This window comes from Lutra lutra, chromosome 6 (genome assembly GCF_902655055.1).
Source record: "Lutra lutra chromosome 6, mLutLut1.2, whole genome shotgun sequence".
NCBI lineage: Eukaryota > Metazoa > Chordata > Mammalia > Carnivora > Mustelidae > Lutra > Lutra lutra.
Window position 1 is genome coordinate 64,294,902 of NC_062283.1, and position 60,948 is coordinate 64,355,849.

At 49.3% G+C, this 60,948-nt stretch overlaps 4 protein-coding genes across 10 annotated transcripts; all 4 read left to right on the top strand.

Moving 5' to 3' along the window:
* Positions 1 to 17,375: 17,375 nt before the first annotated feature.
* TREML2 (triggering receptor expressed on myeloid cells like 2) lies at positions 17,376 to 29,225 on the top strand. 2 transcript variants are annotated; one of them, XR_007128191.1, is made up of 6 exons: positions 17,376 to 17,682; positions 19,845 to 20,165; positions 23,498 to 23,915; positions 24,963 to 25,069; positions 25,370 to 25,843; positions 29,057 to 29,225. XR_007128191.1 is itself a non-coding variant. In XM_047734272.1 (5 exons), exons 1-5 carry the CDS (start codon positions 17,622 to 17,624, stop codon positions 25,462 to 25,464), a joined length of 1,002 nt encoding a protein of 333 aa, XP_047590228.1. In that variant the 5' UTR covers positions 17,376 to 17,621; the 3' UTR covers positions 25,465 to 29,225. The 2 variants fall into 2 exon arrangements, 1 of the variants encoding a protein (XP_047590228.1); XM_047734272.1 differs by having other exon boundaries at positions 25,370 to 29,225.
* A 17-nt stretch (positions 29,226 to 29,242) lies between these two features.
* Positions 29,243 to 35,945, top strand: LOC125102776 (trem-like transcript 4 protein). 5 transcript variants are annotated; one of them, XM_047734274.1, is made up of 7 exons: positions 29,243 to 29,437; positions 29,596 to 29,919; positions 31,327 to 31,402; positions 32,763 to 32,881; positions 34,256 to 34,335; positions 34,502 to 34,611; positions 35,708 to 35,945. In XM_047734274.1, the coding sequence occupies exons 1-7, from the start codon at positions 29,380 to 29,382 to the stop codon at positions 35,775 to 35,777; spliced, it is 837 nt and encodes a 278-aa protein (XP_047590230.1). In that variant the 5' UTR covers positions 29,243 to 29,379; the 3' UTR covers positions 35,778 to 35,945. The 5 variants fall into 5 exon arrangements, with proteins under 5 accessions (XP_047590230.1, XP_047590231.1, XP_047590234.1 ...); XM_047734275.1 differs by having other exon boundaries at positions 34,502 to 34,622; positions 35,708 to 35,874; XM_047734278.1 differs by lacking the exon at positions 34,256 to 34,335 and having other exon boundaries at positions 34,502 to 34,622.
* A 1,108-nt stretch (positions 35,946 to 37,053) lies between these two features.
* TREM2 (triggering receptor expressed on myeloid cells 2) lies at positions 37,054 to 51,845 on the top strand. Of its 2 annotated transcripts, XM_047734279.1 has the most exons (6): positions 37,054 to 37,086; positions 47,254 to 47,352; positions 48,809 to 49,159; positions 50,535 to 50,625; positions 51,305 to 51,498; positions 51,595 to 51,835. In XM_047734279.1, exons 2-6 carry the CDS (start codon positions 47,313 to 47,315, stop codon positions 51,609 to 51,611), a joined length of 693 nt encoding a protein of 230 aa, XP_047590235.1. In that variant the 5' UTR covers positions 37,054 to 37,086; positions 47,254 to 47,312; the 3' UTR covers positions 51,612 to 51,835. The 2 variants fall into 2 exon arrangements, with proteins under 2 accessions (XP_047590235.1, XP_047590236.1); XM_047734280.1 differs by lacking the exons at positions 37,054 to 37,086; positions 51,305 to 51,498 and having other exon boundaries at positions 47,164 to 47,352; positions 51,595 to 51,845.
* A 4,047-nt stretch (positions 51,846 to 55,892) lies between these two features.
* TREML1 (triggering receptor expressed on myeloid cells like 1) lies at positions 55,893 to 60,497 on the top strand. Its single transcript, XM_047734157.1, has 6 exons — positions 55,893 to 55,969; positions 56,163 to 56,495; positions 58,458 to 58,569; positions 58,966 to 59,051; positions 59,555 to 59,607; positions 59,968 to 60,497. Exons 1-6 carry the CDS (start codon positions 55,927 to 55,929, stop codon positions 60,277 to 60,279), a joined length of 939 nt encoding a protein of 312 aa, XP_047590113.1. The 5' UTR covers positions 55,893 to 55,926; the 3' UTR covers positions 60,280 to 60,497.
* Positions 60,498 to 60,948: the final 451 nt, after the last annotated feature.

Genomic DNA, 60,948 nt, shown 5'->3' on the forward strand with positions numbered 1-60,948 from the left:
GAATCTGAGTATCAGCAGCCTCTTCCTCAGAGTTGAAGGAATGGGCTCAACCGAAGTCCATCCCTACCCAGAACTGTTGGGGAGTGAGAGTCATGGGTGGGTGTCAGAGAACACTACCTGGAAGGGGAGAAATGTTGAAATGCACAAAGGGGGATGGCATTCCATGCCAGGAGCAAGTGGTGGGAACACATGCACAGAGTGGGCCAGCTACAGTGGTGTATAGCTGGGCTGAGTGTCAAGGAGAGGGTAAGGATAACGCACGACCATACATTCAGATTGTGGAGACACCAGAAGGCCACGCGGTCATGCGCACTTTGTCCTGTAGGTAATGGGGAGCACGAAGGGCTTTCCTTAGACCCCCTGAGGGGAAGAGTGAGGGTCTTGGTTCAGTCACCCAGCAACTGTGCAGGAGGTTTGGAGAAAGGAGGTGTTAGGAGCAGGAGACCAGATAGATTCCTCTGGGGTGAGTGCCAAGGTTAAGGATCCTGGGAAAAGTAGAGGCCCTTCTTCAAAGGGTGCAAAGCCCTGCTTGGCTGCTCTCATAGCCAGGAGCAGGCTGAGCTTCAGAGCAGAACATCCAGCGATATCCACCCTTTTGGATTCTGGGGGTGAGGGTCAAACCTAGGACTCCAGTGCTTGCTCTTCCCACAGGCCCGCTGCGGCTGGTGATTGTTCTGATATGTGGATCCATCCTGAGCAAGGGCCTTGTAGGTTCTTGGTCTTGTTTATCTCTCTCTATAAAGCCTGGGGCTCAGGTGAGTGGGGGCCAGGGACAGGCTTGGGTGGAAAGGAATGAGGGGACACCACAAGGTGGTGCCTGCAGATGTGGGTTTAGAGGAACCAGCTCCCAGGGGTTCCCCAGAGCCTGTTCCTGTCTTTCCTCACCTCTGTGCTCAGAAGTCTTTGGAAAGGAGGCCCACCCCTGGGAATGATGTGAAGGGGGCTGGGCTGGCTCCTTGGGACACATGGGAGGGGCAGGATGAGGATTTTTGTTACTGGGAACCCAGTCTTTGTTCTTCAGAGGAGGGAGGAAGACGCAGGCCTGGGCTGGCTTGGATACGTCATTTTCAAATATCGTTCATTTCATTTCTTTTCTTTTCTTTTTTAAACATTCTTTTTTTATTTTTTATTTTTTTATTTTTTTTTAAGATTTTATTATTTATTTATTTGACAGAGAAAGAGAGAAAGACCATGCGTAGGCAGAGAGGCAGGTCGGCGTCGGGGGTGCGGGGTAGGGGGAAGCAGGCTCCCCGCTGAGCAGAGAGCCCGATGCCAGGACCTGGGATCATGACCTGAGCCGAAGGCAGAGGCTTTAACCCACTGAGCCACCCAGACGCCCCAATATCGTTCATTTCTGTCACTCCTCAGGTAAGGCATGCTCCTGAGGTGTCCCCAAGGCACAGCAAACACAGGGAAGCAGACTTAACCTTCCAGGAGCAGATGGGCATGCCTTCTTCCACTAAAAAATACCACATTCCACTCTGTTCAGTGGTAAATAAGGGAGGAATGGTCCACAGCCTCTGTCCCCCCAAAATCTCAGCCAAAACTTAGATGAAAACAGTTCAAATTTGAAAAGTCTTTTTTTCGTCAGTGAAAGACAATTACAAACATATATTCTTTGTTGTGTTATGACAAATATGCCCTTTTTAAATTATAAATTTATGTTATAATAAAAGTTCCTGTTTACCAAAAACAACATATTAGACATTATTATGTGTTGCATATTGCATAAAAAGATACAAACACAGAGAATTCCTATTTTTTCCTATTCCAAAATCTATGGTACTTTTCTCAAACATCTCTGTGTATTTAAGAAAATGACTCCTATTTCTCTGCTTCAATCTACTCCTGGGATACCCACATGATCATTAATTCCTCAGTGACATTTGGAAAATTCAGGTTCCATGGCAGTCACGTTCATGAAAATAGTTACAGTTTAGCATTTGTTTACAACAAACTTTTCAAAACCTCGTAAAATCAGAACTGATTACATTTGAAACCAAGGGCAGGTCTTTTGGGGTAGGGGCTGATCTTTGAGGACCAGGCTCCTCTGTGGGCTGCGAAGGGAAGTCACCATTTCCTTCCACCTCCTCTGCATGTTTGTGTAGAGAATGTCACCTTTGCAGGACTAGGCTAGTCTATTGAGCAAATCTGAGCAAGTGTCCTTGCCCATCTCCTGCAGTCAGGCTCCCAGACCAGTCCTTCCTCCTTAAATATTCCCATTCCTACACACTGTGTGGTTTCGGGATAAACCAATTCCTGTCCCAAGCTGGACCTATAACCTCTCATCTAATGTTAGGAAGTAACATCCACCTACAGGATGGGGGAGAAAGCCAATTGCAAACAGAATGCAAACATGCTTTGCTTTTGCTTTTTTAAAAAATTTAAGATCTTTAAGTGCTCACAACTGAGTTATCCTACTCCTTATCCCTTGGCACAGTCACCTGTGGAAATACTTTACCATTCACTTGGTTTAATGTTTTTTTATTTTTCTCATCTTCACCCATCCATTATGATCCCTTCCCACAGGCATCCTCTTAATATATTTAATGTATACCCTTTCAATCTACTGTCCATATGTTTATTTTTTTTTAAGATTTTTTTTTATTTATTTGACACAGAGAGAGATCACAAGTAAAGTAGAGCAGCAGGCAGAGATAGAGGGGGAAGCAGGCTCCCCGCTGAGCAGAGAGCCCGATTCGGGGCTCGATCCCAGGACCCTGAGATCATCACGTGAGCTGAAGGCAGAGGCTTAACCCACTGAACCACCCAGGCACCTCTGTCCATATGTTTATTTTTATCTGTGTAGATCATTGACAACATGTAGAATTGATTTTATGTGCCTTGTTTCATACACATTTCATTGTATTGTATAAAAAATGTGCACTTGGGTGGAAAACTGCATTGTCTCCAGCACATTCTTCCTTGTGTTCTCTGATTCTGGGGGAGGTATTTTACAGTTTTGCAAGTTACAGGTAAGTGGTAGACATGCAGATCCTGTCCTGTCTTCCTTCCCCTGCTGTGGGGGAAAATAAATCCCAGACTGGTTTGTTTTCCTATGCAATTTGTTTCAACATTCCTTTCCTCCATATAAATGTATGCTTCTTGACTTCCTTTTCTAACCGGTCTTAAAGTTTGCCTGGTTTATTCACTGAGTATGAGTTAAAAAGAATCTTTAATTTTTCAACTGTATGGAAGTTGCAATTTAACCTTTTTTTTAAAAACTATAACTGTTTATAAATTTCATTCAATCCTTCTATTTTGCTTCTGAGACTGTCTTTGTTGCTCTATGTAGATTTAAATCTTCGATTTGTTTGCCTGCTGTGTATGATTCCATGTAAGTGTTGAATTTTACTTTTCTATTCCCCTTGTGATGGACACCTAACCTGCTTCAACAGCTGACTATAAAAATAAATAAATGAGCAAAATCCAGAAAAATGAAAAGCAGTCTGAAGTAAACATCCTCATCATCTTCCTGGAGGACCCATGTAAGATTTTTTTCTAGATCACATACCCAGGAGGCATAACGCGAATAAAGCAAGGGTTCAGAAACACATCCATATGTGTATTCACTTGATTATCACACAGGTGCCCCTGGAATTTAGTGGGGAAGGTTGGTCTTCCTAACAGATGTTGATGGTCTTTTGGATAGTCGCCTAGGGGTAAAAAAGGCTTTTACCCTTCTCTCACACCATACACACAATGAGCTAAAATGGATCATAGACCTAAACATGAAAGGTATAAACAATAAAGCTTCTAGAAGAAAACAGAAAATATGACCTTGGAGTAGGCAAATGTTTCCTCAACAGGACACAAAAAACAGTAATCACAATAGAGTATACAGTGAGGAGTTGGGCACTAAGTGTAGGACAGTCACACATTTATTCCACATGGTAGTTCCAGAACTTTCTCACAATCTCACTGATACTGAATCTTATCCAACTTCCTAGTCCCTGCCAGTGTGCCCAGTACAAAGGGGCAGCTCAGCGTTTCACAGGAGTGTTTCTCTGAGAACAAACAAGATCAAACATCTATCCATGGGCTTGTAGGCATTTGGATTTTTATTGCGGTGGATCTCCTGCTTCTGATCATTCTGCTATTGGACATCCTTTCTTTTTTTTTTTTTTTTTATTTTTTTTATTTTTTTTTATTTTTTTATTTTTTTAATTTTTTTCAGCATAACAGTATTCATTATTTTTGCACCACACCCAGTGCTCCATGCAATCCGTGCCCTCTACAATACCCACCACCTGGTGCCCCCAACCTCCCACCCCCCACCCCTTCAAAATTCTCAGATCGTTTTTCAGAGTCCATAGTCTCTCATGGTTCACCTCCCCTTCCAATTTCCCTCAACTCCCTTCTCCTCTCCATCTCCCCTTGTTGGACATCCTTTCTTCTGCTTGCGGATTCTCAGTAACTCCTTGGTTCCTTTAGGTATTCATCCACGGTCAGTTTTAGACACTGCAAATATCTCCCCTCTGTCTCTCATCTGCTACTTGGCAAGCACACTGCACCTCAGTGATTTGGTGCAGAAGACACAAGAAACCATTTTTAGATTTAGACAGTCTGTTACTTACACAGGTAGTAAAAGGAAGATCAGCTGAATGTTCCAGCTTCCTGGGGTCCTCGCCCCATACTCAAGATAAGACAGTCCGAGAACTGCAGCCAGCCATGTGATACCCTACAGCTGAGGAGCCTGTTGGCGACGGCCACTTTCAGTGGTCTTACAGTCTGTTCTGAGGGGGACAGCAGAAAGACTCGTACCTCAACAGAAGATAGGGGGTGACAAGTGATGAGAAGCTGTCTTCCAGGAGGGGATTAGATGGAGAGTGGCAGGTGTTCGCTGCCACTGTTTCTCATTCCAGGAAGAGCCAAGAGCATCTGTCTGACTCAGAGTTGTTGTAGTTCAAACCTTCACCGCATGGCTCCTGTGGCTGCAGGCAGGAGGGCCAGTGTCCGCGTGGAGCTCTTCTCCGGTGTTGCTTTTGTCCATGATAGCCTTTGTTTGAAAAATAAATGTTTGCGCTGTGTGCTGAAACCATTATAACTACATTCCGTTTTGGCCACATCTTACTGCCCATGTCAACATGACTTTGCTCTTCCACAGTTCCTAAGTATTACCTTACTTTACCAGGTGTTTTTGACCAGGCAAACGGTTTCATTGTTCATTATAGAAACTTCCTAGAAGATCCATCGACTCTCCAATGGAAAGCATCACGAGATAGTCTGTGCCCTAAGAACCTTTGAATCCCTGCCTCAAAATCCTCGCCTTGCTGTTCCTGCCAGTCCTGGACCGATGTGCAGCAATCCTTCCCCACTCCTGATGCAGCCCCTGCTATGCCAACACCTGCCTTCAACCAAACTTCTCGATAAACTCGGACCTTGCCTTCCTGTAGGACACTGCCACAGCTCTGCCGAGGCGGTGTCCTCCCTGTTCGCCACGAGCAATAAACTCAGCTTTCTCTTCTCTGCAGATTTTGTTGCTGATGTTTGTGGGACGACAGCATTTGGCAAGGTAATGAATTAATCCGTTTTTCCCATTATATGTTAGGTTTGAGGATCTTACTTAAGATCCCAGTCTGAAGCACAGTCATATTTTGTATACCGTCTTTTAGACAATGCACCGAGATCTTTCTCATATGTGATCTTCAACTGGCTTTATAGTTTCGACATTCACAGACACCACGCAACAAAGGAATCTGCCCCTTTGGAGGGAGGCTGGATATTGTTAAAGTTGACCTCAGTCACTTCAAGTTGTGCCAATACTCTAGCCACTAACCACACATAGCTTTTTACATTTAAGTTGATTAAAATTCAATGAAAAATCAAAATTTGGTTCTTCAGTGGCACCTGCTACATGTTAGATGCTCAGTGACCTTACGTGACTAGTGGCCGCTGTGCCTGGCAAGAAGACAGGGGACCTCTCCGCCACAGCAGGAAATTCTATCGCACAGCCCGCTTTCAAGCTTTCTATTTCAACAGAACTGGTTGGCCAACAAAGCTTTCAGTTCCTTGTTATAAATTTAGCTTCTTACTAATACAGATTAAAACTTTTTATAGCACGTGGTACTTTTACAGCTGGGTAGTTTAATTTAGAGTTTCCATTCGATGAAAGCAGACTTTTCTCTTAAAAAAGGAATTATACTTCTGATTTTTTTTTTCATTTTCAAAGAAAGAGCTCATATGATTTTGGTGCCTAAATCCTTGCATCCATTTCCTCCCAAGTCTCTTCCAATGCTGCCTTGTCCATGGGTCTGTGAGAGCGAGGGCAGCCTATTTGGAGGAATGATGGGGACATAGCCGGGGTGGGTTAAGGCTGCTTAGCAGTGGACAAACTGCTAGGGAGTGTTGGGGGACAGGGTTCAAATGTCCAGCTCAACTGTGCAATCTCCAGTCACTTGGACATGTCACTTGTCCTTGGACAAGTCACTTGTCCATTGTTTTGTAGCTCAGCCTCCATGAGTAGAAGCTGGAGATGAGCTCTGTGGTCCCTTCCTTGTCAGATCAAGGAGAATGCCTGGAAGATGTTGCAAGATTGAACAAGGCAGGGCTCACAGAAAGAAAAGGCTGCCTGGCCTTCAGGGGGCTCACAGTCTGTCTGGAGAGGCACAAAGAGTGTCCACAGTATGGTAGCCTTAGGACACTACACAGGATAAGGTACCATTGTAAGCATCCATTGCATACAGTTATCTGTTCCAGCTCCTTGCAAGAGGACCCCCTTATGGCCCGATACCTGTGATGCTAGTTGGGGAGCAGCTCTGAGAGATTCAGCATGGTTTGAGGCATGACCAGCATTACAGTTAGGACTGGAGCCTTGGGGAGACCAGACACACTGGGGGCCAGAGAAAGAGATGGGCACAGGCTATGGGGTCTTAATGCAGGCTGAGGCTTCTACCAGAGCCTAGAAATACAATTAATGCAGGGTAGCTGTGCCCTCGTTTTAGTTCTGTGGTGGTCACAGACAGGAAGAGGCTGTAGACTCCTCCTCTATTTTATCCCCTCTGCCCTGGACAGCCTCCTGGGGCCCAATGACAGCTTGGGCTCCAGGACCCCTGCTTATTTTCTTTAGAGACTCCAGCTTTCCACCTCCTTCCCTTTGTTGTCACCCCCCTCCCTGGTCCTTCTTCCACAGAAAGACCAGGGCAGGGCGGTCTAGGATCATGAGTGGTCTTAAGCAGGCCAGAGTGTCTTCTCATTTTAGGGAGGTGAAACCACCTTGTTCCATGAAGAGGAGACTAAACACACCTAGGGGAAGCTAAGCTATAACCAACTGGGAACACCGGCTATGTGAGTTCAGAGCACACTGGGCACGTACATTGGTCGGTGTGCCTTCCTTAGATATGCTAGTCCCTTACATGGTCTTGTTTGCTGTTCTTTACACCTAATCAAATTGAGTTCTTAAAAAATACCTGTCTTTCATTTGAGAGTTGTTTGATATTTTCTCTTATGGGGTAAAGGGGTTTTGGGAGGAAGACTGTAGAAGTAAAGTGCCATTCTCATCAGATCATGTCAGGGGTACATACAATCCACACAAGTATTGTGGTCACTCTTAAACTTGGTCACGGAGCTGAGGTGGTGCTTGCCAGGTCTGTCCACTCTGAAGCTACTTTTTCCCTCTTTCCACGCCATTCTCTTTGGAAGAAGCCACCACAGACAGATCACACTTAAGGGGTGAGGGTTATGTGTCCCCATCTTGAGGGCAGAGGATCCATATAAATTATTTGGAGTTCTGTACAGATTTGTCTGTTCTCCCCTACTTACCTATAAATTTACTCCACCATTTACTTATATCAGCATGGAATCACGGATAGTTAATACATTACCGCTTTGTTTCTCAGTTTGTTCCAATATTGGATGTCTTTTCCCTCTTTACATTTTACACACACATTGTTAAAATGAAAGACTTTTTCGTCTTTCACCCACTGGAGGATTCTTCCAACCAATGTTGATGGAACCCTTTTAGGGAATGAGAAGAATGAGAATTGAAGACATGGAGTTAGTGCTGAGCTCTCCTCCCTGCTTCTTGTGTACAACGGACCCATCCTTCTTGCCTTCCCCTCTGATACTCCCTGCTCAGCACCTCTTCACCATCTTCACAGTGCCTGGAATTAAAACTCGCCCCCCATTCAAAAACCTCCCAGGGTGAAAACACATCACTGACCCACCATGCCTGGGAGTACAGACCCTGAGCTGCCCTGGGGACCAGAGGGACTCCACAGCCCCCCAACCACACACAGGTAGTGCATGGAGAGAGAGAATAGAAGAATGGTGGGGTGTTTATGTGGCTCAGTCAGTTGAGCTTCCCACTCTTGATTTCTGTTCAGGTCATGATCTCAGGGTTGTAAGATAGAGTCCTGAGTCAGGCTCCCCACTAATTGTGGAGTTTGCTTAAGATTCTCTCCCTCCCTCTTCTCCTCCTCCCTGCCTTGCTTCACTTGTGTATGTGCTCTATCTCTATCTCTAAAAAAAAAAAAAAAAAAAAAAAAAAAAAAGAATAGAGGAATGGCCTCTTCTTTTACCGTAGATCTCTTCTTGGGCATTCTTAGAAGTTTCTGTAGCAATGGTGGAGGAGAGTGAAATGGGGAGAAGCTGGGCAAAAGTGAGTGCCTGAGGCAGGACTGAGGTCTTCAGGCCCAGAAACAGACCCTGAAGGTGGTGGACCCCCACCTAGGCCTCGCTGCTCCTTCCCCCACACTGCCCACAGAGCCTACCTGTCAGGCTACTCACTTCCCCAACCAAGGTGTTGGCCTTTCTTAATTCTTCTAGTTTCAAAATGCTGGGAAGCTGCAGTAGAATCAGGCTCACCTTCTGCTTCCCTCTCCCCAGAGGTCTCCCCTTCTCACCTCCTCTGTCAGAAACAGGTTGGGAGTAACATCTTTGGGGAGCCCTATGCTTGATCCTGCCACCTGTCCTGCTGGTGCTCCTGGCCTCAGATGAGATGGGGAGGGTGAAGTGGAGGGGTGAGGAAGGGAGGGGGGTGGTTCTGTGACCAGAAGGCTGGCTTTGGGGACTATGCTGTGGGTGTGTGCTTCCTTTCCTATTACTCTAGCCCTGGGGGAGGGGTAGCTGAAGACAGTTAGGGCCCTGACTTGAGGGCTTGTTATCCAGGTTCCTGGGGAAATAGAGTTGTGCCTGTGGAACTTTATGAGTTGGTGGGATAGGCACTCTGTGAAACGCCAGTACCCTTTCAAGGGAGAGCCATATGCCATATGAAGAAAACCCAGGGTCAGCAGACATCTGTAAATGAGTATGCCAGGTTAGTCACAGCTCCAAGCCCCACATGGCAGCTCAGAACTCTCAGCACACAATCTGGGGTGGGCTAGATGCTGGCTTTTTCATCACCATGATTTAGCTGAGGGAGGAGGACTCAGTGCCCCCTAATGGTGTGGAAGTTACAACTCTTGCAGCAACTTGGTCACTGTTCTCAGAATTATCAGCTTGGTGGTATCTCCAGGTGAGCTTCCTTCTTGAGGAAATGCTCCCCTCCCTCCCAGGTCTGGGAAGAACTGTCACTTTCCCCCTTCATGTGCTACAATCACCTCAGATCCCACCAGATCTTCTGCTCTGATCCAAGGGGATTGAGGGCCCTGTCTCCAGGGAAGAGCTCTTCCCTCATGCTAATAGTCCCAGCCCCAACTGCTGGAAAGATCTGTCCAAGGCTCACTAGACAGAAACCCAGAGTGTCTCTCTATGTTTCTTTTTTTCTTACACACATACAGCGATAGCAGTGGTGTGCAGATCTTAGGCAAAGATCACCCCTTTTCTAACAGACCCTGAGGTACTATCTCCAGGTCCCCTACTTTCTCTCACAGCTTTGGGGCCAGACTCCATTCTGTCTTTGGGGCCTGTGGACAGTTGTGGTCTACTTTCTTTATGCTTTAGCCCCAACCACTTCTCCTGTGTGGACACCCACCTGGCCTCTACCAAGTACAGGTGGGTGTGGGGTCTCAGTGAGGTATTCGAAGAGTGACTGGGCAGCTTGGGTCACCTCAGACTTGGAGAAGGGAGCACCAAGGAGGCCTTCTTATGTGGTTTGAGCTCCTGGGTTCTGGAGCCTGGGCTGGTGGGAAGCTACCTTCAGGGCTTGCTAGGCTTGAGACCCTGGGAGATAAACATGCAGAATCTGACCTGAACATGAAGATAGCCATGGGTGTGCTGGGTGCCCCAGGAGGCAAGCCTGTCCAGGAAGACCCTGCATCTGTGAGTCCCAGGTCTGCCCCTTGCTTCCCATTAGCTTAGGGTGAAACTCCTCCCCTTTGGGCCAAGTGCCAAACTAGACTTCAGCTGATTATAAAGATCTCAAGCATCAGTTACCCCTGGCCTGAGGGATCTTAAGGAGCTGGCTCTGTCCCCTTTCTACTTCCTTTCAAGGTTCTTAGAGGCAAATCTCATTCTCTATTCTAGTTCCCTAGGCAGTCACTGTCTTCTTTTTGTCCTCCTTAGTTCTGATCACTTCTCTTGAGGGGACCACTGGCTCTCCCTCTCTCAATGGCTCTGAGCTCAAGTAGGTCAGGTGGTCACCAGAAGGGAGAGTCCTAGGAAGGGACAGCCAGATAGCTCATGCGGCCTCCGAGTTAGGAAGAGGGGACTTAAGGATTATTTCCAAATGGTTGAAGTATAGGGTATTATAGAGGCATCTCCAAGGCTCAGATTCAAAACTGGGGAGAGAGGAATAAGGAGGAGGATAGAGGTCATTAACTCTAGAGGAACTATATAAAAGTCAGTTAGACATGGGATTTCTGGAATGAGACCAAATGGAACCAACATAATGTAGAAGCCAGAGGCTATATTGGTGTGAAAATGGTGGGTGTGAGATCACAAATGGGCAGATGGTGGCTGGAGACATAACAAAAAACAGGTGAGAGGAAACTTTTGATTTCTGCTCTTGACTCTTGCAGTTGTGAGCTTTGAGACCATTATGACCTTCCCTTCATTGCAAAAATAGGCTGCGTCAGCCTAGGTCACAGGTGCTCTAGTGGACCATGCAGCCCAGCAAAAACAATGGGTGACTGAAGAAGATAGGTGGCCAACTGCCTATGGGCATTTGCTCCCTAACCCTTTCCTTCTCCCAACTCCAAGGCAGGTGGGTTACAAACTGAAGAGGATCTCCCAAAGTGTTTAAAGGTGAAACCCTGGCCAGAGAATGAGAATGACAGCAATGTGGGCACACAAGGGGTACTCTTATGCTCTAAGTACCACTTTTAAAGTTCACTAGATAAAAGGATCTAGCCTTCCTTTCTTCCCTTATCACTAGACTGGGAATATGATTACCCTAGGGGTATCTGAATTCAGAAGCCAAAATAACTTGGTGCCTTAAGAGAACTACTACCTTAAAAGAGTAACAACATACCAAACAAAAGAAACCATCTGAAGAAGAACTATGGGGACTGAAAGCACAAAAATTATAGGTAAATATTGCCAGCATGGCTAAGAGGTAAGGGTATATTCATAAACTAATGATTCAAAAGCAAGAACCATTAAAACTGTTAAATTAAAATAATACTTGTGAAAAATATTATGGTTGAAATAAAGACCACAATATATGTGATATATAAAGAATAGATATGGTAGGAGCATGAGCTAGAAGAAAAGCTCAGGAATTCTCCCTTTAGAAAGTTCCTGTAAAGCATAGGAGATTAAAGAATCAAAGACAAGCGAAGAGACATAGAAAAGTAGATGTACCAAGATAATGGTTACAAAAATCCCTGTGAAGGAAAAAAGATGGAAGGGAAGAAATATTTGAAGAAAAAATTAATATAAATCTCAGAATTATAGAAGAAGAAAAGATCTTGGATCATAAAGGTTCGTATATTGCCACGAAGGGAAAATAGGAAACAAACACACATGCACACACATACAGCCCTAAACTCATCATATGAAGTGTAAGAATATCGAAGACAGAGAGTAAATTCTAAAGACTTTCAGATCACCTATAGAAGAACAAGAATTAGGTCTACACTAGAATTCCTTTTTTTTTAAAGATTTTATTTATTTATTTGACAGACAGAGATTACAAGTAGGCAGAGAGGCAGACGGGGGTTAGGGGGAAGCAGGCTCCACACTGAGCAGAGAACCCGATGCGGGGCTCGATCCCAGGACCCTGGGATAATGATCTGAGCTGAAGGCAGAGGCTTAACCCTCTGAGCCACCCAGGTTCCCCAGGTCTACACTAGAATTCTTAAGAGGAGCACTGGATGCCAGAAGACACTTGAGTAATATTATTAAAGGATTGAAAAAAGAACTTTGTACCTAGAATTTTATATCCAGCCAAACTGTCATTCAAATATGTGATCATAATACTTTGGGACTTTGAAAGCCTCAGAATGTTTTCCACATGCAAAGATCCCCACTGAACATATACCTGGTGGAAATATTCAAAACAAATCCAGAAGATGCTGCAAGAGATGAGGAAATAGTGTGATCAAGCACCTTGGAGAGTATATATTTTTTCTTAAACAAACAAACAAACAAAAGCAACTAGAGCCAAAATGAAGAGAAAGAGAAAATATATCCATGACAACTGAAAAGTAATATTCCAGACAACATTAACACAGAGTGAGGAGAAGAGACCAGAAGACCATGAAAGGATGGCAAGTACTTGTCTCATGAGACAAAATATGTAGATACTGATAAGTTTAAAGGAGCAACAGGAGTAAATCAATATAAATATGGCTCTTCAGTTAAGTAAATAGAATGTATATTCTTTACAAAGACAATTATCATATGGTTTCCCTCATTTGTGCAACATAAATAGCACAGAGGATCATAGGGGAAGGGAGGAAAACTGAGTGGGAAAAAATCAGAGAGGGAGATGAACCATGACAGACACTTGACTCTGGGAAACAAACTGAAGGATGAGGAAGGAGAGGTGGGTAGGGGAAGGTGGGTGGGGGGAAGGGGGGTAGTGGTGAGGGAGGAAGAGGACAACTGTCTAGTCAGTCAGATCAGCCCAATCAATCCTGGTGATCAGCTGGGTGACAGATGTTGCAGCCAGATCACCCTCACATTCTAGTTAAATTTTTTTAAAACTTGATAAACTTACTATTCAGGCAAACAGTATTCACACTTGTTAGAAATCTAGGAAATGTCCATTAAAACAACCATCAAATGCCACTTTACATCTTTCAACCAGCGAAATGAAGACACAGTAAAGTGCTCAGTGGGAATAGGAACACTGTGAGAGAATATACAGGCATATTATTCCTCCTTCCTTGAGAAACCTTCTGGAATTCAGAGCCTAAAGTATCTCAGGGGCTATCCAAGATGTCACAGTTGAGGAATTGAGGCTCAGAGATCCATGTGGTCGGCCAAAACCTGTCACCCAGCCCTTAGGAGCACAGACAGGGCAAAAACCCAGGATTTCTACTGATGGCTCCTGAGACCCCTCCCTGTGGCCCTCTGTGTGGCCCCCATACCTGGTCTGCCTAGCTCTGATTCTGGAGCCTTCTCTCCACCATTTCCCCCATGCTCCCATCACCTCAGCAAATCTGCTCTTCTTTTCTGGCCTCAGTAGCCTCCTGCTGATGGTTCAGCCTGATGTCCCTGTCCTTTCTGACCTGGTAGGATTGTTTCTACTCCCCTGGCTCTATCCCTCCCACCCCACTGAACTCTGATCCTTATCTCTATCCAGAGCCAAGTTTTTAGGGGAAAAGAAGGGGTACCTGGAAGTAGGCAAAAGGAAGGGAGGGGGACAGAGGGGGAGATCAGTAACAGGGATAGGTAGGAAGAAGGGGCAGGGAAAGAAGGTGAGGAAAAGATTCACCTCAAATTAGAATTTCCTCCTCATCCTCCCTCCTCAGGGTGATAAGGATATTGTAGGGACAGCAGTGATGGAAGTTTCTGATTGTGTCAGACCAGCCTGGGCCCTGGGACTCTTGGGTGCATCTTCTGCAGATCCAAGATGCCCTATCTTCTGCCCCTGCCCAGCTATTGGGAGCTCCCCCCTAACTACTCATGCCACAGTCCTGTGAAGAAAGCCTTCTTGAGAAATCCTCCATCTCCCATTCATCTGATTGAGCCTTCATCCCAGTACTGAGCACTCTGAGATCCACCTCCCCAGCCCCTAACTCCTCCAGGCTGATCACCCATGGAAGGTTTCTAGGCATCTGATCAACAACTCGGCTTCCTCGACCAGCCCGTAGGTAACACCTTCCCTCACCTCAACCTGCTTCTTCTTCTTCTTTTTTTTTTTTTTAAGATTTTATTTATTTGACAGACAGAGACCAAGCAGGCAGAGAGGCAGAGCCTGCTTCTTCTTTCACTGCACTCCTGCCCTCTCTCACCCCCACTTCAGCTGGGCACCTACCTCACTTCCTCACCTGTTCTCTGTTTCTCACCTCTGCACTACCCGAAAGTCCTCTGTATTTTAACTTGGGCTCAAATGCAAGCCCTTGAACTGAAATGTGTAGGGGGAACTAAGCAAGATGGCACACGAATCTCACTAGCTTTCCTCTCCTCCTAGCTTGAATATGTTAAAAGCTAAATTACTCCAAAATAAATTGTTAAATTGCAAATAAGAAAAGTCATAATCAGCAGACCAGAAACTGAGGAATTCCTAGAAGTTAAAAAAAAATCAGATGCAATTAACATGGCAAAAGCAGATGCCTTGGCAGCCCAAAATGTGAGCAGAAGACAATTATTCCAAAATGCTTTGTCTGCAAATAAGATGTGACAGCCAGGATCCATTATTCTGTTTGCTCTATACATGAGGAGATTCATAGCCTAAGAGAAAAATCACACTGAACAAACAGGATAATTGCCTGTGAGTGAAAGATAAATGTTTCAGGGAACAGAAGATATTACATCCATAAAACAAGAAAAGCCCAGAATCATATTCAGAACACTGACCATCTAGCAAGGCCAGGGCATTGAGCTCTCAGAATCTATGTCTACCATGAACTATCTTAAGGGAAATGCAGCCAACATACAACATATTTGCCATAAATACAATGTTAGAGATAGGTTTTTGGTAAATGTCCCTTATTAAAGCCAGGACATTCTCTTCTACAGCTTTTTCTTTCTTTTTTTTTTTTTTCTGAGAGTTTTTAATTATGAATTGGTCGTGGTGGTGGTGGGAGTAGTGCAAATTCTTTTTTCTGCATCTGTTTGAGATAATCCCATAATTGTCCTTTATTCTGGTGATGGGGTGAATTAGGTTGACTGATTTTCAAATGTTGAACATAGGTAGCATTCCTGAGATAAACTCTATTTGGTCATATTGTTTTATGTTATTATATACATTGACGGTTTTGATTTGCTTTTGGTTTGTTAGAAATGTTTCTATTTATGTGCATAAAGCATGCACATCTGTACTTTTCTTTTCCAGTAATGTCCTTGTCAGGTTTTAGTGTCAAGGATATTCTGACCTTACAAATCAAGTTGGGATATATCTCCTCTTCTATCTTCAACGGTTTCTGTAACATCGGTGTTATTTCATTTTATGTATTTGGTACAGCTCACTGAAGAAGTTGAAGAAAATTGAATCTGGAGTTTTCTTTGTGGAAAGGGGAATTTTACTCTATGTAAATTAGATCCTAGTTTTTTTTTTGTTGTTGTTTTTTTAAGATTTTATTTATTTATTTGACAGACAGATCACAAGCAGGGAGAGAGGCAGGCAGAGAGAGAGAGGAGAAAGCAGGCTCCCTGCAGAGCAGAGAGCCCGATGCGGGGCTCTATCCCAGGACCCTGGGATCACGACCCAAGCTGAAGGCAGAGGCTTTAACCCACTGAGCCACTCAGGCGCCCCTAGATCCTAGTTTTTGATGGGAAAATAAATGTAAGGAAAAATAATCTAGTGCTATGTTAAATCATCTTGTTCATAAAAGCCTGATGGATACAGATTTTTAGAGATCTTGATAAATCCTTCCAAATTTCTCTCAAGAAACAATGAATCCAATTTATACTTCCTCTCTCAGTGGAATGAGAGTGCTGGGTTTTATCGTCACAGCTATCACTGTGATTCCAGGAAATAAGTTCCTACAAGAGGTAAGTGGAACCCCCGCTCCCCGCTCCCATTCTTGAAGCCACTTAGGGCTGGAATGGAAGAAAGGAAGGAAGACACCATGCATTGGGAGGGCAAAGAGCCTTTGAACGCAGTCATCTGAACACTGGGAAGACCTATTAAACAGGAAGGGTGAATGAAGAAAGTGACACAGGTTCTGGGAGCTGAGAGGTCTGAAGTGACATTCCTCTACCCCATATGCTTGGCACCTCAGGTGGTGCATAAGACTGTAGAGACGAACTAATGAATGAATAGAATAAGTTAAGAGACTGAAAGTTTGGAGTCAGCAGAGATCAAGCTTCCTTGGTTTGGTGTTTGCGAGTTCAAGCTCAGTTGAAGACTTTTTACTTGTGAGTCCTGTCTAAGGAAAAGAAAGTTCCTGTCTAAGGAAAAAAAGGCGCGTAGGGGGAAACACATAATCGTGTAGGCCCCCTCGCCCCCAGTGAGCAGATGACACAGCTTTTGGACGTCAGAATTCTATTTTTCTGATTCTTAGAGCTCGCGACTGAGTGAAGGGTGGGGTCTTGGGCCAAATGCTGGGTTATTTCGGCTGCAGCCGGGCGGCTGTCTGGACGAGATAGGGTTGAGTGAGAGGAAGTTGAGTGGGCATGCGCCTGCGGCAGGGGGCCAGGCCGGGGGCCCGGAGGGGGGGCGCTGGGGGCGTGGCTTTTGGAGAAGCGGGGGAGGGGAGCCTGCAAGAGGGAGGCGTGGGAGGGGCGGAGCTGGTGGGTGATTAGACCGGTTGGTAGGAGAATGCGAGAGAGGGGTAAAGATAAGGAGACGAGTGAGTAGTCAAAAGGAAAGACAGCCTCTGTGTGTGTGTGTGTGTGTGTGTGTGTGTGTGTGTGTGTGTGTGTCCCACGTGTCACAGCGCGAGCTCAAACTATGCCCTGAGCCTTAACGATTTGCATCTTTTTTCCCGTCACTCTAACTGTAGCAGAAATAAGATCGCCTTTGAGCTAGGAAGGGGTTCTCTGCTAGTGTGAGCGAGGGGGACTGTTCTGACCAGCCCGGAACTTGGCAAAAGAGGGCACCAGAAGGAGCGCATCATTGAGGGCTGAGTGAAATGAATGAATGGAGTTGACAAAAAAACTCCTTGCGAATGTGTGTTGCTGGAAACCTAGGATCCGAGGTGCCCTGCTCCAGCCCGAGCCCCTCCCCCTGGGTCTCTGAGCCCAGGGAATCCCAGGGAACCTGTAGTTGAGGGTCCAGAAAACTCACCCCAGTCCCCTACACCAATCCCCTGCTTCAAGCTAGGAGGCACACCCACTGGGCAGTTTCCAGGAAAGGATTGGAAGTCTTCAAACCCTCAGAGCCCTTTCTGCGCTGCAGGGGCCCCAGACTGGGTGGAGCAGCCACACCTGCCTGAAGCTTCGGGGAAGAGGGCGTGAACAACAGCCAGCGCCGCCCTCGGTAGGCTCTGCGGGCCCTGCGGTCTGCCGATCTCTGTGGGTTCCACAACTTCCTCACTTCCCTAAATGGGCAACTGCACTTTGAGAAGGCCAGGTCCTTCCCTGGCAGACCTAAGTGGCACATCCTGCATTGGCCTGGGCCCTTAACCCTGGATTCGAGGTGTCCCGGCCCCCTGCTGGCCTGTGACTGTCCCCAACTGGATGGAGCCATGGCTCCCACCTTCCTGCTGTTACTGCTGGGGCTGCTGTGGTTCCAGCGCCCTGTCTCAGGTGAGAGGAGCTGGCATAGGAGGGAGGGAATGGCCTTTTTCTGGACTCTCCCTCCCTGCTTTTCCTTGCCCAATAATCTTGTTTGATGCTTTGTGGGGTTGGAGGAGAAGGGAGATGGGGCTGACCTAGTGGCTCCTAACCAGTAAGAAGGTCACATCCCACTATCTGGCCCCAGGCAAAGTTAACACAGGACTCACAAACTAAGATAAAGCTCTGGCCCCTTGCTGGTTGGGCCCCTTCCTCTGCCAGGCTTGGTCAGGACCTCTGATCACGGACACTCTGTTTCCTCACCCAAAAAGTCTCCTTCCCTTCTCTAGAAAGCCCTGTTTGGTTCTTACAAGAATCATTGCATCACGTGTGTGTGTTTTAACTGGCTAAGTGCTTTGTGCCAATACGCTCTTCCTCATCCCCCTATCCTGAAGGGAAGCCCTCCTTGAAGGCCTCGCTCACCCCACAGCTACTAAATGCCCCTTGAGGGGGCCTTCTGCAGTCCTGCCTTTCTTATTGCCATGGTCACCAAGTTACCCTCTCCTGTTCAGTTCTGGCCACCACCTGTGAGAGGGGTGGAAGGTGGGCACAAATGAACACAGACCCTTTACAAGAGTTCCCGACCCCGCACTTCTCCTAGAAAGCCCCCTCTCCTTGCCAGGGCAGAAGTGTGAAGTAATCCTAGGCTCCTCCAAACCTCCCACCTGCCAGTTAACTGACTTGGATCATTCTGTTGGTTTGTACAGGACAAAGGAATGTCGACAGGGTGCTACCTTAGCACAAGTCTCAGCTGTAGTGCAGCTGAGGTGAAAGCAGGTAGACATCTCCTGTCATTTGTGGGGTCCTTAGCTGTCACAGCTCTGGGCTCCACTGGAGAAGTCTGAAGCAACCTGGATTTGAGAAAGGGAAGCACGTGGAGCACCACCTCCCTTCCAGGCACAGTCCTGGGGCCCAGTTCCCACAGTCAACCTGAGACAGATAAAGAAGCAGACTTTTGGGGTCTACTCACACAGTCAGTCAGTGGTGGAACCAGGGTTTAAACCCATATTTATTTAGACTCCAAAATGTGTGCTCTCCACTCTGTCCTGCTGGGGAGAAATGTGTGTATGTGTGCGTGTGTGTGTGTGTGTGTCGACAGCAGGCTCTGGGGGATGTGAGAGGGGTAAATGCTGGGCGTATGGTGGGCAGTGGAGTGGAGGGAGACCATCACAGTTTTGTCCGTCTCCCTGTCCCCTGATTCCCCACCTTCAGCCCTAGTTCTACTTTCTCCCCGCCAGCCGTAGATTGTGAAATGCACGGACCACATCTTATTTCTAGGCGGAGACTGTAACAGGCTATGGATGAACTGTGAATAATTGTATAGTTCTTTGGTTTGTACTCCATTGGGAATTTATTTGCATGTTTGAGCATTTTTAATCTCTGGGTTTTATGCAACTAGAATGTTTTAAAATGAAACCGCACCGAAAATGACCTACAGTACCTCGCTATTTAAAAGATAACTATGATGAAATTATTTGTGAAATAAATAACTACTCTTAATTTTTTCAACTATTAGATTTTCTTTTTAATCTAAGCTGTTTGTGCTCTGGAATTTTGTAACTTTGTGACTTCTGTATATCTCTCACTGAGGACAAGACCTAGGTCTTTCCCACAAGACCCTGAAGATGGGGCTATTACCTTCCCATCGGGCTAGAAAATACCATGAAAAAAGGGGCTGTGTCATTTGGAGCTCCCTGAGTGTAAGGGCTGAGTTTCCTCCATTAGCCTGGGGGTTCCCTGAAGGCTGTGCCTGTGTCTTGACCATCAGACTGGGAGTTCCCTGAGGGCTAGTCTTATATCTTCATCCTAGAACTCACCAAGGGCATGGACTATTGTCTTCCTCCTAGTTTGGGAACTTCCAGAAGGCAGGGCTACTGTCTACTCCAAAAGACTGGAAGCTCCTTGAGGGAGTGGCCTGTGTCTTCCCCATCAGACTGGGAGCTAGCTTGAAGCAGGGCCTGTGCATCTCCTCTCTCAGACGGGGGAGTTCTTTTGGAGCAGGGCTGTGTTTCTCCCTGGAACTCTGGTTCCATGACAGCAGGGCCGTATCCACCTCCTCTCCCCTCATCCCAACCTTTGAGATGCCACCTTCCTCCTCTCTCTCCAGACCTTGCTCACCAGCAGTGTCTCCCCAGGTGTCCCTGCCGAGAACGTGTACACTAAAGTCCAGCACTTTGAAGGGGAGACTCTGTCTGTGCAGTGCTCCTACAAGAGCCGCAAAAACCACATGGAGGGCAAGGTATGGTGCAAAATCAGGAGGAAGCGGTGTGAGCCTGGATTCGCCCGGGGCTGGGTACAGGGGACGCGCTACCAGCTGCAGGACGATCCCAAGGCCAAGGTGGTCAAGATCACCATGGCAGCCCTCAGGCGCCAGGACTCCGGCAGGTACTGGTGCATGCGCAACAGCTCAGGAACCCTGTACCCCCTGACGGGTTTCCTGCTGGAAGTGTCTCCAGGTGAGCAGGCCTGCCAGGGCACTGGGAGGGTAGGGGTGTCCTCCCTGCCCCGTACTCCACTCACAGCAGATGTAGTGAGAAGAATAATCCATCAATGGGCGTGTTGTGCTACAGGGTTTTCACGGTTCCTTTACTGACATCTTCACTGGCATTGTTGTCCCCCACTTTACCAATGAAGAAAATGAGATCTAAAAAACCCTCTGTGGATCTGACCTTGTCCACAGTCACAGAGGTAGCAAGTGGCAGAGACAAGATTCACACTTAGGGCTCTCTGTGCTTTGTTTTTATTCCATCATCTGTTCAATATATATTCACCGAGTCCCGAATCTGTGCCAGAGACTAGACACAGTCCTGCCCTATGAGAGATGACAGGCGATTGCTCATCATCAGAAGAATAATTATAGATAACAATAAATGTTTTTAAGAAAATCAAGCAGTGTGACAAACTGGGAAGTAACTCAGTGTTGGTGGGGGGGAGCTAGTGAAGCATGGGAGACTAGAGAGGACCTCCCTGAGCAGATGACATCAAGCAGAGTCCTGTGTGAGAAGAGCTTTCTAGCCCTGTTGAAATGTGGGTGCTTTGTATTCTAGGCAGGGAGTTCTGCATGTGCAAAGGCCCTGTGGTGAGAAAGAGCTGGGCTTGTATAAGGCAGGGCTGTGTTGCTGCCCTATATTGAGTGTGGGGCACAGTGGCAGGAGATGAGGTTGGGAGAGTCAAACAGCAGCCTAAAGTCTATAATGCCACGTTTGGGTTTTATTCTAAGTACAATAGGAAGCTATTGGAGTGTTTACGGGAGTGTGTTGTGACTTGTCTTTAAGAGTATAATGGCTGAAAAAAGAAAAAAAGAGTATAATGGCTGCTGTGTGGAGGGTGGATTGTGGAAGGGGAGGAGATGAGCCGAGAGGCCACTGTGTGTATTGTGGCTGAGAATGAGTATCTTAAAGTAGGACATGAGGTGGAGAGAAGTGGTTCAAATCTGTGATGTTCAGACTTCCTGCCCACTCTGTAAACTTTGGAGGTAAGACAGGTGAATGAAAGGGAGGAATCAAGAGTGACTCTAAGATTTTTTATTCCATCAGCAAGGTGCATGTCGGTACCATTTATTGGGTAGGGTGACTCTGGAGAGATGCTAGTTTGGAGGATAAAAATCAAGAGCTATCTTTTGTCATGTTAAGTTTAAGACACCTCCTAGAACCCCAGGTGGGCAGATGGAGCAGCAGTGAATCCTGGAGCTTAGCTGAGAGGTCAGAGCTGGGGATATACACAGGGCAAGTATCCCTGTGAAGATAGTTTATTTTTATTTGTTTTTTTTTTTAAGATTTTTTTCATCCATTTGTTTGAGAGATAGTGAGTATGAGTGGGGGAGGGCAGAGGCAGAGGGAGAGGGAGAAGGAAACTCCCTGCTGAGCAGGGAGCCAGAGGGAAGAGGGACTCTATCCCACGACCCTGAGATCAGGACCTGAGCCAAAGTCAGATGCTTAACTGACTGAGCCACCCAGGAAGTCCTTTGTGAAGATGATTTAAAGTCTAGAGGATTTGAGAATTCTATACAGACAGAAAGAGGATTAGTTGTTGCTTAGGGCTGGGGGAAAGGAAGGAGAGGTAGAGGTTAATAGCTAAAGGGTGGGGATTTCTTTTGGAGATGGTGGGTATATTCCAAAATTGACTGTGGTGGTGGTTGTATGACTCTGTGAATAGACTAAAAGTCATTGAATTTGGTGCTACAAATGGGTGTGGTATGTGGAATGTGAATAATATTTCAAAAAAATCTGTTAAAAATTCAAGGGGATGGAGAAGTTCTCCCTTCAGTGTAAAAAAGAGAGAAGGGTCAAGCCCTGAGGTTCCCCCACATTTATAAGATAGGAAAGAGTGAGGAACCAGCAAGAGAACATGAAAAAAACCAGCCAATGGTGATGGCATGAGTTATTGACCCTTCCCCATCCCTGGCCCACCTGCATCCCCCTCTTCTGTTGTGACTGAGCTAGGGCAACTGCTGTCTCTAAGATGTGGGGCCAAATCTCATTCCCCCTCTCCAGTTCTGCTTTAGACCCAAGGAATAGTTAAAATCAAGTGTATCAAAGTCTTAATATGCAGGGATACAAACATGAAATGGTTTTGTTTTTCTCTTTGCATATACCCCCCTCCCTTGTCAAATCCCATGGTCTACCATTTAAAAAGGCCATTTGGGGAGATTCCAACTTAGCAGACCCTTTCAGTTATTAGGGAATAAAAAATCCTCAGCCCATTTAAAAACTCTAATCTTCTAGCAATATATGCTCTTCTACTCCTTGAAGACCAGAGGTTATGGCCCAAGCCACCCAGAGTAGGAAGGAGGGTAGTAGCCTGCTGCCTAACTCCCTCTCCTTCATCCCAGCAGGTGGGGAAGGTGGGGTTCTTCTCAGTAACCTCGTCCTGCCTTCTCCTCTTTGTTGGGTGTTACTTTTTTCTACCCAGCCCTTTATGATCTTCTGTAAGGTGGGTGTCTAAATGCTGGTTCTCCTAAGACATGCACACGTGAGTTCTCTGAGGGGTCTTTGAGGTCTCTCCACTGCTGAGTAGGATGATGTGGGAGGTCTGGCTCCAGGTCACCCTCTTCCCCCATCCCCACTCTCACCAGTGCTGCTTGTTCTGGGTTCCCTTGCCCAGAAAGATGGGTACCTTCCATGGTGGCCATTTAACCCTCAGGAGTGTGTCCTTGCCATGCACAGTCATGGGATGTGGCAGCCTGTGCCAGCCCTCTCTCTCCCCCACCATCTCTCTCCAATTCTCTTGCTCTCTGCAGAGATAGACTCCACCACATCGCCACAGATGGGACCTCATGCTTCCTACAACCCTTCTTCTTCCACCACCCAAATGCCAGCCTTCTAGAAAACGTGAGGTAAAAGGCTGAGTGGATGGATGATGGGAGCAGGTGTCTCTTCTTAAGCTCCTAAGGTGGGCATCTGCTGCTCGAGGCAGTCTTTGGAATGTGGGCCTTCAGTGCTTCCTTGTCCTCATTTCTGGACCCTGGTCACCAATTATGGAACACCTGGAAGGTCCCTGTTCAACGTGCGAATGAAGAAATCTCTTTGGCGTGCAGGAATAAGGAAGGTCTGGAGGTGACTAGAGAGGTGGAGACAGGGAGGAGAGTTGGCCTGATAGGGAAAGCTAAAGAAACTGGGAGAGCCTCTTCCTTCTTTACTGTGCCTACTTCTTCTCCCTGACAAGCCCACATTTGGTCACACAGCAGAGCAGAATTCTTGGTCCAGGGTCAAGGAGGAGAGACAAGGATCTGTTCCCATCAGCGAGGCCCCTGACTCAGTCTAACATTCTTCCCTCTCTTGCCCCTTAGCCTCCACAACCAGGAGAAGCACTCCTCTTAGACAGCTGGCCAATATCCTCAAGAGCAGAATTGTTGTCACATCGGGCCCAGGCCCCACCTCAGGCTCTGATGCCCCTTTCACCACCAGCATGACAGTTTTCACACCTGGCCTCCTCACCTTGACCAGTCTCGTGCCCCCGACTGCCTCAGAGTCCATCAGACTGACCTCCATGACAGGCTTCAGCTTCACCAGCCCTGGCCCTTCTACCATGGGGCCCAGGAGGACCGTGGAATCCCAGACAGTGACTGTGTCTCCAAGTGATGCCAGAGCCTCCTCTGCTGCCCCAGCATCCATCTCCACCAGGGCTGGGCATCTGCACACCAGATCACCCACCACAGGAATGTGCCAGACCGGCGGGTCTCTCCTCAACAAATTATCCCCTGTCAGGTACCTGTGAGTCCTGGGCTTGGGTGGCTTTTGACCAGATCCAGCAACAGTAATTGGTGCCTGAATAGACCTCAAGGTGCAGATGTGATAGCAGAGCTTTCCTTTTCAGGAGAGGTCAGTCTGGCCTGCTGCTGAATGGGAGGTCATGGGAGGCCAGATGCCAGGCTGGAGAGGGGACATAGAGGATGGCAGTGAGAAGTGAGGGTTGGAGATGGGTCAGCATGAGTCTGTGGATGGAGAGGAGAAGGCTGGGGCAGGACAAGGATGTGACTTGGGATTAGAAAGTGGGAAATGGTGGATGCTTTAATTTGGGCTCCCCCAGAAGCAGCCTCTGGGACCTGGAGTACTGGAAAGAGCAGGGAAGGGAGACAGAGAAGCAGTTGGTAGAGAACCTAATCAAGCTGTCCACCACTGTGGGCAGCAGAGCACAAGCCTAGAGGAAGCTCTAGGGCCCAGGATCAGACTCCCAGCTGAAGGGCGAGGGAGCTGGGGTATTAATACACCAACTCCTACACCAACACTGCTCGTATTGGTCATCAGTGAGGGGCTGCCTGCCATGGATGGCAAAAAGGACTGTACTGACAGAAGGTCCAAGGGCTGAAAAAAATTTAGATGGAGGTGCTGAGGGCTGGTGCAAGGGGATACACGTTGTGTACCTACCATATCTGCTTCAGAGGACAAAGGAGGGAAGGGCCATGAGGAGAGGCTCTCACTATGAGGAGAGCAAGACTCTCAGTTTCTTCTGTCACAAATGGGGGTCTCTTAGAGTTCTCATCCTCAGTGATGAGCAGGTTTGGGGGAACAATGGAGGGAAGGTTCTAAAGTGGAGAGATGCCCTTCTCTACCTGACCTTCTTCCCCTGACCTCTGAGCTCCTCACTTCTTTCTGCCATGGCTGGATCCCCAAGGAAGGGAGGCAATCACTCCTACCAGGGCTGTGAGGATTTCTCCTGGTCCCGGCTCTTCTTACGTGGCATCCAGAAAGACATGGGTCAGGGTGGGGGCACCTGGATGCTCACCACCTCCCCGCTCTGTCCTGTCCCCTCAGGCACCAGGATTCGTATTCCATTGTGCTCCCGGGGTTGCTGATCTTCCTCCCAGTGTCTCTGATGTTGATTGCGGTCTATGGGCTCTGGAAGAAGAGACACAGGGGAAGTGAGTACAACCCACTCTCCCGTCCTCCGGGGGGGGCAGAGCACAGGGGCTTGACACACTTGCCAAAGCGCCTGACTGCACTCTGTCCCCAGGTGGTATGTCATCACCTGCATCCAGCCACAAGGACTGCTCAGCACCCAGGCGAGGGAGGAGGGTGGGAGGAGGGCAGGCAGGCAGGAACAGCATGGCATGACCCTCCGGGGCTGACCTGGCAGGAAGCAGAGGGCAGAGCCAGAAGAGGGGATGGACTGGCCCAGGCAGGAGCCCTGCCCCTCTGCATCTCTCTCCTTGTCTTCACAGGCTACAGGGTGTGCAACAATCCTGCTAGACCCTGGAGGGACCCACTTGGAAGACTGGAGCCTCCATGGAAGCCTGCTTGGTCTGAGGCAACTTAACTATGTATTGCGTGAGCTCCTCCTGGAGGGGCCTTTGGAGGCCAGAGGAGGATGAAGACGGGGGCCTGTTTGAACTGGAACCCAGCTGAGGGCTGAGGACTTGCTCAGGGCTGGACTCAGGCCTCTCCAGAACCAGAGGCTGCTCTTGGTCCTCTCAGCCCACTCAGTCCTCTTGGGCTGCCGGGGGCCTGGAACAGCCCCCAGATTGGGGGTACCAGGCAGAAAACCCCAGGGGAAGCCACCGAGGGGAATCAGCTCAGAGCTGCAGAGCCCTGGGTCCCCTCTGGGTGGTGGGGAAGACTTGACGGTGCTGTACACAGAGAGTTCTGGTCCTGTGGGCCTCAGAACCCCTTGCTATGGAGCAGAGGGGAGCGGACAGGTGAACAGCTGCCCTCTCCCCATCTGGAACCCTGTGTCCTCAGCTTTCCTCTGCTTCCCTCAAGCTTCCCCATGTGCTTGGGGAAGAAAGAGTCCCAGAGGCAATCAGTGTCTCAAGGGTCCTGCCATGGAGGGGAAGGAACAGCGACCAAGAGCTGGAGGCCCACAGGGGTGTTGGCAGTAGGGGACCCCAGCGCAGTCCAAGTCCCCCATCCCCAGAGTCCTGTGACCTCTGATGGGCCTCTGGATGTGTCCTGCCCTGACTGCAGCTGCTTGTCACTCAAGTCCTGGGAACCAGCAGAGCCCACCCTCCCACTGGTGCTACCCATTGGCCAGCTCTCCAGGGAAAGCTGTGACCAGGCTGCCCAGAGCCGCGTGGTGTCAGGACCAGCCTGTCCCCAGACTGGTGTGTAGAGGCTGCACTCAGGGCCCTCTCCCCCAGTTCCCAGCTCCAGGTCTGAGCTCCCACAGGAGACTGAGAGCCCTCCAGAGTCCACTGCAGGGGAGGCCACGGTTCAGAGAAGTAGTAGATCATCTGCCTTCCTCTGGGATTCATCATCCCCTGGGAAGAGAGGAGCTGCTTGTGACCCAGCAAGGACAGCTTGGAGCAGAGCACAGCCTGGAGGAACACCTGGGTGGGGTAGGGGTAGGGAGGATGGTGCTGAGGAGCCTCGATGGGGGCCCAATGGCCCTAGGAGTCTGGCCTCAGCTTCACTGGCTCCTGGCTCAGACTTGGCCTCTTCCACAGTGAGGGCTGGAGAATATGGGCTGGCTTTGTCCCGTGGAACAGGGGCTCCACCAGCCTGAGCACCTGGAATAAGCCCCCAGGGATTGATGTGACATCTTCACTCCCCACCCTGGGACAGGGACCTCCCAGGTGGGGGAGCAAATGTCATAGTCAGGAGAGTGACACAGCTCAGGCCTTGATGGGTAGCTGGGGGACCACTCCAGAATGGATGTGGGGAGAGAGAAAGGGGCCGGAGATAATCCCGGGGGACAGCACGGTGGAGGCACCTCTTTCCTATGTCCAGGAGAGGGCACTAGAGGAGAGACTCAGATTGAGGAACTAACAAACCTGGTGCCAGGACACAGACACACACACACACCCAACCCCACCCCACCCCACCCCACCCCCATCCTCCCTACTAGGAGAGGGTGGCCATGACCTTGGTGTCTAGAGGGGGCTTAATTTCCCTGCGGGAAAATAGCTCCCTAAAAGCCCCCCTCCATTCGCGATCCTACAACAGCACACTGACCGCCCTGCCTCATCTGAGAACAGGATGTCCTGTGGGAGAGCAGCAGAGGGCTTAGGACTGCGGCCTAGTGAGGCCACCTGTCTGTGTAACCCTGTGTGAGTCACTAACCCTGCTGGCTCTCATTTTCCTCTCTTGTGAAAGGGGACACTAATGCCTACCTCTCAAGACTGCCTTTGGGATAAAAAGGAGTCACCTGAACCTCACGCACCTGAGTAAATGCCTCGTGATTGCTGGCCTGCAAGCTCTCCTCCAGCTCCAGCGGTCTTTGTCTGCACTGAAGACCTTTGGACCCTATTTCTCTGTTTTTTGCTCAACTGGAAGGGGCAAGGGAGGGCAGAGGGGCACATGGTCAGGCCTCACATTGTGGGTGCTGGACCCAGGCAGAGGCATTTGGCTGTGCCCTGATGCTAGGCAGGGAAGCTGTGAGGAGACCTGCCATCCCTCTTTGCCCAGGATGAGACGCTCCTGGAACGGGGGGAGCCTGCCCGACGTGCCCGCCCACAGATCCTGCTCCCACATGAACCCCACAGTAAGAACACAGGGCACTTAGAAAGGGCTCTAGATTCCCTGCCCCTGCTCTCCACCTCCGGAGGGCCCTGGGGGGCTTCTTTGGACCTCCGGTGCTCTGGGACATTGTCCTCAAAGCCCCAGCGCTTCATTTTCTCCTTCCTGCTCCTCCTCCTCCTCCTCGCCCTGGAGCTGCAGGAGGACCCAGAGCCCGGACAGACAGAGGGCAGGGAAGGGCAGGACACCTGCAAGTATTGAACGGGCCAGGGCTGCTGCGGCCTTTAGTGGGTAAGGCAATGAAGCTTCCTGAGCAGTGGGCTGTGATGATGGGACACACCTGTGAAGGGCTTCCTGTCATGACCAAGGGCAAGGACACATAAAAAAAAAAAAAAAAAAAAAAAAAACAACCCCAGCACGGAGGGGGGTTTCCTCTGCAGAGCATGGCAGGTGGGTCCGTCACCGTGGGGTACACATACCCCTCCAGGGAGGCCAGCAAGCAAGCCTCAGGGTCACAGTTCTCCCACATGGCTGCATGGTACTGGGTCGGGGATGCTTCTCCTTCAGGCTGATGTACTTCTTACCCCACTGCTGGGAGTAGTGAGAGCCCCTCTGGGGGCTGCTGCAGCTGCACAGAGCCAAGCCCTTCCTGGAGAGGCCTGCCACCTGCCACCGCCCACTCCCGAAGGGCTGCTGCAGGGCCTGAAGCCCCATCATTCCCTTGCCATCCTGGAGAGCCTCCTGTCCTCGGAAGTCCTCACACCCTGAGCTTCCTGTTGTCCTTGTCCTGCTTCCTGTCCTCCTAGTCCGGGCTTGTTCCCCGGGCACTTTAGGCCTGCTGTGCTCATCTCCACCTCAGAGTCTGCACACCACATGCCTGACCTGCCACATTGCATTGTTCACGGGGTTTTCTTCTTTCTGGGTTGTAAAGAGCCTGTGATTATAGTAGCTCTTCTAATGACAATTATTCCTTAAGATGTGCTTGATTACTGTGGTCCTTTGACAAATGCTTATGGAGTGATTATGGCAGGCTGAGAGCTGGGGAACTGGGGTGACCTGGAGAAGGAACCCCCCCCCCAGGTCCCATCCTTCTGCATCTATCTCCTCCCACCGACTCCCCTCCCCACCGATTATGTCCGAAGCTTCACTCTCTCCCACCCTTACCAGGGGCATTCCCCGTACCTCCATTTCTGGAAATGACTCTCCCTCTCCTTTCTCCTCGGTCCCTCCAATCCCCACAGAGCTCCCCAGCTCCCAGACAGGCCTGGGCAGGAAGTCTCGGACCACTGGGCACCTCCAAAGGGTCCCCTAACTCTGTCACTCACCTTCAGCTGGACCTTTCTACTTGCGGGGAGGACATACTTGGGAACGGGAGGAAGTGGTAGATTAGAGGGGAAAGCAGAAAGGAGAAATAGGTTCTGGTTTCAACAGAGTTTCTTCCTGGACTTTCACAGCTTTCTACACCCTAATCCCAATGCAACAAGGAGGAAGAGGCTGGGCAAGAGTCAGCCGACAGAAGCTTCAGAATCCCCTGGAGCCTCAGCTCTGAGACTGGACGCGGCCCACATGTAGCACCTGCAGCACAAGGCTCCTGCTTACAGGCCAAGACCTCCTCTCCTCCCAGGCCTCCCGCTGCCCCCTGGAGGACTTGGCCTCCCTCAGCTCTTCTTCCTGGACAAGTGAGAGTGGCTAGGCCAAATCCCCACCCCTGCGCCCCAGCTCCGGCTCCCTCTCCTCAGGGCTTCCCTGCTCCCACCCCAGCTCAAGAAGAGGGCCCATGGCCTGGGACGCCACATGCCTGCTGCCGCCTGTCCTGCTGGTGCTCCTGGCCTCAGGTGACGAGGGGGCCAGAGGGAGGGAAAGGGGCAGGAGGAGGGAGACGGCCAGGTGAGGTGGGCATGAGGGGGGCCATGCAGAGGGATGGCCAGGGCACCCACCTGCCAGCCCCACCGTGTCTGAGGGGTGGCTCCCTGACGTGAGAGTGTACTTTCAGGCTCGTGGGGACAGAAGCCAGAGTTGCTGCATCACCTGGAAGGGGAGTCCTTCTCTGTGAAGTGCCCGTACCAGCCCCAGAAAGGCTCAGGAGCCGTGAAATTCTGGTGCAGGTGGGACTTACCACGTACCTGTACCCCGTTAGCCACCTTGCCCCAGCACCAGGGGAAGCCTCGAAACTCCATTGAGGATAACGTCAGATGGGGCTACTTCATTGTCACCATGACCGAGCTCAGGGTTGAAGACTCTGGATCTTATTCATGTGGAATCTACAAATCCTCCAGGATATTTTTTCACAGAAACATCCATCTGGTGGTATCTCGGGGTGAGTCCTTTCCCTTCTTTGTGTGCTTCTCAATCATCCTGAGTCACAAGATGTTACAGCTAGAAAGGACTCCAAAATAATGGTCTTCAGTGCTCTCGCAGCCAAAAATGGATACCCCTTGCCCAGAGTCACCTCTGGTTAAGGGCAGATCAGGCACCAGAACTCAGACCTGCTGGCTCCCGTGGTTCTTCCTTTCCCATCACATGCATTTCTCTGAACATTTTTGTTGTTATGAACAAGACTCATCCACTGGTTTGTAATGACTGTAAAGCCTTCTCAGGTTTGAGCAAGACTGGCTGATTGGGCCATCCCTGGGCATCCCAACTCTTGGCCCTAACCCCAGCTTTCTCTCAAAGGGTAGTGCTTGTGTTGCAGGTGGCTGGGTGGGTTAAGAAATGTGGACAGACAGAAGCCATCTAGGGAGGCAGACACGGGACTCTGGGGACGAGACAGGGAGGTGTGGTGGCCAAGGGCTCAGAGAGCCTGTGTCCTCACCCTGGACCTGCTCCTTAGAGTCGAGAGACCTTAAGGCTCAGGTGGGAAGCTGGGCGATAGTCTTGACTGAGGCCCTGGTGTTTTTCCTGAAAATCTCAGACTTACAAAGCCCGCCTGTGTTTCCCTGTGATGGCCAGGGCTTGAATGGCATCTTCCCAGACCAACTGCCAAGCCTGCTCAGCCATCTGGTGAGCTGGGCACCCAGAGGAACCTGGTCAGCTGCTTGGTCAATCACCAACCACCCAAGCCATGGCTCACTGTCCACTCTATGTATGGCAGGGGCTGCACCCTGGAAGGGAAATCAAACATCTTGAGACTCTATCCTGTGCTGGAGGAGCCCACAGCATTCCCTGCTGATCCCTGCACCCAAGGCCGACACAGAAGTGAAGGGTTAAGTTGGTGGGTGGTAGGTGGTGTATTGGAAGCATGTTGGATGGTGGCCCAGTGAAGGGAGGGAGCAGGTTGCTGGAGAAAGCAGTGGTATGGATTCTCCTAGAGGACTCCCCAAAGGAGGTGATACCACTTGGGCCTTATGAGTGAGCAGGAATTGATCCAGAAGAGACAAAAGTGGGGTGGGGGGTGGGAGGGACGCATTTTCAGTTGAGAGTGCATAACATGGTCAAGAACAATGAAAACAGAAAAGACTGTAGTATATCCAATATACCAGTGACAGTGTGATCCTAACCTAAAGCCTCTCACACTGGAGCACTTGACTGAGAGGGAAATCCCACACAGAGTAACTCCCGCGTAGAGGGCCTGGTGCAGGGCATGAGGCATGGTGCTTCTCAGAGTCCTCACCTGGCCCAGGGCCCTGTGTGGGCTCCTCCTTTCCAGGGCCAAGGACTAGCAATGGGGAGCATGGAAATTGGGGCAAACACATGGGAGTGCTCCCCTCATTGTCATCTCTTACAGTTTCAACCCTGCGTACTGCCAGGAGCACCAGTGGGACCACAGCCTGGACCTCTGCCACAAGCCCTGTCACTGACAGGTACTTCCTCCCCATCTTCCCTGCCCTCCACTTCCTCCCACCCATGGCCAGCTGTGGCGAATGCCTCCAGCTGCCACATCCCCACCGCTATCTGGCTCTCAGGGGATGAAATGGGAGTCACACCATTTGTACCAGGTGGCTTTGCCTCTTTAAACCTCAGTTTTCTCATCTGCAGAATGGGGCCAATGACATCCTCACGTTACAGCAGGTACCTGCTTGCCTTTGGCATGTCAACATTTGGTGTGAGGGTGTCCTGTGCACTGCAGGCTATTTGGCAACATCCCTGACCCCTACCCATTAGATAGCAGCAGTGCCAATCTCCCCCTGGATCACCCAGTTGCGACAACAAAATCCAAGCGTCTCCAGATATTGCCAAGCTTGCCTTGGGAGACACAAGCAACACCAGTTGACAACCACTGCTGTACAGAGGGCTGTGAAGATGAGGTAGAATTGGGTCTGACTCAATGCCAGACATGTGACCAGGGCTGCCTCATTTCTCTCTCCCCTCTTCCAGCCCTTCTTTATCCCAAAGCTGCCGGGGTCCCGGGAAAGGGTGCACTTTGTAGTTACTACAGTCCATGGCCTGATTTCCTGTCATCCTGCCTGATGGTTCCTAGGCCCCAGCCCCCAGGAGTGACCCGACAGCTGTTTTTCTTCCGGCCTCCACCCTCCCCTGCCTTCTGCCCACCCACCATCACTGTGATGGGAGCCCAGGGTTCTCAGAAATCCTGGTTCCTTGCTTCAAGGCGCTATACCCAGAAGCTGCGTGGTGCTGGTCATGGAGCATAGAGGGGTCCTTACAGCAACTGCCACCCAGGCTTAGGGCTTCAACCCTTGACATCCCAGACACCTTCCCTGGGAGCCTGCTGCAGTGTAAGGAAGCCTATCTTAGTGTTCTGCCTTTGACCTAAGACAGGTCTTGTTCAAAAGCATTTATTATGTGGCAGCACTGTTGGTCACAGGGCACCAACTGAGCCCATCTCATGGGCAGGGGTGAGGAACTGGGACCAAGAATAGTTAAGAGCAGGATGTGGGAGGGGTGAGTACAGACCCTGCAATGAGGTTCAAGTTAGGGGACAGCAGCCAGAAAGGGAAAAGGAGGAAAGACATTCCCGTTTCACAGAGGAAGAAACAAGCCCAGATGTGGCTAGACATGGCCAGACGTGGCTGGATGTAGCTGGACGTGGCTGGATGTGGCTGGACGTGGCTGGACATGCATGGCTTATGGGGCAGAGCCCTTGACCACGGCCAGCTCAACAGGAGGGTCAGTCGCGATCACCCAGGTGGGGAGAGGGATGCCTTCTGGGCAGAAGGTTGGCTCCCACTTGCCTCACCTGGCTGGTCATTTGTTATTCCAAAGCCCTCAGGGCAACTGGCAGCTCATCGTTCCCAGCTCTATGTTGGGTGTCCTGCTGGTGCTAGTGCTCATCCTCCTCGTGATCCTGTCCTTCAGGAAAGCCCGCAGAAGCGCAACAAAAGGTAAACCCCAGTGCTGGCTCCAAGTAGACCACGGAGGGCTTAGCCATGATGTTCCCATGCCCACGAGCCTAAAGACTGGCTTCTCATGCCCATTTGACCAACAGGGAAACTGAGGCTTGTGTGGTGAGTTGTCAGGATCGCTGTGTTCTCTTGCTTTGTCAGAGCAGCAGGTGGGGTCATTCTCCTCAAAGGCTCAAGGTCAGCCCCTTCCAAACCTTATTCACCAAAAACTGGGTATTCTAGTATCCACTGGGGAGTGTATATTTTGCCCTCTTCTTATAGGTAAGGATTTTTAAACAAACTTATCTGGAAAACTTTTTTATTGTGTGTTTATATGTGTTTTAAGATTTTATTTATTTATTTGACAGAGAGAGAGAGATAGTGAGAGCGAGTACACAAACAAGGGGAGCAGCAGGCAGAGGGGAAGCAGGCTCCCTGCTGAGCAGGGAGTCTGATGCGGTCTCAATCCCTGGACCCCGGGATCATGATCTGAGCCAAAAGCAGATGCTTAACCGACTGAGCTACCCAGGCACCACAAGAGTATTTTTTTAAATTGTCACTATTGTTTTAAAATTTTGTCTTCCTAAAAGCATTAAAGGATTTTTTTAAAAGATTTTATTTATTTATTTGACAGACAGAGAGCACAGGTGGGCAGAGAGGCAGCCAGAGACAGAGAGAGGGGGAAGCAGGCTCCCCGCTGAGCAGAGAGCTTGATGCAGGGCTTGATTCCAGGACCCTGGGATCATGACCTGAGCTGAAGGCAGAGGCTTTAACCCACTGAGCCACCCAGGCGCCCCGTTAAAGGATTTTTTAATGTTTAAGTTGCAAGTTTTTTTTAGCATTAATCACATGTAAAATCACCAGCATTTTGTGCAAGGCTTATCAGATTAGTGCCTTTTGATGATTCCGGCCTTGTTTTTTGGTTTGTTTAGCACATACTGCATATTTATTAATCATATAATCCAGTGATGTGTGTGGTGACAACTTTTTTGAAATGTGGAAGTGGGCCAGCGCTATGTTGAACCTTAATGACTTTAATTTTTCGAGCTATCAAAATCCTAAAGTAGTAATGGGTTGTAAAATTTTATATACATATTTTTCAAATTATGTAAAGTAAACTTAGTGGGTCACAATACTATTTTCATAAACTAAAATAGAAAAGCAAAATATCACATTGGAAGGATAAATATTTTTTCATTGGACTTTTATTTTAGGAGAGAGAGTGTGTGTATGAGTCTGTGTGTTTGTATATGTAGAAATAAGATAAAATGTTTCTCATTGCGGTTCTTGGTTCAAAATTTTGAAAGACATCATAGATAACTTCACCAGCAAATAGATTATACTTAAATGGATTTTTAAATTTGGAACTTTCAGTGACTGGGATTGATTCAGCTTTACCAGTTTTATGCAAATTTGCCGTATGCCGCCAGTCTGATTTGCCCCTTGGCACCAAGGTCTGACCCCTGTGCTGGCCATTAGTGAGCCCCCCGGGGCAGGGTGGGATTTCCAGACCCAGCCCTGGTCCCTCAGCCCAGTGGGGACCTCCGGCGCCCCTGCCTTCCCAGAGGAATGGGACCTGCGGAGAGGTCCCTGCCCCAAACTGGACTCTTTCCTTCACAGGTGAGGACAAATCCCACCACATCTATAACAACATCTCAGTCCAGAAGGAACAGAGCACTGGGCATAGGAAGGACCTCTCACCAAGGCAGAGGCGATCTCAACTTTCCTGGGTATCTTGTTTGTCAGTGTTTTTTGTTTGGTGGTGGTTGTTGTTTTCCAGCTTCCCAGCTTGTATTTACTTGTAGTTTCTGTTCACTCTGCACCAGGGCTCACTCATGACTCTTCACGCTCCTGTTGCCTCATCTACATGCACCCTTGGCCCCATCCTTCCCAATTCAAACCACTTAGAAAGAGAAGTTGACTCCCCAGCTTTTGATCTTCACCCCCACAGGAGTCAACTGTTAATAGGGGGCCCCTCTCATGGCGTGGCTGCCACCAGTCCAGTCAGCTAGGGGGACGGGGGTCACATGGTAAAAACACGACTCCCTAGGTGCTCTCTCATCAGGAACTAGGGACCGGTCTGTTGCTGTTGGGTAGGCCTGTCTTGTCTAAAGATCTAAAACTCTTGAAATCACAGAATTGCAGGATTGGGAGGATTTAAAGTCATCTGCTACAACCCTCTGTAATGCTGGGATCAACTCTACAAATGGCATCCCTACCAATTGCTCTTCTAGCTCAGTGCTCTTCAAACAAGTGTGGATAGAAAACTCCTAGAGAACTTGTGCAAACAGAATTTCCTGGACACCACCCCCAGAGACTGCCTTCCTAGAGCTTAGGTGGACCCTGAGATTTTATCAAGCTGCTAGGTGATGCCAGTGCTATTGGTCCACGGGTCACACCCTATGTTGTCTTCCTTAGCCTATTCTTTTTTTTTTTTTTTTTGTAAGATTTTATTTATTTATTTGACAGACAGAGATCACAAGTAGGCAGAGACTCAGGCAGAGAGAGGAGGAAGCAGGCTCCCTGCTGAGCAGAGAGCCCAATGCGGGGCTGCGTCCCAGGACCCTGGGATCATGACCTGAGCCGAAGGCAGAGGCTTTAACCCACTGAGCCACCCAGGCGCCCCTTCCTTAGCCTATTCTTAAACATCTTTAGTGACAGTGACTTTGCTGCCTTTAGCCATTCCCAGAGGCTCTGCAGGGTCCATACTCTGTTCCACACCTTATCACTGTCTCTGTCCTCCACCCTGCTCAGGGCAGCCCTGGGGCCACGGACCATGCCCAGCTATGATCTGTACATTGAATGTCTGTCTCCTTTGATTCCTAGGGCTCCGATCAACAGAAGGGCTCTGATGAAGACACTGGGGCCATCTGCTATGCCTCACTTATCCACCTGAATCAATTCGGCCCCGAGGACTCCATCTACGTCAACACTCAGCCCAAACTGAAACCCATGCCTGATCCCTTTCTGACTGTAGAATATGCCTGCATCCCTGGAACCAGACGCCAGCCCACCAAGTCAACTGCCCTGGATAGGGAGCTCAAGAGCTAAGGATAGACTTCACTGAGCAGTGAGCACTTAGCAAGTACTTGTGAGGCATAGGGCTGCTCTGCCAATGATGGGCGGGGGGAGGACTTCAGCATGGCAAAGATGGTCCCAAACCAGCAAAAGATCATTGCTTCCTACAAGGGCAATGAGGAGGGAGGAGGAAAGGAAAGTCGTTATCATTCAAAGGGGAGAAGCTTTGAGTGTGAAGGCTGTGATGGGTAGGCTCTGGGGCCTATAGAAGGGGTCTCTAGACACCTGCCTGCTCCCCTCCCCAGGGTCTGGGAGGAGGGATACTGGAGTAGAGTCCAGTTAAATAGGATCTGGACACCAGTGCTCCAAGCCACCCAATCTTCTCCACACTCTGTGACCCTCACTTCCTTCCTGACCAGGGCTTATGAAATCCTGACATGCTGTGCAAGTTCCTCTTTGGTGATCTCCTCATGACAGCCCCTGCCCAACTCTCTCTGAGGGCCACTAAGTTCTATCTCTCCATCCCAGCTCCTCCTCTCCTTCCTGACCTTCTGATTTTGATTCTCACAAATGACCCTGACAGGACGGGCAGTGCCTGCTGCTCAGCGGTCTTCCTTAACCCTTGGCCTTGCCAGTCAAGGTGGGGCGTGGGAATTTCCTTCCCCGTGGTGGCCCCTGCAGCTCCACCAGAACTGATCTGGGTTCCTCTGCCTTCCACAGAAGCTATCATGTATTCTACTAGCTGCACCTCAAGGACAGCAGGCTGAGGGTTACCTCCTGTTTTGCCCTAGTGCCCTTGCACAGGGCTATTATGGGGACAGAGCCCCCTTCTTTATTAGGCACTCCCAAGGAGTGACTCTGAACTGTGGAAACTCCAGGTCATGGGGGCAGGGGGTGGGGTCCTACCACGTCATGGAAAAGATTGCTTGACTGCTGATACATCACTTCTCAAGGATAACATTTAAAGATCATCGAATCTAACTGCCAGTGAGTCCAACTGCAAAATCCCAGTGAGTCATGCAGTATCTGCCTCAATCTCTCCAAGGACAGGGAATTTACCACCTCTTGCTCAAGCAGCTTGTTTGTGAATGTTTTTTTTTGTCTTTCAGCTTGCCCTCAATTACAGGGAAAGGTCAGCTTGCCTACAGGATGGGACCTGAGGGTCAGGCTGCTTCACGGCCAGAAAGGTAGAGGGGTTGGAGAGGTGAAGAGTGGGGGGCGGTCTGAGGTTTGGCAGGCTGGGTGCAAGGGAAAGGTCTTCCTCAGGGAGGAAGGCAAGCTAAGCACTTGTCACTTGGGACATCCCAGGCTCCCTGTGCCGAGGATGTGGTTCTATCCTCAGTCTGTGGTTGCATGAGGACACTCAGGAACAACCCCAAGTTGAAGGAGGTGGAGAGCAGGATGCTCTGAGCATCACTTTAGCCCTCCAGGTCTCTGCTCTGCCCTTCCAACTCTTATTTCTGACTCCTAGAGACTGGGCAACTACTGCACCCTGACCTCCCACCCTATCTAGCCTTTCTCTGAGAAGGTCATTGGCACTGACCTGTGGACTTATTTGACCTCTGGTCCTCCATGGTTCTAGGCTCCTAACAGTGCCTCTTGGTCTGTATTTTAGTCTACACTCCCACTGAGGGAGCCCGTATTCACCATGGTCTTTTCAACTCAGGTTTCCTGGCTACAGCACTATGAGCCATCCCAGGGGTCAGGTTCCTCATGAGCTGTCCAAACCCAAAGGATTTACTCAGACTAGAGCACCTGGAGTTATAGTCATTACACAGTCCTTGTAGGGATCTGCTGACTGCCAGTCACTGCTCAGGGTTGGGGACACAATGATTAAGGCTAGTAAGCCAACAACTATGGAGTGCTTCTTATAGGCCACATTCCTCTACATACATTAATGGCTCAAACATCCTGGAAGGAAGGTACTCTCCTATCATTTTAAAGATGGGGGAAATTGAGGTGCAGACAGGTTAACTTTTTCCCAAAGTCTTGACTCTTGAAAGGGGTTCAGTAGTTGTTCCCCAAATTATTTCCTCCTGAGAACATAGCTAGATGATTACAGTCCAGTCTTTCTTGCAGTTAGAGGTAGTCAAGTGACTGGGCTCTGGAAGTTACTGTTTGCCCCTTCCAGGCCTGGCCTATAAAACCTTTTATGCAATCATCAGTGTTTTCTCCTTCCTCTCATTTGTCACCCAGATGACATGGTGAAATAAAAGTTCTTAATGTAAATTCTAATCCTAACTCAGCTTCCCAAGGGTCAAAAATCTGGCTTGCCTTGTCTTTCTTAACTGCTACTGCCTCTTCTGCTGCCGGAGCTTCTTTCTCCTGGGAATCCTTACTGGATTTCTCAAAACAAGTCCTTTTTTTTCACTGAAGTCAAACAGAGAAATACAATTATCATATGGTTTCACTTATTTGTGGTATATAAGGAATAGCATGGAGGACATTAGGAGAAGAAAGGGGAAAATGTGTGTGGGGGGTGAAATCAGAGTGGGAGATGAACCATGAGAGACTATGGACTCTGGGAATCAAACTTAGGGTTTTGGGGTGGAGGATGAGTGAGCCTGGTGACAGGTATTAAGGAGGGCACCTATTGCATGGAGCACTGGGTGTTAAATGCAAACAAAGAGTCAAGGAACACAATACCTAAAACTAATGACGTACTGTATGGTGACTAACATAATAAAAAAAATAAGATAATTAAAAAAATTTCCAACAACAAAAAAATTGTTCAACCAAAAGAAAAAAAAAAGATTAACTTCTTGACCCCTGAGAGTAGGTACTAAAGTTAGAAAAAGACCTAAGTAAAAAACAAACAAACAAACAACACCCCCCCAACCTAAAAAATAAACCAACAAGTCCTTTTTTCCCTCCTACTATGGTGGTCATATGCATAACAGGTACTCAAGGGGTACTTGGCAAAGGTCCTGTCTTTCAAGGACCTTCATTCAAGGATACCCAGGCTGACACCAACAAAAAGTCATCAAAACAATCTGAAACTTTACTCTGTCCTTGAAGGAAACAGATGAGTCCACATTTATCTTACTGTCAATAGCGGGCATCTACCATCTTACTCACCCCTCCCCTCACCCCAGGGAGTCTCTCCTTGACACAATTCTTCCGGTCTCTTTGTTTGCCCACCCACTGGTAGTCATTAATGTCTTCACTGAAGGAGTCATGTTTCCTCAGCCAAACACTCAGAAGTCAAAAAGCTGGGTCTGAGCTGGGGAGAAGTATGGATACTCCATATCTCTCTGGTCCCTGCTATTTTAGGTCTTGTCTTCTAGGCTGAGATATTTGAGTTTGTGGGGATGGTTTGGTGATGTGGGGTGGGAGGGTGAGTGACAGCAGGTTCTGCTACGTGACTCAGAGTGCAGAAGAAGGGGATTGCAAGCTGAAGCTTACTGAAGGTAGTGAAGTATCTGGATTCGCTTCCCAGTGTTCCACAAACATTAGTGTTTTAAGAGACGTTAGTGTCAAGTGAAAATAATCCATGCTAATAATATATTTTCTTCAAACATTTTAAAGTGAGGAAAAGTAAGTTATGCTTATCACAAGTTACAAGAATTAACTCTTAGAAACTCTTTTAATATCCAATAATGGAAGACTGATTAAGTAAATTATGCTATATTCACACCAAGGAATATTATGTAGATACCTGTTGAAATGGAAAGATGTTCTAGATATATTAAATGAAAAACACAAGCCACAAAATAATATGTCTAGCATGAGATCCTTTATGTTTGTGTCTCTGTGTGTGGCCATAGCAAAAAGGCTAGATGGACAAACACCAAAATATCAGTAGTGATGCTCTCTGGGGAATGAGAGCAATGGAGGAAAATTCCATTCAGTAAGATTAGGAGGACTGGCTCTTGAGCCACATTGTTTAGATCTAAATCTAACTTCTACCTGTGCTAGCTGTGTGGCCTCGGGCAAGTTATTTAACTTCTCGGATCCCAGCCAGTTACCTGGAACAAAATTATTGCCTACCTCACACATAATGACAAAACACATGTAAGGTGTTTAGAACAATGCCTAGCACATAGTAAGCACTCAGTAAACGTTCATGTATTTTGAGTTGTAGAACTGTGGATAACTTTCACCTTTTAGAGTGCATTTTTATGTATTTTTCACATGAAAGTTAATTGAATATAGTTTTTTGAAAGATTTCTAAAATGCTGAACACATTTCATATAGTTATTATAATAGGAAAATCTCCCTTTGAATCTCTGTGCTACATAAGTGAAACAGGTGATCCTGGGGAGAAATTACCTATGGCTTTGCAGGTGTGACGCTTCAACTGCCTAAGAAGTATTTACCAAATAACTGTTGACATCATTGGTGTATGTCATCTAAGCGTTAGTGTGTGTTACTAAGTGTTATCTTATCTTGCTGTCATTTGGACACTGGGTCTTTAAAAATATCTGGTTTTTCTATATTGTGATTATAAAAATTCTGCTTGGAGTGTTTTGGAAAACTGTTAAATTTTGCAGCAACGAATTTGTCTTTAGGACTGTTTTTGATTTCTATTGTAACCCTGGCACAAATGATAACTCCAGAGCTCCTGCAGATGTCTCAAAATTTAGAGTACTTTTTAAAGGGTTTCATGGTCAGATAATGTCAGGAAGGGCCCATCTAGCTGCACGTTGGTCTCAGGGTTTATTTCCTTGTTGATCTCTGATTGCCCAACATACTCTGGGTGTAGAGGGAAGGACTCGTGACCTGGCTCAGGCCAGAGCATGACAGGGAGATAGTGCCACCCTGTGGGGTCCACTCAGTGCTGGGGGTGGGAATCAGCCCCTCTCTGGAGGAACTGTTTTCTTTCTTTGCATTAGACTGTAAGTTTCCAATAATCCTCTTTTGTTTTTAGGGCATTATGCTTCTGGCCATGGCAAGACCAATCTTTATTTATTTATTTATTTATTTTTAAAGATTTTATTTATTTATCTGACAGAGAGAGATCACAAGTAGGCAGAGAGGCAGGCAGAGAGAGAGGAGGAAGCAGGCTCCCTGCTGAGCAGAGAGCCCGACGCGGGGCTCGATCCCAGGACCCTGAGATCATGACCTGAGCCGAAGGCAGCAGCTTAACCCACTGAGCCACCCAGGCGCCCCAAGACCAATCTTTAGTTGGCAGATTTCTGTGGTTCAAGCCTGGGCCACCCTGGTGGGCATCCTGACTTCTCAACTCACACTCAGAACAGAAGCTCAAATGTGCCTTTCAGGCTGAGATGACCAGGAATGCCCAAACTCTCTCTGAAGACTCATTTGAGGGTCTCCCTTCACTCCCTGAACCCAGGGTATTGGATTAAAATCCTGCAAGTACAGATTTACAATATCAGCATCACTTCCACATCTAGGAACAGAGAGGTAGTGTTTCCTTTATTTATAGCACCTTCCTAGCACCTATGTGGTGCCTGGCATATGGTAGGAGCTTGGAAAATAAGTGGGATAAATGAATGTGCCCCTGTGAAGAGGGTTCCAGGCTCTCCCACTCCCTCTGTAAGAGTGAAAGAAATGCCCAGCAGGTGGTAGATAGCTCCCGCACAAGTTCCCTTCTGGGAACAGGTGGGCACACACAAAAAGGTCCAATTGCCAATCATTTTAACAGGGCTCCCACAGAGGAGTGGGCGCAGATGAGGGGACGACCAAGGGATGGTGATGCATCCAAAGACAGGGAGCTGTGAACACCCCCACTTGGAAGGGCAGAAGAGATGATTACGATTACGTTACTGGAGCCAACAGAAAGCTGGAGCTGTGGAGGAGGGACCGCCTATCAGAGGAAAGCAGCCACTGCCTGAGCCATGGTAGAGGTAGAAGGGAGAAGTGGGGAGAAAATATCCCAACTTATTTCTCCTCCTAACCGCCAACCCCTGCCAGTAGCTCCCTTTGGCTAGACCCAGTAAGTCAGGTGGCCAGGAGCCAGGGCGATAGAATCCAGAGGGACAGTCTTACCAGGGACAGAGCAGGACTGAGCAGGTATAGCATGGAGCATGGGGTGGGGGCAGGAGTAGAGGGTGGTCCGGGTATCAAAGGCAGCAGAAAAGCCAGGCCAGGAGGGGTGGGAGGGGCCATTCGTGGCTTCTAGTGATCAGACTCAAATGGAAGGTTGAAGAGCACGAATAACAAAGACGTCCCTACAAAGTAAAAAAGTAAAACATAAAATAAGTTTAAAATAAGCTTGAAAATAAAAGGGATAGGGATAGTGATAGGGAAGCAGAGGCAAGTGAGGGGTTTTCCGGATAGGTGAGACAGCATCTAGGTAAACATGGAGGGAAAGGTGCATGGGGGAGTCCTGAGGAGTAGCACTTGAGACACTGGAGGAGAGAGGATGGGTGAGAAAGCAGTTCCTGGGGGTCATCCAGGGGAGGGAGATAGACAGATGGATAAAAAGGATGCAGGGAAGTAGTCGTCTTGAAACTGGAAACTGGAATTCTGGGATAGAGATAGGCAGGAAAAGAAGGGAAGGTTTTAGAAAGAAATATATGGAAGAAGAAGGAAAATAATAATGGCTTTTTTTTTTTTTTTCACTTAGCTTGCCCTAGCTGTGTATACCCAGGTAGTGAACCAGCCCAGAGAGTTAAGAACTCGCCCAAGGCTGCATAGCTAGTAAATACCAGAGTTGGCATTAAGCACAGGTCTGTAAGAAGCCAAAACCTGTGTGCTTACTCCTTGCTGCAGTTCCTGTTTCTATCCCACCCAGCCTTCCAATCCCCATGCTTCATCCCCAAGTGCAGGCGAGGTATACTCCTCAGTTCTGGCCAGACTTTGGACCCATTCTGATCCAGCCACGAGACAGATGAGGTTCCCTCTGCTTTTGCCTCAGGTAATGACTTGCGCCAGGTGTAGTGCCTGGGTCCCTGCCTCCCAGCTCCTGTGTTCTCATCCAGATCTTCCCTTTGGGCCTGCCATCCTGCAGCCCATCAGCGGCTGCCTGCCGGTGACCTAAAAACAATCTCAGCACGTGCACATGCACGAGGACACACACCCTCAGTTCCTGGGAGTTGTCCTGCCCTGATGAGGGGAGGCACTGACCCTGGACAGGGGTTGAGGTCTTCAACTAAGAAAATATCAGATGTTAAGAATGGGAGAATGGCCTCAGCAGGAAGTGTGGGAGAGTGATGGATAGTCCAAATACAAAGAAAGGTGGGGAAAGAAGGTCAAGTGTGAGAGGAGTCAGAGGTGAGAGAGGAGGTTGGGGCTTGAGGGCAAGGGTTTGAGTCCAGGAGGGTGAGAGTAGGTAAATGCAGGACAGGACTGAAGAGGGAACTGGCAGAGAGGAGTCAAACTGGCTGCTTATTAGCAAATGATATCTGTAGGCTCTGATGTTTATGGTTGGTTACTCTTGCAGAGGGTGTGGTGAACAACAGCAATTACTCTCTCCAGCCTGCTGGGCAGGGGCTTCCCTGTTTGGGTCAGTGGTATACCCTGAAGGTTTGAGTTGTTCCAGCTTTCAGTGGCCCATTCCCCTGCTAGCTGTCCCTCCCCCAGCCCAGCCCAGGTGTTGCTTCTGGCCATGGTCCTGACTGGAATCCCGTGCTTCCCCTGCCGCTCATGTGGCCTTGAGTAAGGCTGAGAGGATAATGGTAGGTCTGAAGGATGATGGGGATGCTCACATATGAGTCTTGATTTTACCTCTAGGGAAAAGAGAGGGGGAATAGAGGGTGTGTTTGAGGAAAGTGATCATTGAAACAGCTGCTAGAGGAATTCACTAAGGAACCTCCAGGCATTCTGAAAGGGATTGTCCATCAGCTGTGAAGTCTCAGCTGAAGGGAGATATCAGGAGGGTTTCATAAGTCCAGCCGTGCCTCTAGTCTGGGACTTCCCCAGACTCTGAGAGACCTGCCTTCTCTATCGTAGTGACTGGCGAAGACATGGTGGCTGAATAAATGCACGCATCAGTGAATGACAGGGTTCAGATACAAGGATAAAGGGAAAAAGATCTCTGTGCCTGAATCGGAGGGGGCAAGTGTCTTTAAACACAGATTTAACCCTGGGCGTGGGAGTGGGGTGATGCCAAAATGTTCTGGCGCTCAGATGTGAGGATCAGGAAATTGAACCACAAATTAGCACGAGCTGAAAGATGAGAGCATTTGATATGCATGGGCTGTGAGGATTCCGTAAAGATTTCTTGATATCTGCCCTTTGCTGTGAGGTTTATAGGAATAAAAAAAAGAGCCTTTCATCAGGTAGGAAGGAAGTGGGAAGAAAAGGTCAGAATGGCACATAAATGGGCCAGAAAATTAGATTCATGAGACTTCTGAGTTCTGCTTTTGTCTAGGATATAGAAAGCTAAGCACATTTAAAATAGAACTCAAATCATACTTAGGTATAGAAATACCTAGACATTTAACAGAATGTGTGTAAGAGTTGTATGCTGAAAACCACAAAGCACATTGGTAAGAGAAACCATAGAAGAAATAAGTAAGCGAAGGGCAAGACTGTGTCCATGGATTGGAAGACTCAGTATTGCTAAGATGCCTAGTTTCCTTAAAACTGAGCTATAGATTTGATGGAATCCCAATCAAAGGCCTGACAGATAATTTTTTTCTGGGGGATGGGTGGGTGGATGTAATGAATTGACAAGCTGATTCTGAAATTTATGTGGCAAAGTAACTAGAACAGCCAATGCCAATTCTTTCTGAAAAAGAGCAGTGTAGTTGAATTACTCACGTCATCTGATTTTAGGGCTTGTTATAAAGCTACAGTGAGTAGTCCAGGTGGTGTGCTGCTGGTGTAAAGAGACATTTAGATCAATGGAATAGAAAGGACAGTCAAGAAGTAGACCTAACTGCCAATCAATTTTTGACAGAGACCAGGACAATTCAATGCAGAAAGGATAGTTCTCTCAGTAAATGATGCTGGTCAGTTGGACATCCAGAGGCAAACAAACAAACCACAAATCATATCTCACAGCACAAATGAAAACTAACTGGAAACAGATCATAGACCAAAATGTACAACCTAATGCCATGAAACTTCTAATGGAAAATATTGGAGAAAACCTTTGTGCTTTTGAGGTAGGAAAAGTACTCAGCAGAACACAAAAAGCACAAATCATAAATGAAAAATCAATACCTCGGACTTCATCAGCATTAAAATCTTTTAAGAAAAAAGATTTAAAAAACACTGTCCAGGGAAAGATAAAACAAGTTACAAGCTGGAAGACAGTATCTTCAGATCACATCTCTGAGAAAAGACTTGTATCCTGAATATATAAAGAATTCTTATAGCTCAATAGTGATGGTGATACTAATCAATGATTAAAAAATAGACAAAGATGTGGCTTCATACTTTGCCCAAAAAAGGTATGCTGGTGGCAAGTAAACAGTGAAAATATGTTCAACATGGTTAGTTATTATGAAAATAGAATTAAAAGCATAATGAGATATTGTCACAAACTTATTAGAATGGCTTTGCCAAACGCTGACAATATCAAGTCTAGACAAGGACACAAAAATGGTTTAACCATTTTGCAACACAGCGTGGCAGCTTTATCAAGTTAGACACACATTTACCACATGACCCAGCACTACACTCCTAGGATTTTAGCCAAGGGACATAATGCTCAAGACCACACCAAATATATGTACATGAATGTTTATGGTGGCCTGTTCCATAATTGCCCCTAACTTGAAACCACTCAAATGTTAATCAGCTGGTGAATGGATAGAGTATGTGTGGCTCAGCTATACAATAACATATATTCAGCAATAACAAGACATGAATTACTGAGAAGTGTAACTCCGTGTGTGCTGAATACATTTTGATAAGTGAAAAAACCAAACTCAGGGCTGCATACCATATGGTTCTGGGAATAGGACAGTCTAGAAAGGGCAGGAAGCTGCAGGAACAGAAGGAAGATCAGTGGTTGCCAGGACCTGAGTTGGAGAGGAAGAGATTGGCTAACAGGAGCATGAGGGAACTTACTTGGGGGCTGATAGAAGTGTCCTGCATTTTGCTTGTGGCCATTGTTACAGAGATATAGGAGTTTGTCAAAATTCACAGAAGTAGACAGCTAAGAGGGTGAATTTTTGAGCATGTAAATGATATGTCAATAATCCTGACTTTATAAAGCAGACCATAGAAGGGTACCTACAGAGTGATTTTCAGGTGGCCTCAGACCCTTCTTTTCCTGGGCCATTAGGTCAAGACTGAGCAGTTGGCTTTCTAAGTGAAGGGTCATCATTAAACCATCTCTTATGTTTATCATTAAACCATCTCTAAGCACATTCCCTGTCCATGAAGATACACAGTACATGTATGTAAAGTGGATAAAAACAAATCAGTGAGTGCTTGCAAGGAACCAGAGTAGACTCTGATGATCTGTGGATTCTTGTGGGCTCTTCCAGACTCTCCAGTTGCTTCCCCCAGCAGGACTCTACTTCCTGCCCCTGGGAATGCCCCATCTCCCCCAGCCTACCCTTGATTCACCACCGAGCCATTTCATGCTTTGGTGCCTTTGCCCATGCAAATCCCTGTGCCTGGATCATCCTTCAAGGGCCCACACCTGTGGGGAATTAACACTGACACCCCCTGGAACTCGAGCAAATATCACGTCCTGTGTTGTCCCATAGGTGTGGATGGGCACAAAATAATGCCCGTGTGAGCATGTGCACACAGGAGGCATTCAACTGTACAAAGGAGGATAAACTTAAGCAGGAGATCGCAGGTGGAAGAGAATATTCTCCCTCAAGTGGAGAGCCCACCTTCCCCTCCTTGCTAACGAGGATAGTACTAGTTAGTATTTACGAGTGCTTATTGTGTGTCAGGCTCTATTCTAAAGAACTTTGCCTGTGGAAGTCCATGTTACCCTCCCAATAACTCTACACACTATTATTATTCCCATTTTACAGTTTTAAGAACTGAGACACAGAGAGGTTATGGACGGGTGTTTTCACACAAAGGAGCTAGGAAGGAGGGACTTGGAAGTCTGCTGCTGTCATACTATAGGGATGCTGGCCTGGAGGGAAGGACTAACAGGGGCTGGTTGAGGGTCCAGCTGTTCCCCATCCCTCACAAGGCTGAAACTAGAGTGTGGCAGGTGCTGTAGCTGGAGGAGGGTCTGAACACAGTAGTGAGGACTCTGCCTTGGACACTGGCCAGCCCCAGCCATGTGGGGTCACTAGGGCCGATGGGAACAGTTGGGCAGGCTGGCCTCTCAGAGGTCTGGGATCCCCAACCTCTGACTGCTGGGAGGCAGTGGCTGGCTCCTCCTCTCCCTTCCTCCCCGACCCAGCAAACCCTCCCTGAATCATAAAGTCAGACCCCAGTCCTGCCTCTTTCTCAATCCCCAGGAGCTCAGTTCCTGTGGGCAGCACTTGACGTGCCTGAACCCTCTCTTTCTGCAATTCAAGGGAAAGACGAGATCTTGCACAAGGTGCCCTGTGTCTGCCATCTGTCAGGGAAGGCTGGCATGGAGTCCCTCTGGCTTCTTATCCTGGTCGCCGTCACAGGTAGGACCCTGGCCCTCTGCTGCCCATGCAGTCTCTCCTTCCCCTCCTTGAGTATATGACGGGCTGGTGGGTGGGGAGCACCAGCTTGAACTATAAAGGCAGTCAAAATCCGCAGCATGTTCTGCACCCCTCTTTTCCCCCACTCCACATTCTTTATGCTCTCCCTCCCTCCCCAGTATGAGAGCCCATGGTCATACGCTTTGTGCACGTGGAAGTATAACGGGCTAGTGGATTCTGGCCACATGGGAATGGAAGGAATTCTGATGGTGGTGTCTCAGGCTCGAGCTAGTAGTGGGGGTACATTTTGGGGGGCATGGCTACAGCCCCTAAAATTATGAACCGCTAGCCCCAGAGGAATGGCAGGGTGGGAGGGAAGAAAAGGAGGAGGAAAAAAACTCACAACCAAGCATGTACATCTTCAGGGTGTGCCTCTTTTGCTGATGTGAAGCTCTTCTTGTCCTCCATCCTGGAAGGGAGATAAGGGGGCTGAAGATTTCTGTCACTTAGTTGGAGGATTAGCACCCTAGAGTCTTGCACACAACTACCTCTTTTTACTGGGGGAAGGTGCCTCCTATTCCCCCAGAGCAACAGCAAACCTGGAGAGAGGAGAGGCTGTCCCAATGGAGCCCTGATCCTGAGGCTTATTAGCGAGGGGTGGAGTGCAGGGAAGCTGAGAGGTTTTATGGAGGCAGAGGGATGGACAGGGTGACAAGTGGAGGGGACACTGTTCTCATCAGGCCTCTCTGCTTCCCAAAGGCAGGCCACGTGCTCCCTAATCTTGTCTTCCAAGTTTCTGTCACCATATGGTTGAAGATGGCGTAAGGGAGGACCAAGAGAGGGGAAGTTGAGGCAGAGCGCTCAGGGTGATTCCTCAGCAGCCTCTGTCCTGGCAATGAACTGTGCTCTAAGCCTATCTCCCCTGCCCCAAGAAAGGCCCAAAATAGCAGCCTCGTGTCTCCCCCAAAATAGTTCTGAGATGAGTCTCTCCTGAAAGGGGAACAAAGCCACAGAAATAGGGAAGCCTGGAGCAAAGGGTCAGAAGGAGATGCAGAGCCGGTGTCAGCGTGGGCAGCTGCAGAGTAAGCAGGAATGGCCAGGGTGGGGAGGGGGTATCCAGCCCTGCTCTCTTGAGGTGGAGAGGGTAGAGGACAGGCCTTGGTCCCATATGACAGGGAGAAAATGTGTGGAATAGAACTGGAAGGAACTTCAAGACCAATGTCTCTAGATAGGCCCAGAGAGGGTCAGTCACTTCTTTAAAAATGCCCAGCAAGTCCAACGGAGGTAAAGCCAGACTTAGGACCTGGGTGTCACCATGGGCTATGCACCTTCTCCCAACTCACATAAGAACCTGAGCTCCTAAAGGGCACGATTTCTATCTCTTTGTTCATTGCACACAGTGGGCGTTCAATAAACATTCGGTAAATGAACAAAGAGTGAAGGAATGTCTCCTCCCCAGAGTTGTCCGGAGCCCACAACACGACAGTGTTCCAGGGTATGGCGGGCCGGTCCCTGCAGGTCTCCTGCCCCTACAACTCCCTGAAGCATTGGGGGAGACGCAAAGCCTGGTGCCGCCAGCTGGAGGCAGGGGGCCCGTGCCAGCGGGTTGTTAGCACCCACCGCTCATGGCTGCTGTCCTTCCTAACGAGGCGGAATGGGAGCACGGCCATTGTGGACGACGCCCTGGGGGGCACACTCACCATCACACTGCGGAATCTTCAAGCTCACGATGCTGGCCTCTACCAGTGCCAGAGTCTCTACGGTGACGAGGCTGACACCCTCAGGAAGGTCCTGGTGGAGGTGCTGGTTGGTGAGTGTGTGGCTGACTGCACCTCTGGCCCACCCTGGGCTGGGACTATGTCTCTGATGTCTGGGAAAACCCACTGTGTGGGTCTTGCCCTTCCACTCAGGGCCACGGTGATGGTTGTGCAGGTTGCTCACTGCACAAGGGGTCCGTACTCCAGCCCTGGCACCTCCCGCCAGGCTGTGCTCCCTGGGGCAGGTCTGCATTGCTGGCAGGATGGTCCTGGTCTCTAAGTTTCACAAGGCACCTAATGAGTTGGTTGTGGTCCTGCCTCCCCAAACAGCTTTATCCTTTTGGCATCCAGTTAGGATGTGAATACCTAAAGCAGTCCTTAAGGAGCAGGAGGAAGTTCATTGACTCCCTTACCCAATTACCCAAAGGACCTGCCAACATAAAGAGAGTGCTAACCTGGTGCAGAAAACAGCCTGAGGAAGGGGTGCTGCTTGTGACCCCGGGTGATGTGTTTGCCTCTCTGGGCCTCCACGTCCTCATCTTTAAATGGAGATGGTGTTTGTCCTGCTGCTCCCCATGGGGCTCCTGAGAGGCACCCATGAGGGGACAGGGTTAAAAGTGCCTGGGGGTGAGTGAAGCCCATGCCCCAGCCTCCTGCTGCTGAGCTACCTGGGGTCCTCATTCCAAGCTTGACCGGCAGCGGGGTCCTCCCCACCCTGAGCTTTGCACAGGGAAGCCCTCCAGGGAAGCCTTCTGTCTGTCTTCAGAACACTGTGTGTCCCAAAGGAGAACAAATCTGGGGGTACGAGTCCCCTTCTGACTCTCTCCTTTCCCACCTCCTCCCCCACAACATGGCCCCTTGTGGAAATGAGCCATTTGTCTAAGGTCTAAAGTGGGAAGGAGAGGGGAGATGGCTTGCCCCACACCCAAACCCCATGTCCACCACTCTTTTACGTGGTGGAATGAGGGGGAAGGGAGTGAAGGGACACACATTTTCAGCCCTATCAGGGTCTAAGCCTCAGCCAACTCCCAAGGGGTTGGCCGGAAAATCGTATAATCATCGTCATCATCACCATCCACAGCTGGTGTGGACAGCTTGAGAGTTCACATAGAACTTTCAAATACATCCGTCTACTCACTTGACCTTCCCGAAGACCCTGTGTGATGGGAGGGTGGGAGTTACTGAGCTCCAATGAGATGCTAAGCACCAGAGAGTATGCTCTCACTCAGTCCTGCAAAACTGCCAGAAAGAAGGTGTTTCTATTCAGCCTGCTTTACAGGGCAGGAGATTGAGGCTCAGAGAGGCTAATGACCTGATCTGTTCTGGGCCAGCGCTCAGGAGGCCTCACCGCACCCAAATGGGCTCTCCCCTCTGCCTTAAGGTGCTTTAAGGAGGAGGGCTAGAAGCTCACAGCACTGTCCCCCATAGACCCCCTTGATCACCTGGATGCTGGAGATCTCTGGATCGATGATGAGTCCAAGAGCTTTGAGGATATCCACGTGGAGCCCAGCATCTCCAGGTACAGAGACAGGTCTCTCCCGGGTCTCTGAGCAGATCTCTGCCCTGCAGAGCCGAGGCATGGAATGGAGGCTGAGGTCCCAGAACTAAGGACAAATTCAAAGACAATTAGAGCATGAGAGGACCTGGAGATGATTTTTTGTCCGAACCCCTCCAACCAGCCATTGTGTATTGGTATGGCCATGCCAGTTGTTAAAATAATGAAATTCTTTTTTTATACATACCAGCTGCTCCAAGACTCCTAAATGGTCAGCCCCCCATTCTTCCTCTGGCCACCCTTGACAGTTTAGCAATAATAAAGCTATTAATAAAGATAATAATAAATAATAATAAAGATATGAGACCCCCAGATACCTGCTCCTTTGGTAGGACCAGAATAAGCTCTGATTTGTTGATGCCTGTGTACTGGTGTTGAAATATTGTTACCATAACCACAGAATACACGTGTGCACCCTCCCATACTATACCACCATGTACAGGAAGTGTTCAAATGTGCTGAGCAGGTAGAACCTGGTTATAGGCTCGCCCAAGCCCTCCAAGCCTCATCCCAGGGATGGTGCTGGGTGGGGAGCTATTCTAGGCCTCTGAAAGCTCCCAGTGTCTCCCTGTTCCTTCACCGAGGGGCAGACTTCAGTGAGCGGGCCACCCCAAGGCCTCCCTCATGTCCTTGTGTCTCCAAGGAGTCTCTCTGAAGAGGAGATCCCCTTCCCACCCGCTTCCATCCTTCTCCTCTTGGCCTGCATCTTTCTCAGCAAGTTTCTAGCAGCCAGTGCCCTCTGGGCTGTGGCCTGGCGTGGACAGAAACTGGTGACATGCCCAACCAGTGAGCTGGACTGCGGCCACGACCCAGGTTACCAACTCCAGACGCTAACAGGTGAGTACGAAGAGCACAGCGGTGGCTGGGGGTGGACCAGGCAGGGGTGGCGAGGTGGGGCTCAGAGGCGCTGTGTGAGCACTTGGTCGGTTGCAGAGCGGAGAGACACATGAGAGAAGAGGACCCTGCATGGGACGAGTCCCAGGAGAGGCCTGCTGGAACCCTCCCAGCCTGCACACTGGCCCCTCAGCCACCCAGACTCCTGGTTCTGCTTTGGCGGAAGGCCAGCCTGCCCATCCCCTGCTTCCCCTGGGCCTGGGAACAGAGGGCTGTGTTTGTGTGTGTGGGTGGGGGAAGAACATTTGCCAAATTCCGGCCACTGGACATTAAATACTCTCACAAATAAATCCCAGACTTCATGTTTAATTGGATGGTTTGGGGCTCCGCGAAGGCCTCTCTTTCTTGCTACAGGGCTACGAGAATGAATTTGGCCAAGGAGGAGATAAAAGGTCTGACGTCTTGGGGCCTTGGGTCTTAGGCTACTGCATCCCCCCATTCTCGCAGGCTCCAAGCCGCCCATCTTTGTCTTCTTGCTCCCTTCCCTAGATTTAGTTACTGAATCCGGCCTCCTCCTCTGGGATTTCTCTAATACCCAGTCTGGCTCCCCTCTCCTCTACTTGTCCCCTGCCCCTCAGGAGGATGATTCTAGGATTATTGCTGCCCACCTCTGCACCAGTCCTTCTAACTCCCACCTGACTCATTCACTCGCTGCTCCCGGAGTATTGCTTTCCTCGTGTTACTTCCCCTGTAGGGGAACAATCAGGGCTTGGCTTAAACGTGCAGCACACCAGAACTGGGAACTACTGGGCTGAGCCCCTCAGTACACAGAAGGGAAACTGAGGCTCAAAAGGGAACAACGTCACCTCAAGTCTCCAGCAAAGCCTAGAAATCCAAAGTTTGCTTGGTGTTCAAGTTGCCCTTCCCTCTAGCTCAATTTTACTCATTTATTCATTTACTTATTTAACAGATATTTTCTGTGCCTTGTATCATTCTAGACACCAGAGACATGACGGTGAACAAAACAGACAAAGATTCCTGCCCATGCAGAACCACAGATTAGTGGGAAGGCAGGGGAGGGGAGACAGACACAATAAGTAAGTCAGCAAGACAGTACGTTACAAGATAAAGTGCTGAGGGGATGCTTGGGGGGCTCAGTTGGTTAAGTGTTTGCCTTCAGTTCAGGTCATGGTCCCAGTCCTAGGATTGAGCCCCGCATTGGTCTCCCTGCTCAGCAAGGAGCCTGCTTCTCCTTCTCCCTCTGCCGCTCCCCCTGCTTGTGCTCTCTCTGATAAAAAAAAAAAAAAAAAAAAAGATAAAGTGCTGAGGAGCAAATGACTAGGCACACTGGGAGTATGAAAGGGTCAGGGGTGATGTCATTCTAGAGGGCGTCAGAAGGAACAGCTGGAGAAGCCCTGGGAGGAGGTGAGGAAGTGAATCTGGAGGATATCAGAGGCTGAGGACTGGGGCAGAGGGACAGCCAGGGTGGCTCAGGAACCCTCTCTCTCCCCCAAACACAACACACCATACAGCCATGAGTGAGAGGAAGGGGATGGAGACTTGCCCAGAGAGGGCTGCAGGAAGCGGAGGAAACGAGGTGGTCCCATCCTTTGCCTTGGCAACGTGGAAGCCCAAGAGCTCGTGTGGCCAGGGCTTTGCCCCCTACCATGGGCGTGGGCTCCTGCGGTTTCTGATTGTGTGGAAGGACTCCCAATGCAGCCCTTGTGTCTAGCTTCACATCTACACATCACTCCCTGGAGCCAGCCCAGTCCTGCCCTGTCCACTCCCTGAAGAGGCTGCTGCGCTGACCCTGCCCCCAGCTCCAGGATGCCGGTCCAGGCTGTGTGTCTCGGGTCTTCGGACTCAGTGGCATGTCAAGCTTCCTCATCATGTCTCAGGCCCTCATCTCCTTCCTGCAGACCTGAGGCACAGTCTAGCACCCAGGAACAAGCCTGTCCACCTGCTAGCACCAACGCTGACAAGATGGCCGGGGAGGGTCCCCCATGCATGGTACTGGAGCATGCTTGTCGCTCGCCTGCTCTTCAGAGCTTGGCCTCTTCTTTTTCTTCCTCTGCAACATTTTAGCACCCCCCTCGGGGTTTGGATCACCTCTGGGGTCCCCTGCCTTGGACTCGCTGGGGTGCACACTGGACTGAAGGGGGTCAGGTAATTTTAAGTTCCAGTTTTCAGCTTTGCCTCTTACTCAGGAGCCCGAAACAAGTCCTTTAACCTTTTTTTTTTTTTTTAAAGATTTTATTTATTTATTTATTTGACAGAGAGAGACATAGTGAGAGAGGGAACACAAGCAGGGGGAGGAGGAGAGGGAGAAGCAGGCTCCCCACTGAGCAGGGAGCTCCATGTGGGGCTTGATCCCAGGATTCTGGGATCATGACCTGAGCTGAAGGCAGATGCTTAATGACTGGGCCACTCGGACGCCCCATCCTAAACCTCTTTGAAACTCACCTATTAAAAATCAAAACAAACAAACAAATCAATCCTGTTTTTCTGGGGTTTTGTGAGGTTGAAATACCATTAGTGAAAGTCCCAGTCCAGATGTCTGGTGCAGAGCAGGTCCCAGATAAACACTGGCTTCCTACCTCTTCTCTAAGGTGTCACAGTCTGACACCTCCCTGTGGCCTTGTCACCTCTGTCCTTCACACCCAGCAGTGGACTATATCCATTTTAGATACTTGGTTACATATCGAGGACAGGCCTCCTCTTCATGGCCCATTAGTGTAATAACTTTCTCATAAGGAAATCAAAGAAAACCTGATGCATATTGGCAGGACAGAGGTCAGCACTTTCATGTCACTCATGAGGCTGACCCACCTGTCTGATTTGCCCAAGATTTGCCAATGTAGCACCAAACCTGATGTTCCGGGGAAGACCCAGAACCCGGGGCAGACGGGACATCGGGTCACCCTCTCACCACTCCCAGCCTCACACACTGTCCGGCTTTCTCAGGCTCCTGTTTCCAGGCCCCATTGGCAGCTCCCTTGCTCCTGAAGGAAGGAGGGAGTCAGAGGGAGAGGGAAAAAGTAGAGAAGGGAGGGGAGAGGAAGGAGGGAAGGTGGTTTCTTTAGTCCTTTTCTAGGTGTGATGTCTAGCTCAGGAGCAGCATGCCCCTTTCAGCCATTCCCACCTTGTTTTCCTTTGTCTCTCTGGACACCATTGTTTCCCCTGGAGTCCCAGGTCAGGAGGTTTATTGTCCACATTCAGCTCAGGGTTCCCAAACCCCAGTTTTGCACAGGGCAATGTGAATGGTGGCCAGATGTTTCCTGTGCCAGCAGTGGGCTTGTGTCATGGGAGAGGAACCTCCCAGTAAGAGGCCTGGAGTTTATAAACGGCATTGGTCCATCTTCCTCTCTTGGGAGAGAGACACCTTTACTCCGGAAGGTAAACTGATCTTCTCAAGGGAGGGGGCCGGGGTGTTCAAGCAAGACCCTCTGGAGCTGATACACTCTTTCAAGGCATGTTTGCTATTCGATCACACTGGAACAAAGCTTGATCAATGCCCAGACCATGCAGATATGTGAAAATATCCATGGAGAATTGTCTCCTGACAGGCTAGTCCATTCATGAAACAAAAATAATATGCTATAAGAAATGTCTGGAGAATAAGAAATCTTGTAAATTGAAAATACTAAGGAAATCAACGCTTACAAGACAGTAATAGAAGGGATGGAAGAAAAAGACGAGGGTGTCTTCTCGCAATCAGAACAAAATGGACAAAAAGGTGGAAGACAAGAGAGGAAAGATAGGAAAATGTGATGACTCCATGAGGTTCAATAACCAACTAGTTAAGGAGTTCCAGAGAACAGGGGAAGAGGAAATGGGGCGTCATTATCAAAGGATGGATGTGGTTGCCAGAACTGGAGAACGGGGGTGCATGCTGCCAGGGCACAGTGAACGTAGGCAGGCCCCGTCCAGGGTGCCCGCGGAGGGGGGCCTCCTGCTGTGAGGTCGTGCGGTAGGACTGGACAGTCCCCTGAGAGCTCAGGCTCGTTACAGACGTTAGAACCAGAATAACGCTCCACCTTCCTCGTTCACAGCACTGCATCCCGGATTTTATCTTTGGAAGACCCTGAGGATTCGTTTCCCTCTCTCTGTTGCTTTCCAGTTATCACAGTCCTCCTCCCACCTCATTCCTTAGCCGGGACCCAGGAGCCCGGGTTCTGCCTGTCCTTGGGCCTTCTCACCCTGCCTTGCCCACCCCTACTGACCCTCACGGTCAAGCTGCCAAGCACTGAACCAAACAGGCTTCGGAAAGGCACCTTATCCCCACCCATGGAGGGGCCCCCAGCGCTTGCCTCCCACCCCATGGCCACTGAGAGCCCCACGTGACTGTCTGAGGCAGAGGTTTCCTGCTCCCTGGGGAACGCTGTGTCAGTGGCCAGGCGAGCCCCAGAGCCAACATCTGCCTGACCCGCCATGGGCCCCAATTTGCTACCGCTGCTGCTCCTGGGACTGGCAGGTAAGGTTAGAAGGAGCCGTGCCCTGGGCCCCCATACTGCACTCCAGGCCCAGGAATAACTGGCATTATTGTGGCAAGAGTAACTCTTGTAGGGCCCAGAAGGTGGACCTTTCCATCCCTGTGTCCCTGTGGCAGTGGGTGGACTGGAAAGTTTCTGGACTGCCCAGCCTTCCCACATCCTTTCCTTCCCTAGGCCAGGGCTCCATGGTCACCTTCCCAGAGGTGCTACAGGCCCCCGTGGGGGGCTCCATTCTGGTGCAGTGCCACTACCGGCTTCAGGACATCAAGGCTCGGAAGGTGTGGTGCCGCTTCTTGCCAGAGGGGTGCCAGCCCTTGGTGTCCTCCACTGTGGATCGCAGAGCCCCGGGTGGCGGACGCATGTTTCTCACCGACCTGGGGGGCGGCCTGCTCCAGGTGGAGATGATTACCCTGCGGGAGGAGGATGCGGGAGAGTATGGCTGCGTGGTGGAGGGGGCCGCGGGGCCCCAGACGGTGCACAGAGTCGCTCTGGACGTGCTCCCTCCAGGTGAGTTATCCTAGGCTGGCCATTGCCCTTCCCCGCCTCCACCTGCACCTCTTGGGGGATGGGGGCCCTTAGCAGGGGAGGAATTGGGAGGAGATATTTTTGACTGCTCCCCAGGGACCGGAAACCAAACTGGGTGAGCAGTCTGAGATAAAACAGCCAGACAGTGGGTCCCTCCCCCCTCCCAAGCTAGCGGGTTTCTCCCTTGGAAGGCACATCCTCCTTCCTCACCCATGGCCTTGGCCTCCTCATCCAGCATTTTCAACATACTTAATGCTATTTTTTTCCTCTAAGAAATGTTTTAAAGAAAGTATTAATTTGGGCATATCAACCTGGAATTCATTTTTTAAATCTTCCTGTTTATTACTCCTGTTATAATGGGTTTGATGGCTTAAAATTATTGCATCTGTATTTTATTTAATTTTATGTCTTCACTGAGCATATAGTATGTGCCTCACCTTTAAGCAGGGTGCGTTCGATGCCTGAATTACTCTCAGCTCATTTTGTTTTAAAAAAATGAGAAAATGTCATTAATAGATATCAGTATTGTCAACCCTATTTTGAGTCTAGAAAGTACTTTCTTTCGATAGGCTGCAGTTTTCTCTGACAGGCTACAACTTTCTAATGTCTAAGCATTTATTAAAAGACAATTTTAAAGTAGAAGAAGAAATTTTCCTGAAAAGTTGGATGTTGTAGGAAAAAAAATGTTCTGGAAGGAAAATGGCCAGCTGCCTGCAGAAGTGGAGACTGTTACAATCTTTCTCTTGTGGATGATAACAGTCTATCATTTTTAGGTCCTCCTTTCTCATGTAATTTGTGCCCAACCCCCAAGTCATGAAATGAAGAAAGGCATTTTTTCTTTTCTTGGTTTCCCCATTTGCTAATTATTAGTGTAGACTAAGTTGTCATTAGTATCCCTCTCATCTCTGGTCCAAGATCATTATTTCATGTTGTAAATATGTTCCTGGTGGTCTTTGTCATCCTCTGTCCTCCTCCTTCCTTGACACTCTAAGGTCTAATAGCTCCATCGTGTAGGATGGGATGGGGCAGGTGCTGGGGCCCCAACAGCTGTAGCGGATGGATGCTCAGGCCAGCCAGTGGAGCGTGGCTTTCAAGGAGGGTGTGGGTGGCTTAGTAGGCATCAGGAGGGCAGGACACATGCAGCAAGATGGGAAACACGGCCTCTTCAGATCCTGGTTTGGCTTGAGGTGGGAGATAGGAACCATGAGCCACTGGGAATAAGACCCCTATCCTGAGGGTCTAGAAGGACTGGCCAGGTTCCCAAGACAAATCCTCAGGCCCAGAGAAATTAACCCTGAGTCCCATAGCCAGAGTTGAGTGTGTTGTAAGGACAATAGAAGCCTTGTCACAAAACCAAGACTTGGGCTCTGAGCAAGGCTCCCAGCAAGGGTCTTCTGGCTTTGTGTCACATTAGGGTTGATGCTAGAATTCCTTAGATCCTGAGGGCAGAGTTTTGGATGGGGCTCATCCAGCCTGCAGGGGTGTCCCATGGCTGCAGGTATATGGAGAGGTTTAGCAGGCTGTGCTGAGGCCCCTTTAGAGACCAACTGATGAGCACCAGGAACAAGGTTGCCACTGAGGACAAGAGTGGAGAACCTATTCTGGGGTGGGGTGGGGAGGCAGGCATAGATTACCCAATGGCTGATTCTGCATAGTCAGAGCAGCCGGATAGATCAGGGGTCTGGAGGAGCAAGTGAAGAAGGAAGGCAGGGGCAAGGGTTGGGATCTGGTGCTGGAGGGGGGTGGGTCTGGTCACTAACAGGTAAAGACAGAAAGAGACCATCCCTGATCTCCAGAATTAGGCCCCTAAGGAATATGTCAAGCCTCATTTGTGTCAAGCCCCATCTGCTTCCTCAGCCCCACTCCCCCAGTCCCTCAGATCTCAACAGGCCTGTACCCTGCCCTCCATAGTTATATGCTCATTAATATTTCCTTCTGACTCAGCTCCTCGACTGAAAGAGAAGGAGACCTATAAGGCTGGGACTCTGGCTGACGGCCCCTCCTCAGACACTGTGGGCAGTGCCAGCCCTGTGGAACCCACCCAGGATGAGAAGAGGTACAGATAAGAGCTGTATTCGGTGGCTGGGAAAAGGGTGGTGGTAGGAAGGGGAGTGAAAGATTGTTCAGAGCCCCAGGCTAACTCAAGGGGAAACCTCATGGTTCCTTCCACCCCTGGGGAACTTCTGATCAGACAGGAAGTCAGGCAGACCTGCCTCTGTATCCCAGTTCAGCAATGACCCCTTTATCCTGGTGGTCTCCGGCCAGGATAGCCTGATAATGTGTTTCTCTTCTGCCCTGCTTGAGTCTGTCCTCCTCATTCCATCCCCCAATTCCTCTTCTTGCAACCATGGCTCACCAAGAATAGCACCCTTCTCCACTGATCTGGAGTTCCTGGTGAGCAGCTTCCTGCCAGGTTCAGTCCTGAGCTTGTCTATCCCTTTATGTCCTTCAGCATCCCCTTGATCTGGGGCGCTGTGCTCCTGCTGAGCCTGCTGGTGGTAGCATTGGTGCTGTTTGCTGTGATGGCCAAGAGGAAAGGTAGGTAGCCATCCACCAGCCGACCCCAGCACAGCCCCGCTGGTAGTGTACCAGCTAGTCTTATAGACAATGTCAGACTCTAGGTCTGTGTCCTCTGTTGATGGGCTTGTCTGAGCTTTAGTAAGGCCTACAGGTCCTAGAATTTCCTAGATGAGGGGTGGACAGGAAGGAGGAGATTCAGTGGGAGCTGTCCTGGTGACAGAGAGGAATTGGACAGGGTGGGCAACGGGATAAACAGGTGACTAGAGGAGGTGAGAGAAGGGTTTTAGGAGAAAGGCTGAGTGTTGAGGCAGGATGAAGGGAGTTAGAAGCAGTTAGTGGGTGGGGAGGCACCTGGGAGGCTGCAGCAGATCTGGGGAGGCAGTGGGGAAAGATATGCTGGTAGGAGTGAGATGAAGGGTCTGGACGAGGAAAGAGCCTTCAGGGACTTCTGAAGGGAGGGAGGAGATGGGCTCTGAGCCAGGATGGGAAGCAGACTATGGTGCCATCCTCTGTCTTCCCAGGGAACAGGCTTGGTGTCCGTGGCCAACCTCAGAGCAGCGGAGTTCGGGGCATGGTAAGAGGCCTCTGCAGGCCCCCAGCCAAATTCCTCTTCCATCTGCCCAGTTCACTGAGAGGTCCCAGGATAGGGGGTGGTGGTGGAGAAAGACTGACACCCAGTCAGGGCCCATATCCTCTTCCTAAATGGTGTAAACTTTGTACCAGTTGTCTTCTACCTTCCTGCGTTGGTATTTCATGCTCCCCAATTTGGGAAGAAAGTTAGGCCTTGAAAATCTTCGAAGGGGATCCCTCTTACCCACCAACATACTCAGGATTTGAGAGACAGATCCAGTGTGATCCTGGGCTTCCCCCACAAAGGGAACTGGAGCAGAAGGAGGCATTTTCTCTCTGTCTCACTTGCCTGCTTTTGTTACAGGCCTCCTCCTCTGTGGCCCACCACATCAGTAACTCTGGACTGGGACTTGATTTGCCATCGGACGTTCCATATGCTAGGCTCGACTCACCACCTTCCTTTGACAATACCACCTATAGTGTACCTTTTGATCCCCCATCAGAGAAATCCCCACCCCCAGCCCAATCCTCATCTCCCCCTCTGCCTCCTAAGGTACTAATGTGCTCCAAGCCTGTGACATATGCCACAGTCATCTTCCCTGGCAGGGACAAGGGTGGAGGGGCCTCCTGTGAGCCAGCCCAGGATCCACTGAACGGCCAAACACCACCCAGCTAAGCTGTTCATCCTCCTGCACACTCACGGAGAACATCCCCAGAATTCTGTGCATCCAGCCAGCCAGCCCCTGTCCTCAACCCTTAGGATATCAGAGAAGCTAGGGACTTTAGATTCTAACCTAATATCTTGGCTTTTCTGACCTGGAAAGTGAGACTTAAATGTGACTGAGGTGTCTTGGGAATCCCCCATGCTGGTTCCTCTGCCATTATAATACTGAGTTAAATAAACTCTGAATGCTAATATATGAGCTCTTGATGTTTGAGGGGGAGAAAAGGGCCTGAGTTTGACTATTCCTATGGCCTGGGAACTGAAGGTTCTGGTCCAGGGTTTGTGCTGCATGATCTCCTGCTTGTTCTGCCAGTAGGGACAAGGTTTCATTCTCTGGTCAGAATACTATGATGGAGTTTGATTCAAGGGACACTAAGAAGCCTTCTTCAGAAGTATTTCCTGCCTTTTTCACGGTACCTAAATTATAGATCCATTGGCTTTAGTCTAGAGACCTCTTTTGCCTTCTGCTCTGCACCTTGTAAACAGGCGGCATTTTCTTTTTTTTTTTTTTTTTAAATTTTACTCCTTCCCCCCTCCCCTCCCCCCCACCCCGCCACCATTTCCCAAGGAGCAGCTACGTTTTACCCAGGTGGCATTTTCTGATGTGACAACACATGGGAG

Bases quoted from the DNA above. Each gene is read 5' to 3' on its own strand.
- LOC125102776 (XM_047734273.1), top strand. From the start codon at position 29,380: ATGGCCTGGGACGCCACATGCCTGCTGCCGCCTGTCCTGCTGGTGCTC. The intron at 32,882-34,501 runs GTAAACCCCAGT...TTTCCTTCACAG, and splicing joins CCGCAGAAGCGCAACAAAAG to GTGAGGACAAATCCCACCAC. The intron at 34,612-35,707 runs GTATCTTGTTTG...TTTGATTCCTAG, and splicing joins GGCGATCTCAACTTTCCTGG to GGCTCCGATCAACAGAAGGG.
- TREML1 (XM_047734157.1), top strand. From the start codon at position 55,927: ATGGGCCCCAATTTGCTACCGCTGCTGCTCCTGGGACTGGCAG. The intron at 55,970-56,162 runs GTAAGGTTAGAA...TTCCTTCCCTAG, and splicing joins GCTGCTCCTGGGACTGGCAG to GCCAGGGCTCCATGGTCACC. The intron at 59,052-59,554 runs GTAGGTAGCCAT...CTGTCTTCCCAG, and splicing joins TGTGATGGCCAAGAGGAAAG to GGAACAGGCTTGGTGTCCGT.
- TREML2 (XM_047734272.1), top strand. From the start codon at position 17,622: ATGGCTCCCACCTTCCTGCTGTTACTGCTGGGGCTGCTGTGGTTCCAG. The intron at 17,683-19,844 runs GTGAGAGGAGCT...GTGTCTCCCCAG, and splicing joins GTTCCAGCGCCCTGTCTCAG to GTGTCCCTGCCGAGAACGTG. The intron at 23,916-24,962 runs GTACCTGTGAGT...CTGTCCCCTCAG, and splicing joins AACAAATTATCCCCTGTCAG to GCACCAGGATTCGTATTCCA.
- TREM2 (XM_047734280.1), top strand. From the start codon at position 47,313: ATGGAGTCCCTCTGGCTTCTTATCCTGGTCGCCGTCACAG. The intron at 47,353-48,808 runs GTAGGACCCTGG...TCTCCTCCCCAG, and splicing joins TATCCTGGTCGCCGTCACAG to AGTTGTCCGGAGCCCACAAC. The intron at 50,626-51,594 runs GTACAGAGACAG...GGTCGGTTGCAG, and splicing joins GTGGAGCCCAGCATCTCCAG to AGCGGAGAGACACATGAGAG.